We start from the raw sequence: 71,820 nt of genomic DNA on the forward strand, positions 1-71,820 counted from the left end.
GCAAGGCTTCGAAAAATATATAAGATGTTTATACATGATATATAGCTTGGAAATGAAAAGTAAGACATGATAATAAAAATTATAAGTTAGTGGGGAGTGTACCACGTGCATCTATATATCAAAATTTATTTATAAGCTAGAGAATTTACTCTTAAAATTTTATTATAAATTAAATTAATTTGTTCTATGTGCGCATGTCTGGCCTCCGATTGTACCTACTTTCCATGTATAATGAGAATAACAAAATAAATTGCAATGTCAAAGAAAGCTAATATATACTGTATACATTGAGGTTCCAAGAACGTTTGTTGCGCCATGTCATGTATAACATGAACGAGAAAAGATAAATGCACAATGAAATTCTTTTTTATTTCTTTTTTTCGAATGTTATCAAGACTTATATGAATAAAAATCAGTAAATTATATATATATATATAATTCAAAAGCTTAAAAATATGAAAATAAAAATAAAGACTTGGCAGAAATTCAGTCAATTTTACGATGATTTTGCCGCCACAACTGCTCCTCCAATTTCATGAGCCAACCCTACCTCTTGAAAACTTCTTCCCCGTATGCACAGTGAATACTCTCTCTAAACCCAAGAAAGTCTCAAGTATGAACTCTTTTTAAACGTACTGATTTCTTGAATCAGCATATCTGATCCATTGATCCATGGTTTGCAACTGTTTCTTGCATATCTCGATTGCTAATTAAATATTGGAGGCCAAGAAAGATGAAGTCGACAATAAATAGTCAAATATTTGGGAGCCAAAGTAAATTACGGTCAAAGAACTCCACAACCTTTGGATGCTACTGGTATGTGAAACAATAAAACAATAAAATTATTCTATGGGAAGAAAAATTCAATTCTATATTTGTATTTTCAATTTTCTTAATAAACTATATGATATCATATGGTGGTGCCATGTCAAGAGGCCAGATCATGTATGTTGAATCTAAAATTTCAAGTTTTATGTAATTATATATCTACACATGGATTTTGATGATAACAAATGAATTCAAAGAATAAAGAAGTCTCAAAGTTAAGTTGTCTACACAATAGAGTCAAGCACATCAAAGAAACAAGCATGAGTAAGAAGGGAACAAGTTCACATTAAAGTCATAGAGTAATGTTGTAAATCTCTTAAAAATTCGAAATTAAGATTAAGGCTCAAAATTAATATTTTATCATAAAACATTAAAATACATTTTCCATATGTGCATGAATATTTTGAAAATTAAATTTGAAAATTTTGAAGGATGATTGATTGTCATCTTTTACATGTGTATACTTTGATTAAAGGGTTGAATTTTGAAAATATTAAAGATAATAGATTGTCATATTTCACATGTGCATGTTTTATTTGAATATTTTCAAAAGTGATTGATGCTTTTTTTGACTTATACAAAAGGTAGATGATTTTGTTTGAAAATTTTTAAAAGTAAAGTGTGCTCTTTTTGTCATATGCAAAAAATAAAAGATTAGGTTTGAGATATTTGAAAAGTAAAGTGTGCTCCTTTTATCATATGTAAAAAGTAAAAGATTAGGTTTGAAATATTTGAAAAGTAAAGTGTGCTCCTTTTGTCATATGCCAAAAGTAAAAGATTAGGTTTGAAGTTTTTGAAAAATGAATGATGTTGTCTTTGACAATTGAAAAAGAAGAACCTTTTATTTGAATTTTTTGAAAAAGTGAATGATGTTGTCTTTGAAATGTGAATCTTTTTAAATTTGAATATGAAATTTCATATGCTTATAAATAGATCATTTAAGAGCTTCACATTTACAACATTCAGAGCATACAACATTCATTCAAAGCTTTCATTCTCTCTTCTCTAAGCATTAAGCCTTAATCTTTATTCATTTTGAGAGATATAGTTTACTCTGTATTGTTCTTATTTCACTCATTGAGGAGTGTTTTCTAATAACCTACCCACTATCAGCTCTTGTATCAATAAAAGGGTGTGTATAACCCTTGTATGTGTAGAAAGTGTTCTACACAAGGAATAGTTGAATCACCACGTGTAAGGTGATTGCAAGTGTAGAGGGTGTTCTACACGGATCCTTTGTAGCGGTGTTGTTCAAAAGTGTAATAGGTTTCTATCTCCACCTGAATGAGATTAAATAGGGAATCCTCAAGGGGTAACTTGAGGCGAGGACGTAGGTAGTGGAGCTGAACCTCGTTAACATACTGAGTTTGCTTCTCTCTTATCCTTACTCTTTATATTTATTGTTATCACTAAAAGATATATCGCTTTTCCCCAAGCATGCTAATCGTGGCTAAAAATGCAGTTTTAGTGGGTAAAAAAAATCTTCCCACAAGTTTGGCCCGTGGGAGGCTCATGGCGTATAACTGGCCGCAAATACTATTATTTGCCATGGTGACTGTAATTGGTGGGGACTAAACATTTTTAGCCACGGTATATTCCGTGGCTGAAGACTTTATTTCTCATGGCAAAAGTTCATTGGATTTCCAACAATCTCATGGAAAATGAGAGCATGCCACCATACCAGCTCGTGGATAACATCTCTGTTGCCATCATACCATATCGTGGGTGAAGAATTTCTTCCACCAGATGAAATCGTGGCCAATGGATTAAATACCACCATATGAACTCGTGGGCAATATATTAAATACCACCAAATGAAATTGTGGGAATTTAACAAATAGCACCATAAGTACTCCTGGGTAGAGGTATGTCTTCCACCAGAGCAACTCGTAGCCCAGAGAGCAAATACCACCATAATAGCTCCTAGGTAGATGTATTTCTGCCACTAGAGGAACTCGTGGGTAAAGGAGTTTTATACCTCCATCAGTCGTTGTGGGTATAGATCTATTAGCCACACCTATTGTGGTAGGAAATAATCCCCGCTAGAAACATATCCTTGCCCATTTGACATGATAGTGACGATGGGAATTCCTTACTTCCCATGAAATTGGCTTGTGGAAAGAAACCTGATAAAATATGGTGTAAGAATGTATAAAATTATGCCCCACAAAATTCACCCGTAGGAAATAACTTTTTTCCATGGTTTGCACCTGTAGGAAATATGTATGAACATGTACTTGCTAGACTTTTTTGAATTGGTCCATGTTCCATGTGAATCCCATACGAAATCTGGAACCATTCTCTCACAAAACCTGATCCAATATATGGTAGTCAATGTAAATTGATTCCCACAATTCAATATACATGAATGGTTCTTCATGATAGGCAGCAAAGAGATAATACACTACTTTCTTCACAACCATGAAACATAATTTCCCATAACATAAATATTTACAGCATTCAGGAATGTTCCCATATTGTTTGATGGAAATGGCAATACACTAATTGCAACTGTGTGGGAAGGAGAGGAGGGTCAGCACATGATTACAACTACTTTAATTACACAACCAGGTATCTAGCTTCCGTTCTACATGCATTTTAATTCAGGTTCACCTTCCTCCAACTTCCATATCTTGATAGCTCCATTTCCTTCATTTCTGGCCTTTGCAGAGGGCTTTTAGTCACCAGTTAATGCACCAGCTTATATATCCTATTGGCTCTCTATGTCAGAAAATTCCCCCTGCCTCTGTTGGAAAAGACCTGCAATACATGCATACATTATGTTATGATTTTAATCAAAGTCCAACTGACTTCAACAAAGGACATGATCTCCTGACTATCCAGATAGATTTATTAGTCATTGAGTGGTCCTTTACAATCATAACACTAAGGGATGTTTGACTGTAAACATATGGTAGCTGTGATAATATATAGGATTGAGGCGATGATATTAAATTATCCAACAATGCAAAGCAGAAATCAGACAATGGGAACCCAATTTACCCCATTTATAATTAATGGTCAGGTTATAGCAGACTCATATAAAACATACCCTCCTAACCAAATCCGGAAACAATAAAAGCGCTACACCACCATTCCTTATGACATAGGTGTACCCACCTGTTCTGTGTCGATATACTTGATCAGTCCAAGTTTGATGAAGTTTTCCTAAATGCCAAATCCGGACCTAGCATATATAAATGATTTCTATGCTAATAATTGATCCATCATGGCAATGGTTCTAGGGATAGCATACATGTACCTATCGCATTAATAGATAACTCATACTCCAAAGTTAAATCCCACTCATCTTTCCCTATTTTCAACAATTACCTGCTGACTTTTTTTCTCCCTAATATCCCATATGATCATTTACAAACACCACAGTGTCACTCATTAATGCCTAATTATGTACGTGGCAAACACTATACTTTTATTAAGTGACCAGACAACCAATGGCTGGTAAACTGACTAAAATTGACAATTAACATCAGTCCCACCTATTATGATTTCCAGCTAATTACTCTTTCATCCCACTAGTCATTTCCTGATATGGTTTAATTTAAAAAAACATGTGGTCTACCCTGAGTAGCATATAACAACATAATTCAGCTATGAGAAGTTTGTGACATTGACTAAACCACTAAAGGAGGCAAATATGATTTTTACCTTCACTGGATCTGGAACTTGTCCAAGTATGTTCTAGATTTTTGACATGGATCTGCATGGTTGCCATTCATGGATTCTCTTAAATGAATGTGTGTACATGAATCCCCTAGTTCCATCACAGAAAACAGCGGGCTTCTCTAACACGTGACAAATCTGCGCCCATGAGTAAATCTGGTGTATCCCTGCATGGAAAAAATATCACAATCATAAACTATACACACTCAGGTAATGAATATACACCAGCCTGGAAATTATAACTACTTCTCAACTGTTATAATATAGGATACTCACTCATGCTAGTGCCTTACCATTAGGAAATTCCTCTATTGACCACCAATTTCAGCTACCAACCACTTCCATATTATACCCGGTTATGTATTCCCCAAAATATGATACTGTCATCACTTACATCAAGTCCTCCCACCCTTTTTGTCAAAACATGACCCCCAACCCATCCAACCCCATACATGAATACCTTTGAATTTATATCTGTTGCCATTTCCAAGTTAAGGGGAACAAAAACCACAAAAAGCCCCATGACCTTGTTCAAAAAATGTCAAGGAAGAGAGATGTTATGCATCTCCTTGAGTCTCTTGTTAAGACTCCCTACTTGTCCCCAACTGTGATGACATGGCCATAATTTGTTTGTCATGCTCAGAAAACTATTTTCGAAGCTCAGCCATATCACCCAAGAGTGCTTCAAGTTTACTCTTATACAAGTCTGCAGATTCTTTGTTCCTTTTATTCTCCTCGGCTATACGTTTAAATGCCATATTCTTTTTCAAGAATGGGGAGGGCTCAGGTATGACTGAGTGGCCCAGCCCTTGTGGATACCCAGATTTGAACCCCATCACCTCCTTGAAAACATCACCAGCAGCTTCCTGAACATCTTCTTCAGTTTCTTTCTCATTCAACCTCTCAAGCATCATATTCTGAAATTTTGGCAAAAAAACCCAGTAAAGATGGTGAAAAACAGCTCAATGACACAACCATTATATAAAAAATATTTTGCAGCTAAGAGGGAAAGATTTAACTAACATAATTATGTTCACTTGTTGCATTGATGAATTTCCCCTTCTTGGATGACTAGTGTGTTTCTTTGTAAAATTCAATCATATTTGGTGCCTCCTCACCCTTCAAATTCAATGATTGAATTTTTAGTATAAACAAAGATTTATCAAAACTCCTTATAATCACTTTAATAATCAGCTTACCCTCTCTTCCATAAGCCGTACAAAAGATTTTCTCCCACTTGTATGCCTAACCTTCTGTTTTTTCCTATTATTGTTGTTCCTACGAGATTGCTCCTGAAACAATATCAATATAAATAATTTAATTTCCTGATACACTTATGTACTCATAAGTCTTAACGTGTATATATATACACGTTAGTTTATACAGTGACAACAACAGCTCATTAAGGTGCTGAAACAGTTTAATAATTAAAAAGTTTACACACTGGTGGTCCTTACCTTGAATTTGGGGCTGGCCCACATTTGACATAGCCACTCCCATACATGTGGCTCCACCCATTCCTTCCGACCAACTAATGCCTTCTCGCGATGCAAATTTCTTGTAGTGCTTATGTAATTCATAGTGATAGGCGTTGTACCGATCAGCTAGTGTGTTTGCTATAGCTTCGCGATGGTTCTCTCTAGTCCAATCCAACATGAAATCAGCCTGCATGGATATTGTATCATATCACATCTTCTTGTCATTCGAAAATACAACCTTCAAAATCATTAAGGTACAAGCAATAGGAAGCATTATTAAACTCCTACTCTAACACGATTGATGAGCTTGTGCTTCTCCTTGTCATCTACGACACTCCAACTTGCATGTCTCATATCCGCATGTGCTCTTATAATCCAGCTCACCCGACTGGTGAATAATGTGGCATTCTCGCATGATGGGCCTCTATGCCCATCCTTTATACTTAAAGGGATCTTACCCATCTTTCATAACCTTTCAAAAACTGTACCCTTAGTAGGCCCACGGCTTCATTTTTTTATTAGTGGAACTGTAACAATGAACAAAATAAAACTGTCAGTTAACACAAAAGGAAGCTTACCCTGTTTAAATTGTAAAAACAATGCATTACAATACATGTCCAGATAAATAGCCATTAATTTGTACACCATACCTGTGTTGTTATCCCCCTCAGTTACATCATGTTGTGCAGTTTGTATGGACTCTTCTACCCCTACAGCTAGTACCACTTCCCGTGAGTCATCAACCCTAGGATCCTCCTCATCTCTTTGGCTCCTTGTCTCAGGCACCAAATCTGGAACTGAATTGGACTCTGTTGGTACTGTTTCAGTTGAGGCATCTATTATGGGATTGACGTAATCCCTTAGTCTCCTTGTTGGAGGCACCCTGGTTGGAGCTTCATCAATTTGGCTTGATACTATGAGTGGACATTGAGGTCTAATTCTTCCCCTCCGGCCTATTTTCCCAGATATCACCATTACTACCTACTATGTAAATGTATATATTAGTGATACATTAATCAACATATATATATAATACTTGTTCAATTAACATTGTTGTTAAAGTTTATCAACATGTTACCTTTTCTTAACTTGGTCTCGAGTTCTTAATATACAATTACTCTTTCCAAGTAATGGTGGGGATGTTTGTGTTTGGCTGAAAATATGCTTCAGTTCCTCAGGTTACATCAATTTTGTCACATTTAGAGTATATATTTACCTTCTGAAATGAATAAAAGTGCAAAACATGAAATCTAGCAAATTGCTGTCACATAAAGCTGTTATATTCAACCACCTAGTCAAAGGTGAAACACAAAAGCTAGTTTTGTTTGACATTATCGTGAAAATGAGATGAGGAATTTCCCCCCCATCTCCAGACCATAATATGATCTGTGGTGCCATCTTATCACTTTACACAGACTTATTACATTGGCCTGTGTTTTATGATCAACCCAGAGACTAGATATGACATTTCACAGAGATTATCACATGGTGGAAAATTCATGGAAATTATATTTGCATGTTCTGGTCTATTTCGGGCAGGATTGATGAAGTGCATGACCCCCATTTACTCTGTAGGACTTTAACTAGTTTATGCTTTCTGACAACATACATTTGAAAAGACTGCAGTGGTGATTTTTTCATCAAAAATTACACCATGCTGTAAACTACAGATGCAATAAACACCTCGTGTATGCTGCTACTGTAATTATTGGAAATGGTCTTACCAACATGCTTGGAAAACCATTGCCTTCACCACTAGGACAACAACCACCAACTACCCATGTTGTTGTTTCACTATGTTCTTCTACTCATTCCTGAAATGCAAACCCTAGTATGACCTTTTTTTGGCTCAATATCTATATTCAAAGTTCCAATAGTATATTAAAAATATTTCTTGAGATCAGAATTCAGATCTAACTCAACATATATGATCTTCTCTGAAAACAGGCGTATCATCTTAAGAATTATTCCATTTAACAGAAAACCACGAACATAAATATGTCTTGGCTTATCTTGTAAAGTAAAGTTGGAGCTTGTGGGGTTAAAAATCTTTTCTTGCCTCTGTTGGTTAGTTTGGCAGCAAAATGTTGAGCTGTGTCTTGAGCTCTTCGTGAGTTTTCTGTCAATCACAGCTATATGGTTTGAGAATCTAGCTAGAAGTTTTCGCTCCTCATCTCAAATACCCCCACCAGTTGCTTACTTCCCCACCCTACTGGAGTCCAGAGCACCTTCTCACGATCTGGAAGTTGATGTAAATCTATCTTCTGTCACTTCATGCTCAGAAGACTTTAACCACGGGCAATACTGACTCAAAATTAAAATCCCGCCAGTGGCAAGTAATTTTTAACTTTCCCGTGTGCTCCATTCCTCGGCCATTTGGGAATTATAGCATCTTGTATTTGCAGGATATCGGGATTTTAATGTACAAATTAAATCGGCTGCCCAGCAATAAACATTCTGTCTATTAAAGTCTAGTGTTCCCGTATATCCTTTGCATTACTAGATCTGTCAATGTATGCTACACATGTATGGATTTAGGCCTGCCTGAGAACATGCTATATAAAACTTCATTTATAATTACCCCTAGATCAGATCAGAGATATCATTTCGTGGACCTTGTCACATTATTATCTCTGTGTTCTAATATTCTGGACAGAATTGTTAAATCAGTTATATGTTGATGGATAGCTAATTTGGCATAAAGTATGATATACAATCCGGGAACATTACACCACTGCAGCATAACATGTTAAAAATTCTTTCCTTAGTGGGACCCAATGGCTTATTTGGCCAGGCTTGTCCTTTTTGGATAGCTTTCTCTTCTGACATGTTAAAATAGTCAGGCATTTAACACCAGATTGGGTTACGTTATTCAGTGCCTGAACTTGACCCCACTTGTGCATTGCCTTAATATATCTCATTTTCACAAAATTAGATCTAGATTAGGCCCATAGGGATCCTGAAATGATATGCTTCACAATGTCATAGGCTTACACGTTGTCTTTATGTGAAGCAGGATTACTCTAGTCTTGCAGCAACATTTTATACAATCAAACGAATCTGTGTTGTATAATAGAATATCATTTGTAACTTGCTGTAATAATTTTCGTTCTGTTTTTATGTTCATAATTTTTTTTTGCGTAGTAAATAATGAGTGGTTTAGTTGGGTTGAATTATGACTCTGTATAATATAAATTTCATTTATAGCCTTTTAGGGACCATGGAATTACAGGAATTGTCCAAGTAGCTACAAATTTTGCTAACGCTTTTATCTATAATGTCCGTTTCCACGCCCTTTTAGCTCCATTTAGCTTGTGATCCCATTCTATAATTACCTGCATAGAATAATTGGACACCTTAACATGTCCATTACAAGATTGTGCAACCAGCTTCATTATAGTCATTAAACCAATATTCTATTTGCATTGGTTTAGGCCTTTTTTATTTCTGTCCAGTTCACGCCCATTTTAGACTGCTCTATCCGTCCAAAGTGCTAAACCAATTCTTTTTTTATGCTTTATGTTTTCGTTTACCTTATTCCCCTTTCATTCCCAATTTATATCAATATTTATAAATTGAACTAAATGGCAAATGTCCATCACACTTCCACTTATCAATTTGGAACTTTACCTTTACATTTCCATATTTATCAACTCAATGAAACATTCTTGGTTTCATTGAGTTGGCAATAGTGGAAAATTCATATCAATTTTGTCTTACAAGAGACCTAGATTGTGTTATTACATATACCATCTAATGTCAAACCTTTCATATAGTGTGCCAAATATATTCCAGGTTTGACCACCATCACTCTTCCATCCCAGGAAAATGCCATCAGCCCAAAGTTCCCTCTGTTAAGTGTCCAATTGGTCATATTAAATTTGTCAATTAATGTGTCTCTGATGGATATACTACAGAACCTATATTAGAATTGGTTAATTCCCAATTTTTTCTAGTCTGAGTCTTTCTTACGTACAGAGGCATTGGGCTAAATATTTTTGTTTGCATGCAGCAATATGCATGCAACAAAAATGATTATCACAATGCAATAAATAACCGGTACAAGGCTTCCTGTATAACCATGGAATTCCCCAACCCATGTTATTGCTGCATGATCCCAATGTATTCTGCAGGGCATTAAATTGAATTTGACAACTAGGTCTGAAAATTCAATTTAGGTGCAGTTTAATAAATTAAATTGAAAGTAGCTCATTACTTTGAATTTTTGAGGATTGATATGTGACTTAAACCAACTCATCTCTAGACCAATGCATTACTATATTTAGTCATTTGTGTAATATTTATATACCACTATGCCATTTAAATTGCATAAGATGGGACAATACTTCATTGCTTTAACGGACTAACTGTACCCTTATCAGCAGTGGATTCATCAATAACAGTGAAAAGCAAACTTTGGACAGTTTATAAGTTTGAGTGACTACTTATGAAGATCAACCCATTTGCATGCGTGACCACATCAATTTATGGAGACAATAAGCTATATTGGTGTCATCCATTTCTTCTAGGTGCAGTTTGAAAAACCGGGACATTGATATAATAATAATTATATCAGTGTGACTAATTCCATTAAATTTCTGGTGCTTTGATTTAAGTTTTTCCCTGTCAACATTACACCTTCTATGGACTGTGCTAACCCATGTTTTTAACCTTTCATCCCATAACAAATTGTAATACATTCATTACTGAAAATGCATGTATTAGTTTAAGGAGCCAACCAATAACCTAAAGTAAGGAGTCCACCACCAATGGGCTTCTAAAAGCTGGATGTAGATGGAGATAAGAGTTAGTAGGTATTGGGAATCTAGCTTCAGTACTTTTCTATTCATTGAGGGGCTTACATCTTAGTACCTTGAATATTTGGAACCATACCTTGTGTTCCATGGCTTTAATTATGTATGGTGATATGCATGAATCTAAATAAGCTCACATAATTATCTATATGCAATCTAGCAAATGAAGCATCATTCATTTCGCCAATGTCCCACCACTTCATAGCCATGTTATAATTCCAAACATCATGCGGTAGACTAACAAGCAACATTCAGAAAATGTAATAGACGATTCAATACACTAACCACACTATGTTTCCTCATTGCAAGTGAAAGTAAAGAAGGCATACTACAAACCACTGTTTCATCTGTTTTCCATGAAGGCAAGATATGATCCCTTCTTTGACAAACTCACGCGCTGTCTGCAAATGGAGTAAATTAAAACCTGGTCAGGCACCAATATAAATACAAACATATACCATCATCCCGCATGATGGTACCCATGAAGGGCTTTAATAGAATAACAAAATCCATTAAAGCTATATAATCCACTTGTCCTCATTTTCATGTATGTTTTTTAGGGGGGGGGGGGGAATTCTTCACTTATTTTATAACCATGGAATGGCCTTTTTAGAACAAAAACAGTAATGATCTGGGTTTGTTTATAGATACCATTATCAATAATTCCTAGGATTAAATTGATATAGCTTTGGAAAATGTATAATAGTGTTATTGAGGTTTTCAATATGTACCAAGTCTTTCCACATCATCTGTGTTCTCCTTCTACAAACGAACGTTAAGGGCTTCATCATCAATACAATCATCAGCGTCACTTTCTCTAGACAACTGTTCAGGTGACAGGGTAGACGGATCAACCGGCAATTGGTCTTCATATCCTCTGGTCAGTGGATTGAGGATCTCCGGGCTAGTTTCATTAACAAGACCGTACTCCCGTTCCTCAGTGTCACTCTCGTCTTCGGAGTCAAAAGTGTCGGACACATCATCATTATCATCAGCATCATCATGCAAGTCCGAGGTATTGTGGCGAATATTGTAAACATTCCTATTGGTTATCTTGTGTACCGCGTGCCAACTTCCCCCCCAATTCAGGTCCTTGATGTAAAATACTTGCAACGTTTGGCAAGCCAGGGCGAATGACTCATCTTTATACCATTGCCAGTTGGTATTAACACTCGTGAAGTGCTCCCCAACATGTATGCCCCTTCTTGTATCGCCAATGTCCCACCAATCACATTTAAAAATGAAACACTTACGCCAACCCATATAGCGTAATTCTATGATGTCTTACAACACACCGTAAAAGTCAACAGGCAAACCTTGATGTTCGCCATGAACAACAACCCCACTGTTTTGGGTGCGACGACGCCCTTTGAGCTGCTTGGTGTGAAACCGAATTCTATTCATTATACATCCGGAATATGATGCGACACGTGGATCTAGACCACAACTCAATGCAAATATGTCATCGCTCACGGCGAGGGGAGTCATTGAGTGCAACTCGGCAATCTAGCATGGATATTTGATTTATCAATAACAGTATTATGAAAAGGCTAAGTTACGATAAAGGGATATTCTTGCATATGAAATAGAGAAATCTTACGCGTGTTCTGAACCACGTTGGGAATTCAATTTGGTGCCTATGCTCAAAATTAGTTGGGTCCTCTTCTTTCATCTTGTTACGGTGATCCCTACAAATATATATATATATATATATATATATCAATATTTAAAAGATGTTCCACTGACAAAACTAAAAAAATATTATTGGCTGAAGTGGACTTACTCTAAATAGTCCACGATCTCTGGACAATTATTAAGGACATACCACGTGGCCTTGGCCAATAAAGAGTCGGGCAAATTTGCCATTCTTGCTGCTCCTAGTGGGCGCACCTTTTGGATGAAAACCGATATATTCGAATTTACGGAGCTCTGCCCAACTGTGTCAATGTTACGTTCCTCTCGATTATGTCTAGTCTCGATATCATTAAGGTACATAGAGCAAAAAGTCAGGCACTCGACATGCAAATATGCCTCTACAATTGAGCCTTCTGGACGGGTTCTGTTGCGGACATACTGTTTGAACTTACCCATATACCTCTTGAATGGGTACATCCACCTGTATTGGACAGGTCCTACTAGCAAAGCCTCATATGGCAGATGAATAGCAAGATGAACCATGATATCGAAAAATGCTAGTGGAAATATCATTTCCAGTTTGCAAAGAATGATGGGTATATTAGCTTGAAGCCGTTTCAACACTGTTATGTCTAGTGTTCGAGAACATAATTCTTTGAAAAACAAACACAACTCAATTAAACATCGACGCACATCCGATCGTAGGTACTCACCAATAACAACCAGCAACAAATATTGCATGAAGATGTGACAATCATGGCTCTTCATTCCCATTATTTTTCCATCAGTAACGTTGATACACCAGGCAATATTAGAGGCAAAGCCATCAAGAAATTTAACTTCTGCCAAGCATGCACAAAAACTCCTTCGCTCACTTACGTTTAACATATAACAAGCAAGGCTCATAGAAGTTTGCGTACCATCATGTCTGAGATGTAATTCTTTCCTTAGTCCAAGATCTTCCAAATCCATACGCGCAGTAGCGGTGTCCTTACTTTTTCTTTCAATATTCATCAAGGTTCCCAAAACATTATCACAAATATTTTTTTCAATATGCATGACGTCTAAGTTATGGCGTAATCCCAAGTCTAACCAGTCCGGAAGTTCAAAGAAGATACTCTTTTTTGTCTAATTTAGTTCATTGGGCGTATGTTTTCTCTTCCTTGCTGATTTACCAAACTGCACATTTGAGACCTCATGTAATTGCTTCATTAAAGCTTGTCCCTCCACCATTCTCGGTTGGAGACGGTGTTCCTCCTTACCATTAAAAGCTGACTTTTTCCTCCTCCAATTGTGATCTTGGCCCAACCAACGACGATGGGCCATATAACAATGTTTTCGACCATGCACAAGCCACAGTGAATCTGTCTCAGCGTTACACGAAGGGTGTTGAGTATTGTGGAGTCTGGTCCACACCGCTCAAACGGAGGCATTGGCCGCTCGAGCGAAAACAGGCAGAGTCGAACACTCGACGTCAGCTCGACAGTGAACTCGAGCGAGAGGCGTTCGCTCGAGTGGAAGCATTGGCCGCTCGAGCGAAGTCAGGCAGAGTCAAACGCTTGACGTCAGCTCGACAGTGAGCTCGAGCGGGACGCGGAAGGGAAGTTCGCTCGACACGCCGCTCGAGCGAACATGCGATTTTAGGGATTCCGCCGTTTGAACTATATATATAATTTTTGACTCATATGTCTGGGTACTGTAGACACGAAAATACTGTGGATGAACAGTGTTGAGATCCATCTTGTAGTATGATATTCCTCGATAATAAAATCCTCTGCAGCTCCCGTGGACGTAGGCAATTTGCCGAATCACATACATCTTGTGTCGTGTGTGATTGCGTGTGTGATTGTTTTTCTCGTTCGTTATTATCTCTCAATTCATTGTCATCTTTTTTCATAACAATTGGTATCAGAGCCAAGGTTCGGGTCTGAGGAGAAACAATGGCTGGAGATGAATTGAAGGTATCAGGGATCGAGAAGTTTGATGGTACGGATTTTAGATGCTGGAAGATGCAAATAGAGGACTATCTCTATGGGAAGAAACTTCATCTTCCACTATTGGGGCAGCAACAGGAAAAGATGGATGATGCTAGTTGGAACCTGTTGGATCGACAAGTTCTGGGGGTTATTCGATTAACCCTGTCGAGATCCGTTGCACACAACGTCATCAAGGAGAAGACGATGACGGATCTCATGACGGCTTTGTCAGGTATGTATGAAAAGCCGTCAGCGAATAACAAGGTACATCTGATGAAAAAGTTATTCAATTTGAAAATGGCAGATGGTACGTCTGTTGCACAACATCTGAATGATTTTAATACTATCACAAATCAATTGTCGTCTATTGAAATTGAATTTGATGATGAGATACGTGCACTGATACTATTGGCTTCATTGCTAAATAGTTGGGAAGCCATGAGAATGGCTGTTAGTAACTCTGCTGGTAAAACTAAACTGAAATATGATGATATTCGTGATTTGATTTTGGCTGAGGAGGTACGCAGGAAAGATTCAGGCGAGACCTCGGGTTTGAGTTCAGCCCTGAATGTTGACTCTCGAGGGAGATCACATGACAGGAACTCAAACAGAGGAAGATCAAAATCAAAGTACAGGGGCAAAAGCAAGTCGAGGCCTAGTCAGTAGGCAACTTGCTGGAATTGTGGCAAAGCTGGTCACATAAAGAAAAACTGCAAAAACCCCAAGAAGATGGAGAATGATAAATGTGGTAACTGAAGAAGTACAGGATGCACTATTGCTTGCAGTTCATAGTCCAGTTGATGACTGGATACTGGATTCAGGGACTTCCTTCCATACATCTTCCCACCGGGAGCTAATGCGGAACTATGTTGCAGGTGATTTTGGGAAGGTATATTTGGCTGATGGTGAGGCTTTGAACGTAGTGGGGATGGGAGACATTGACATTGCACTCCCTGACAAGAACAAATGGACCTTGCAAAAGGTCAGGCACATTCCTGAGTTGAAGAAGAACGTCATTTCTGTTAGGCAGCTTGATGAGTGTGGCCATTCAGTAGTGTTCTTAGATAGCACTTGGAAGGTCACAAAAGGGGCATTGGTACTAGCTCGGGGTAAGAAAACTGGTACACTATATATGACCACTGGTTTAATTGACACTATTGCTACTACCGTTGCAGAAAGCACAGCAGATTTGTGGCATTGCAGGCTTGGCCATATGAGTCAGAAGGGCATGATGGAACTTCTGTCTAGAGGCAAGCTACCAGAACTGAAGATAGTTGATCTCAGTTTGTGCGAGAGTTGTGTTATAGGGAAACAAAAGAAGGTCAGCTTCTTGAAAAGTGGCAGAACGCCAAAGACAGGAAGACTTGATCTTGTGCACACAGATGTGTGGGGTCCTTCCCCAGTTGCATCTCTTGGAAGTTCTCGCTACTATGTTACGTTCATTGATGACCATAGTAGGAAGGTATGGATTTATTTTTTGAAACATAAATCTGAAGTATTTAATGTTTTCAAAATTTGGAAAGCCATGGTTGAGACAGAGACAGGCTTGAAACTGAAGTGTTTGAAGTCTGACAATGGTAGTGAGTATGTTGATAGCGGGTTCAAGGAGTATTGTGCAGATCTGGGTATTAGAATGGAGAAGACCATTCCTAGGACACCACAGCAAAATGGAGTTGCTGAGCGTATGAACAGGACTATTAATGAGCGTGCTAGAAGCATGAGGTTGCACGCCGGACTACCACCCACTTTCTGGGTAGATGCAGTCAGCACTGTCGTTTATTTGATAAACAGAGGGCCATCAGTTCCACTGGATTGTGGATTGCCTGAGGAGGTTTGGAGCGGGAAAGAGGTTAAGTTTTCTCACCTTAAAACCTTTGGTTGTCTTTCTTATGTGCTTGTTGATTCTGATGCTCGTAGTAAGCTTGAGGCTAAGTCAAAGAAATGCTATTTCATTGGCTATGGAGACGAGGCATTTGGCTATCGTTTCTGGGATGATCAAGGTCGGAAAATCATAAGAAGCAGGAATGTGATTTTCAATGAGAAAATGATGTACAAGGATAAGTCGAGCACAGCTTCTGCAGTAGCTCCTCAGGAGTCCGAGTTTGTAGGATTGGATGACCTACCAGAGGTCACAGTGCAGTGTAGAGATGTGAGTGACGGGGAGAGTGGGTCCAGTGCACCCATTCCTATTATTCCGCAGGCAGTTTCAGAACCGTCTACTCCTACAGTTGCAGTTCGCAGGTCAGTTAGGACTATACGTCCTCCACAGCGTTTCTCACCTACTTTGAATTACATTTTGTTGACAGATGGTGGAGAACCGCAGAGTTATGAAGAAACCTTGCAAGATGAGAATTCTAGCAAGTGGGAGCTGGCCATGAAAGAAGAAATTGATTCCCTGCTAGGGAATCAGACATGAGAGTTGACAGAACTTCCATCAGGGAAGAAGGCATTACACAACAAGTGGGTGTACCGGGTGAAAACTGAGCATGACGGCAGTAAGAGGTACAAGGCTAGACTTGTTGTAAAAGGCTTTCAGCAAAAGCAGGGTATTGATTACTCTGAGATCTTTTCTCCTGTAGTGAAGATCACAGCTATCAGGATGGTACTGGCTATGGTTGCTACTGAAGATCTATTTCTTGAGCAGTTAGATGTGAAGACAGCTTTTCTTCATGGAGACCTTGAAGAAGACATCTACATGCACCAGCCTGAGGGGTTTGTGGTACAGGGAAAGGAAGGTTCAGTTTGCAGACTGAAGAAGAGCTTGTATGGCCTGAAGCAAGCTCCTAGACAGTGGTACAAGAAATTTGACAACTTCATGCACAGTGCAGGGTATACTAGATGTCAGGCAGATCACTGTTGCTATGTCAGACATTTTGACAATTCTTACATTATTTTGCTGTTGTATGTGGATGACATGCTTATTGCAGGGGCTAGTATTGATGAGATCAATAATCTGAAGAAGCAGATGTCAGAGCACTTTGCAATGAAGGATTTGGGAACTGCAAAGCAAATCCTTGGCATGAGAATTGTCAGAGACAGAGTCAGAGGTACGTTGAGACTCTCACAGGCTGAGTATGTGAAAAAGGTACTCAGTAGGTTCAATATGGACAAGGCCAAACCAGTTGGCACACCCTTGGGAAGTCACTTCAGACTCAGCAAGAATCAGTCACCAGAGTCAGAGGAGGAACAAGATTACATGAGTAAGGTTCCTTATGCCTCAGCCATTGGTTCACTTATGTATGCTATGGTTTGTACAAGACCGGATATTGCCCATGCAGTGGGAGTTGTGAGTAGATACATGAGTAACCCAGGAAAGCAACATTGGGAAGCAGTGAAGTGGATTTTGAGGTACCTAAAGGATTCCTCAGAAACCTGTTTATGTTTCTCTGGAGAGAGATTGGAGGTGCAGGGCTATGTTGATGCTGATTTAGCTGGAGATATTGACAGCAGAAAGAGTACCACGGGCTTTTGTTTATACACTTGGTGGTACTGCAGTGTCATGGGGTTCTAATCTATAGAAAACAGTTTCTTTGTCCACAACAGAAGCTGAGTATATTGCAGTGTCAGAGGCTGCAAAGGAGATGGTATGGCTACAAGGCTTCTTGGAAGAATTGGGTAAGAAGAATCAGAAAGACACTCTCTACAGTGACAGTCAGAGTGCCATATTCCTTGCCAAGAATCCAGTATTCCATTCCAAGACCAAGCACATTCAGATCAGGTATCACTTCATACGGTCATTGTTAGATGACGGACAGTTGTTACTTGAGAAGATTTGTAGAAGCAAGAACCCTGCTGATATGTTGACAAAGAGTGTTACGCTTGAGAAACTGAAGTTGTGCACAACTTCAGTTGGTCTTCTAGAATGAAGACAGGAGCAGTGAGTTGCAAAGGTGAAGGATATCATGTTTGAGGAAGACGGCGATACAGCGAGTGTACCAGTCTCCAAGTGGGAGAATTGTTGAGTACTGTGGAGTCTGGTCCACACCGCTCGAGCGGAGGCATTGGCCGCTCGAGCGAAGTCAGGCAGAGTCGAACGCTCGACGTCAGCTCGACAGTGAGCTCGAGCGGGACGCGGAAGGGAAGTTCGCTCGACGCGCGCTCGACACGCCGCTCGAGCGAACATGCGATTTTAGGGATTCCGCCGTTTGAACTATATATATGATTTTTGACTCATATGTCTGGGTACTGTAGACATGAAAATACTGTGGATGAACAGTGTTGAGATCCATCTTGTAGTGTGATCTTCTTCGATAATAAAATCCTCTGCAGCTCCCGTAGACGTAGGCAATTTGCCGAATCACGTACATCTTGTGTCGTGTGTGATTGCGTGTGTGATTGTTTTTCTCGTTCGTTATTATCTCTCAATTCATTGTCATCGTTTTTCATAACAAAGGGCATGCCAACTTACCCTTCGTGCTCCAACCATAAAGGTTAGCATATGCAGAAAAGTCATTAATGGTCCAAAGTAAGGCTGCCCTCAACTGAAACGATTCTCGTTTGTATGCGTCATATGTATGAATTCTCTCCACCCACAAATCTGTCAACTCATCTATTAGGGGACGCAAGAACACGTCTATATCATTTTCCGAAGCCTTTGGGCCAGGGATTAATAATGACATCATCAGGTATGGATCTTTCATGTATAACCAAGGGGGAAAGTTGTAAGGTACAAGTAGCACTGGCCAAATGTTGTACGGTTTGCTAAGATTATTGAATGGGTTGAACCCATCACTCGCTAGACCAAGTCTGACATTACCAAGATCCTGGGCAAACCAAGCATGTTTGTTATTGAAGTCTTTCCATACACTGGAATCCACTGGATGTCTCATTAAATTGGGATCGTCAAGATGCTCTTCAACATGCCATCTCATCGACTGTGCAGTCTTCTTTGACATAAACAGCCTTTGCAACCGCGGCTTCAAAGGAAAATATCGGAGGACTTTTTGGGGTATCCTCTGTTGGATAGCTGGCATTGAGGCCCACCTAGATGCATTGCATTTAGGGCACTCATCTTTATCAGCATGCTCCTTCCAAAACAAGGCACAATCATTTGGGCATACATGTATTTTTGTGTAACCAAATCCCAAACCCTGCTGTAAGCGGTGAGCCTCGTGGAATGAGGCAGGAAACAGTGCATGAGGAAAAGCTACTTGCAAGAGCTTTATAACCATGTCAGAAGACTTCACAGTCCAACCACCAACTGTCTTTATGTGAAGCAACTTGACTATGAATGATAGATGTGAGAAGTTTGTGCGGTTTGGATAAAGTGGCTTTCTTGCATTTTCTAGCAAATCATCGAAGGTAGTATGTATCGGATCATGAGCAGTGTGTTGTGAAGGCCCTTCATCTAAATTCAATTCTGTTCCAGCGGAATTATCCATACAGGATCCCACACGGATGTCATCTAACATCTCGTCAACATCATCAATGTAGTCATTGTAGTTATAGGCATGAGGAACTTCTTCCTCTGAATCTGTGGCTTCAGGCAAAAATTCCTCCTCGTCATGGAATATCCATGCCGTATAAGATGTATCAATTCTTATAATGAACAAGTGATCCTGGACCACTCCAAAGGGATGGAAAGTACGATTTTGGCATCTCCTACATGGACACCTAATGCAGTCTCTACCAAGTGCATAGGCCTTCGCCACATCTAAGAATTGTTTAACGCCTTCAGCATATTCGCTGGAACGCAATCTATCTTCAATATGCATCCAAGCCTTGTCCATCTGGTTGAGTGACAAGGAATTGTACAAGTTAAAATCAGGTATGAGGAAAATCTTATTACACTATGGACACAATGAAAGAGTGTAATGGTTTATCGCTCAAGTAGTTGAAGATAGATTGCAACAGTAAGGAAGAGCAAAATTTGCAAATGGGTGCTAGGATTGTTCGAGAGCATTGTATGGATTGATAACTGTCAATTTATTCCTAAATTGACGTGGTCAATTTATGTTTGCTGTAATGATCAGGGAAGACCATATGTAAATGAATACATTAAGGTCCTAGCTACTTTCCTAGTAATTCCCAAACACCACATATATATATTCATATATACATATATAGAAATATATATATGTATGACAAATAGCAAAAAATTAAAGTTACATCTATAAACAACTATACAGTATGGAATAAATTAAGAGAATTAAGGTATCGTTTTGTAATATACATCATATTGTTGATCATGGCTCTATATTATATGCAAGCGATACACAGTTTTTAAGAAACTGCCTATTTGAAAGGAGGCAAAGATGGGATGTTTCGGGAGATGTTATAATTATACGGGGTAATAATACAACAAGCGATGACAATTCCCAAGCGGTTATGAAGTGTGCTTTGAGAACCAGGGTTAAAGTCTATGGAGTTGGGCTAGGCAAATTGCTTCTCATTACATATATGAGAAGCTATACTTTATATAAAGTATTATATAAAGTTTACTTAGACAGAGCATTTTTACTCTTATACTTGATCAGCAAAATTCTTGTGAAACCAATATTTTTTAACTAGGCAATACATCAAGTGCATGATTACACAATGGTGGTTAAAGAGGGCTTGTTCTCCTAGTGCTACTTACCCAATTTTCAGGACTGAATATGGATTATGTGCCTCCCACAAGATAAACATTAGTGAACATGTTCAGGTTGCTGACAGCACAGTATAAGCTTGACTATGGCCCACTGCTGGTAATTAGTAGTAGGTAATTGTACAGTCAAAAATTTTCATAGGACCACAAAATTTTATGAGATTGACAAAGGACAATTTAAATAAATATATAGGTTGGGTGAACACAGGACAGGAGCATTATAACAACATGTTAACTTTGAGTTACAAACAGGGCCAAAAGATGAGGAAATTGCTGGCGTTCTCACTCATAAGAAAAAGCCAGATAAGCCACAATATCCTTCAATGTTTCACATTTCAAACCCAAAATGGAAAATTGTTCATGGACCAATTCTTGGCATTCATGCTTTATGATTCAAGTTCTCAATACAATCTCAGTCGACATTGTATTGAAATGGCCACATGTTTTCTTGGCCATGAATTCCACATTGGTGGAATCCTAAGATGTTATGCAGTGCCTTACAAAAACTCAGGCCAGTAGTCCTTGACAATAAAAACTTGGTACAGTTATTACATATACATATATAGGCATAATGAATTTGGATCAACATACTACAGATCTAATGACAAAAAACACAAGGAGAAATCTTGTTGATCATCCTGGACTTGCATCAGTCCCAAGTGCTCAGGGAAATCTCTACATCTATACATGATGCTAGCCCCCTGAAACTTAATTAATTTCCTAATTAATGAAGTATACCTATTCTGTATCATGCAATTTATGGTAATTTCCAGAAAAATTGGCCTTCGCAGGGTGAAGAACTAAAGGAGGCAATCGGCAGCAGGTGTTTACATGGAGTGCATAACCAAGGAATAACCATTAATTTACCTAATTAAATATCCTAAAATTAGACTTGTATAATAAAGTTCCTAGCATGCGCATAGATCTACCTCAAAGACAGGAAATCTAATTTTGGGTTTCAGTATTCAACCCTCGTCCCTTTAAACCCCTATTCGTAGCTAAACAAGCAGATGGAAAAATTTCCAGAGAATGAAACGGGCTCAATCGCCAGAGATACTGTGACGCCACCAAATTCCGTTTGGGATCGGACGGACATTTGAAGCGTCGAGACATGCAACACAAGGTTACCTGCCCCCGTTCATGACATATAAGATGCAATAATCCTAACATGCATCTAACATTATGCAATATTCGCAGCGGATAATTTTTTTTTCTTTAGCAATACTATGCACCAAACTGAAAATATCTCAATACTTAAAACATACTTCATACATAAAGATCTATTGAATAACTAAGATTACAGCACTATTCCAAAATAGTTATGATCCAAAAGTACTGGAGATGCAACTTCATCGTACAAGTAGTAATTTAACTACTATATTAACATTAACGACGCACCGTCGTTCAGTCGACTGTGTCTAGTTGGTCAGCTCATGGTCCTCCTTCAGGTCCTGTAACAAGATCTACCATTCGGGAGGAATGGTAGTTGGGACTACCACAGTGAGATTTGATTACAAATCTCAGCAAGTTAACAAAAAACTTCCACACAGACTAATGATGCATGGATGACAGTAAAAGCATAAATGCATAATCAAATTCATAAGTAATTAAAGAATAACTTAGCGTACAACATAGCATAATTGACATAACTTAAATTGAAACATGAACTGAACTTGACTTAGCATAAACTTGCTCTGAAACTTGAATTAACATGAAAAATACATACTCAACAGTTGTTGTGGCCCCATGTATTCTACGTGTAAATACATACTCCACAGTTGTTGTGGCCCCATGTATTTTACGCATCACAATTATAGTTAAATACATACTCCACAGTTGTTGTGGCCCCATGTATTCTACACAAACTTGACTTAACATGAAAAATACATACTCCACAGTTGTTGTGGCCCCATGTATTTTACGCATCACAATTGTAGTTAAATACATACTCCACAGTTGTTGTGGCCCCATGTATTCTACACAAACTTGACTTAACATGAAAAATACATACTCCACAGTTGTTGTGGCCCCATGTATTTTACGCATCACAATTGTAGTTAAATACATACTCCACAGTTGTTGTGGTCCCATGTATTCTACACAAACTTGACTTAATATGAAAAATACATACTCCACAGTTGTTGTGGCCCCATGTATTCTACGTGTAAATATATACTCCACAATTGTTGTGGCCCCATGTATTCTACGCATCACAATTGTAGTTAAATACATACTCCACAGTTGTTGTGGCCCCATGTATTCTACACAAACATAATATACTCAAGATGAAACGTGACTGGAATACAAAAAGACTGAAGCCCTGACGTAACATAACGTGACTTGAACATAACTTGAAATACATGACCAACTTGAGATAGAAACATTTCGTAACATGGCATAACATATAATAGACAACATATTTAACATGACATATTTGTAACAGTAAATATTACATGACTTGACATACATGTAATAGATGGCATACTTAGCATGACGTACTTGTAATGTACAGTAATACATAACAGAATATATTATGTAACAGATAAAAATTGATGACAGAATAAATTCTGTATAATAGACAATTACGTGATAACTTGGCATGGCATGACATATATGATAACACACATACATACACTGTAGTTCTTTTACTTAGCACACATACACAGTAGACTGCTAGTAAGTTAAAAGCTAACTTACCTCGATCTTCGCGTTTCTTATAAAACTTCAAGTGCGATCACGAGGAACTGTAATTAGTAATTCTAAAAGTTAGAACTAAATCACTAATAATTTGAAATATGAAAAATACTAACTTAAAGAGTAAAATTTTCATTTTACTCTTTACATGTGGAAAAATGACCGTTTTACCCATAACTTAAGGATTTTGCATACTAACTCTAAAAGTTTCTAAAATTTACATTCCTCATGTAAATTTTATCCTAAACTTAAATATCAACTCAGAAAAATTTAAAACAAAACACAACTATGAAGAACACACTATGGTTGAAACATCCATAGGCCATTTCCCTTTATTTTTGTTGCAATTCCTTCCAACTTCAAAACTCATGCTTAAACCAAAATTTTGCAACAAACATCTTCCAATCCTAAGTTCAAAACCATACTTAAAACATCCATTTAGAAAAAGCTAATAATCAACACCAAACTTTTTTTGTAAAAAGATCCAAGCACTTGAATCACAAGTTTTGACCTTAAATCAAAACATCTCCAAGAATTTCAAAAATCAAATCTTACTTCTAACATATTCATAATATCATCCTAACATCAACCATGCTTTAAATCATCAAACTAAAGTCACCAAAATCACAAAATAAAATTTGGAGTTTTTTGGTTTTACACTTAGTCCAAAAACAGAAACTTTTTCCTCAACTAGTTTTGATAAATCTCTTGATCTATGACTTATAAATATATGATCTTCAAACCAAACCATTACATGGTTTAAAAAGATGTCTTAAAACATATACAAGCTTCTAATTCAAGATCACTTGGTTAGAAATTAATCAAAACATAAATTTAGCCAAGAATATCCACACTTTGGCTTATCTGAATATCTCTTTGCATAAAATTTCATATCTTTGAAACTAACATCAAATATCTTTAAAATAATAATATAACATGTATATAAGATGTTTAGGATCCTCCAATAAAATTATCAAAGTCATTACAATAGGTTTAGACTACCAAAGAGTTAAACTTTCTCAAAACAGAAACTGTTTTTCCTCTTCCAGTTTCTAAGTTTCTAAATCTAAGAAAATCTTTCATCAAAACCTTTAATCATGCAAAAATCCTCAACCAATAGTCATATATACATGTTAACAAAACTCCATAAAAATTTCGGACCAATATCTATCCATTAGCTTGGTCAAAAACTCCAAACTATAACATACTCTCCAGATTCACGCCCAGAATGACCTTTCTATGGTTAAAAATACTTTTGACCGACCAAATGACCATGGAATGATACGAAAAATACATCTACGGAAACTAGACTCAAAGAGAAACAACTTATATGAAGGAGACTTTATGATAAAACACTTAAAAAAGTTTCGAAATGGGTGTGCAAAAGAACTCCTAAAAGCTGTCCGAGAGAGAGTGTTTGGTATTCTTTCAATGGAAAGCATAAATGAAGATAATTTCATGGGGAGGGATGACTGGAGATATTTGTGGATAAGATATGGAAGAGATGAGGCTGGAGTGAGAGTTAAGTGTAGGACTCTCTTACCCGAAGTGAGAGTTAAGTGTAGGACTCTCTTACCGGAGTGAGAGTGGAGTGTAAGACTCTCTTACCTAATAATATCTACAAAAATCAACTCAAGATATTTTTACCCCATAATATCCACGAAATTAGTTCAAAATATTTTCTAAATGTGGAGTAGACTTGGAAGAGTAAGGTGGTTAAAATCTTTCCATGTGTATTTTAAATCTATGTTCTTAAGATTTTTTCCAAATGTGTATTTTGCTTAGGTGTCATGATCTCACACCTTGATTTCCTTCACAATTCCATCTAATGGTTTCTCTTTGTGCTAAGTATCTAATACTATTCATTATGTGTGGTTAAGATCTTGCCAAGTATCCAAATAAAATTTCGCTAACCTAATTTGGACATTTCACACTGTGATTTTGAAAACACTGCATTTAGTACGTTTACCGAGATTACTATTCACTCCAAAAATAAACGTAATAAACTTAGTACTGAAAAATCATAAATATTCAATTAAGCCTAGTGGTGTAGACTATAATGTATTCTGACACTTCTAACTATCTCAAATAATTAAAATCGCATTTCTGACACCATAGTGAGTGATAACACTAACTATGTTGACAGGCTAAAACCTATGCGATTAGTCGATTCGTGTAAACTTACGGAATTTTCACGAGGTTCTTAAGGTCAAAAGAAATTCCACAATTGAATTTCTAGCGGGCTGTTACAGATACACAGCGTGAAAGTCTTACGAGGCAGCAATAGGCAAGAGATTTACCAAGTGGAAGAGAGAGAGATGCTCGATCTTGAAAAGCGAAATAAACGCCCTAATCAGCTCATGGCGCCAACTGGCGGCAGTGAGGTGGTAATGGGAAGCAACTCGACGTCGAAAGACGCCGACATTTCGGAAACCACCGTCGATGATCGAGTCTGTCTGAGAGTAGTCGAAGGTGAGGCGAAATTGCAGGTTAGGGCTCGGCTCGTATATGGTTTCCGAACAATCTACACTGACCGTGTGAAGGGCTTTTGATTAATGGCCTGTGTTCTAGTTTTAATTCCCGCTCACCCTTTTAACACGAGACAAATGTCGTCGTTGAAGGTCACTTATAGGCACAGTTTATGAGTCGCCGCACAATAACTCGTGACAATAAACAATAACAATTTCGTTGTTGACTTTTTGTGGCATAAGCCATCTATTTCCCACCAGCGGTTGTCATGGAGAGGAAAATCGTGGCTAAATAACATATTTCTTGTAGTATATTTCATATTTTATTTATATTTTATATTGTATATTTGATTTATAATTGTTATTTTTTTTAATACAACTCAATTCACCTCCCTCTTGTGTTAGTCATCTGGGTAACAATGTAGCAATAAGTTTCATATTACCAAATAACATTATTTATATATTTATAATTCCGATCTAGATTGGGAATTTGATTGTTCAGGTTTACTCATTAACTGAACTCTTTGATCATCGTCAAAAGCTTCCATACAATTAGATGTACACGTAAAGTACACATGAATGGAGAATGTTCTAAAATCAAATTTTTCTCCACATGATTCAATGTATATGTGATAACGATAGTGCTGCAAATTGGCTTAAGATTCCAAAGTAGAAGTGGAAGGACGAAAAAGATTTCTTTTAGTACTTTGCCTTTGACTAATGGCTATCCAACGAACACAGCAACAACAGGGAGAGAATTCTTCCCTTCATGTAATATTGTACCCTCATGCATGTACGTGCGTAGCTGCACTAACTAATTAAGTAACTATACCATTAATCCACCATGTGAGCTACTGTAGCGTTCACAAGCTCCTTTTTAGCCAATCCATAAATAGAGCACATCCTTCTTCATTGTGAAAACACTACTATGTGCCTCACCTAACCTTTCTTGTGTCCGATCCACCACTAGCATTGTTCATCCGGGTTTTAATTCTGGCTGGATTTTAATTCGGCCCAATCCAAAATTCGGAAAACCAAATTCCGGTTTCGGGTTTTGGACTGGATCAAATCAGAGCCGAAACCCGGGTTGCAAGATCCAAATCTATCCGGTCCGAGTACGGATTTAAAACCCGGGTACCCGGGTCCTTTTTAAAATCCAACTTCGTTCGATTTCTAATGTTTTCGTCGTCCGGTTTCTAATGTCAATTAGAACATAACTTTTAAAATAAATTAGAAGGAAAAATAAAATAGAAGAGTGGATATAAGAGATTGTACATAAAATGTAAGAGAAACGAGAGAGAGCGAGCGCCTCATTAAAGCGGTAAAGCCTCACTTTTCTAGGATGTAGCACTGATCTCCTGCACTCTTTGTAGATAAAGCACACTTTTCCAACCTCCATAAATGAGAGAGAGAGAGAGAGAGAGAGAGAGAGAGAGAGAGAGAGAGAGAGAGAGAGAGAGAGAGAGCTCATTAAAGCCTCACTTTTCCAACCTCGATTTCTACGTGGACCATTAAAGAGAGAGAAATAGCAGCTTTAATAGCTCATTACCCAAAGAATTGGCTCATCTTCATTAATTGAAAAACTTAGATTTTGGATTCAATGGCTTCAGCGGTGAATTCCCATCATGGATTGGATTGTTGTCAAACCTTCAATATTTTGGCTCTACATGATAATAGTTTTACAGGTACTATCCCACTGACGCAATCACCACCCATTGACGACAGCCATGCTCCGTTTATTGGACTGCTCTTTTACCGCTTCATGCTTTCCCCCTTCTTCCCTAGTGGTTCTTCCTCTAATCTAATCTAGTAATACTCTTCTCCTTTAGTTCTTGGGTGTGATTGTTATTTTGGGTTGGAAATATTAGTCTTGGGTGAGTAAAGCTCTGGAGTGAAAGATTTGAGTGTCTGGAAGATTCAAGTAGAGCTAGTTGCAATGTGATATTGGGCGGAAATATAACAAAATATGGGGCTTTTTTTTTTTGTTCCGGGTTGTATCCTAAAACCATCCGGGTTTCAGCCCGGGTCTTAATCTGGATACTCTCGGGCTGGAAACTGGCCCAAATTTAAAGCCTGGGTACACCCGGATTCCCAGTCCCAAACCCAAATGAACACCCTTACCCACCACCGTGTTCTGGAACCACCACCAACAACTTTAGAAGATGTCGATCGGGCCATTCCCGATTTCGCCTTCTCAACAGGAGAGATGGTTCTAGAATGATTTACTTTAAATTACTTTTAGGTCCTCAACTTTTATAAGTAGATACATATGTTAGTACAATTACAAAGATTGCCATTGAAAAGAAAGAAAACTGAAAACCGTTTGCCATGTACTTATCTTGTAAAGGTTTTGAACCTTTTAATGTATTGACCAAAATACCGACCCTGACCTTTTAAGATGGGCTAAACTCTCATGGACTTTTTCTGTAGTTGGGCTTATCCTAATATCAACTTGAGTTTTAATGGGCTTGAATTATAAGTTGAACCATGTTTTAAATTGGGCTTATTAAACCAGCTTGCATCTCTTGCTTTAGTTGTTTTGCTTGTTTTAATTGGGCTTATTTTATAACTTCACATGGGCTTTTGTTTTATTTAAAATTTATTAGTCCATAAACATTATTTTACAGAAAATATTTACGGATTTTAATTATATTTTTAAGTATTAATTTTACAACAAAATTTAGTAGTAAATAATGAGTCTACTTTTATTTTTAGCACATTAAGTCTCGTTAGGTATATTTTATAAAAATAAATTCTAGTATTATTTAATATATTTAAATAAGATATAATTTCCTACTAAATTGTAATATGATATTAGTCTTAAATTATTATTAGATTATATTAATTGTTTTGCCAGTATTTGAATTTTAAATATAATTAGTTGGGCTGGGCAACCGGGTACCGGACCGGGTATCCGGGTATACCCGGCCCGGAACCCGGATTACAAATCCGGGCCGGAGTCCGGCCCGGATATACCCGGGTTACGACCCGGGCTGGAACCCGGATTGATCCGGGTTTTTACAACCCGGAAATCCGGGTTCCGGCCTATACCCGGGTTTTTTTTTTTTTTTAAAACAAAGCCTGATTATTAATGTTCTTTCAAAATATTGTTCCTTCAGATCTTGCACATAACGTTTCTTTTTCTTTTTCTTTTTCAGATCAACATTCCTCGTTACAAAATCATCCCAAAATCATCCCAATTCGTGCAAAAACATACACAAAGTGAAAATGAGAAAATAAATCAGATTACAAATTCCTATGATCAATAATTCGGTGCATCCAACCAACAATTCTGTAGAAGTTGAGCGCTCTTGACCCATCATTGACACGTCCATGCATGGAATGATAGGAATCAACTTCAAAGAAATGCCTTGTGCCCACAAAGTCCATACTAAACAAAAGACACAGATTTTATAGTCAATTCCATGCATGAAAATAAGGCCAACATAAAATGCCAACTCGGTTGTTATATCACAGTTCCCAATGCAAAAGCATGTAACAAAACAAGCACCCAACACATACACATATTCATTGCCTACGAGCATTTCCATATAATTTTTATGCACATTCGCAATCTCATATGCATAAATCATATGATCACACCCTACAACATCAGCATATAGATGAACAGTACAAATAAAAAAAATCAGCAATTCACCAACATATAACTAATGAATTATGACTCCAAACATATGCATCATCAAAACAGCAGATATAGTTTTCCTAATATATGGCAGTCCTAACAGAATAAGTGCAAACCCTACAAAAGCAACCCAACTCTAATTTTTACTCTAGAATTTTCTGGTCTATTTTTTCCAACATATGGTAGTCCCAACAGATCTAGTGCAGTCCCTTCAGCAGCATCTGAAAAATGCACAGATGTATATGCTGATCATGATGGAAAGAAGTAGCAGGGTTGCTATCTAAATGTGATTACCATGAAAACTATTTAGTGTCAAACATCATGAACATTGCAACCTTTGTAACTTTGTATCAGTTCCTTCGATACCTAAGAGTCTTAAAATGTTTTCCAGTCAAAACAAGCACCATGCAGGAGTGGTTGGGCAACTTTTGCTTTCAAATCCTAGTGAGAAAAAATTGACTTGTCTTCATAAATAATGAAGAAAAAAGAACTCAAAATGAAAGGTGTAAAAAATTGTAGCTTGAGCTCGAGAATAGTACTAGCCATAATCATCAATAAATATGTTTAAGCTTCTGGAAGCAACATTATCATACTCGGTTGTTAGATCATATATAAGAGGACCATATGCATGATAATATATAAGAGGACCATATGCATGATAATATATAAGAGGACCAAATTTTAGTTACAAAGTATCATTAGATAATAGATTTATATATGTTATTACATTTTTTCAAGAAAAAAAACAATTGTTAGAAAAGCATAATTTTTTTTATATATAAAAGCAGAAGTCATTAAATGCATGCAAGCATGCACAGATTTTTTAGACACAAATTTTTTTAACTAAATGCATGCAAGCATAATATTATTTTTTTAGACACATATTTTTTTAACTAAATGCATGAAAAGCATAATATTATTTTTTTAGACACAGATTTTTTTAACTAAATCAATAAACTCTTTGGAACTCAACCAAGGACAAGCACAAAATCTCTTACCTCCATTGAAAATTAATCAAGGATAAACTTTTCAGCATGAATGGGAATGGAGACTCACATCAGCCTCGGTTAAAGACGAAGCTAGATGATCGTCTAAAAAAAATTAAAAATTGAGTTAGATGGATAATAAACCGAATTAGATAGATATTAAAAAAAATATTTCACATTTCAAACTTACCTTCAAGGTCTATCGACTGTATGTATTCTTTCAAATCCCGAATGTTAATTGGTTTGGTACTTAACCAATTTTGAGTACAAATGAGAGCTTCAACAGTCTCTGGAGACAAGGAACTCCTAAAAGGATCCAATATTCGTCCTCCAGTACTAAATGCGGACTCCGAGGCAACAGTGGAAATAGAGGTGGCTAACACATCACGTGCTACCTCAGCAAGGACAGGATAGTTAACGGCATTAATTCTCCACCAATCTAAGATATCAAAACCGAGCGAGTCGTCTATACACGTCTCAGAAAAATATCTATCTAGCTCCGATCTAAACTCCGTAACACACCGTTCCTTAAGAAAGTTGGTAAACATGATCTTAAATTTAGTAGGTGCTGGCTCATTACCAATATTTATATTAGTGCTGCTTGGCCTTCCTTGAGCCACATTAGAACTCCTCCCACTAGCCACACAAAATCCATTATACTACTCAATCAAGCGGCCTAAAAGGAGTTTAACCCTGTCCTCTATCTTATTCGCCAACTCACACCCTCTGCATTTTTGCAACCAGAAATTCATTGCCATCATTTTATATCGTGGATCAAGCACAAAAGCAACATATATCATTAAGTTGAACCTATTTGTGCTACCCCAATACTTCTCATACTTGTTTCTCATATTTATGCCCATAGTACTAGTGATAATATCATCACTCAAGCACATATCATTTAATGTATCCTCAATTGTGCAAAGTTGCTCAAAATAAACATTAGCTGTCACATACAAAGAACCAGAAATGCTCAATGTAACATCATAAAAAACTTTCAGCAACTCCACAAAAATCTGTGCATTTTTCCAATCATTGCTAGTGGGGTTCAAGAATTGGTCATCCACAAACGCATATTGTTCAAAGGTTTGTTTGTGTTTTTCAGCGGTAATCAACATCAAATATGTAGAGTTCCATCTAGTAGGAACATCCAAGCAAATCATCCTCCCACTAATTTTTTCCTTTACCGCACAAGCCTTGAATTTGGCAAATCTTGAAGGTGAGGATTTCACATACCGGACAGCATCCCTAATCTTTGACACAAAATCAATTACATCCTTCAAGCCGTCCATAACAATCAGATTCAATATATGGGCAGCACATCGCATGTGAAGAAATTCACCACCTAGTATAGTATGATCATGGTCTTTTATTCTCCTCCTCATATAATCAACAGCAACATCATTTGAGGATGCATTATCAACTGTGATGGTTAAAATTTTATCAATACCCCATTCATGCAATCCCGAGTTTAACACTCTCCCAATGGTTTCGCCCCTATGGTCAGGAATTTGGCAAAACTTAAGTATTTTTTTGTGCAATCTCCAATTGCAATCAATAAAATGTGCGGTAATGCACATGTAGTTCAAATTTTGCACCGACGTCCAAGTATCGGTGGTAAGACAAATTCTTTGACCATCCAACAATTTTTTTAACTGTATCTTCTCTTCTTTATACAGTTTAATACAATCCCTTTTTAAAGTGCCTCGATATGGCAAAGTAAATCGAGGCTCTAAATCTGTTACATATTCAATAAAACCTTCATGCTCCACAAGCCTAAAAGGCAATTCGCATCTAATAAAATACTTAGCGGTTGACACCCTAAGTTTTTCTCCATCGTACTTTACTAGGACTTGTGGACTACACACTCTTCCCTCTGCATCCCTCTTAACACTAGAGGATTGACTTCTTCCAACTCCTTTAACTCTAAGAGGGGAAGTTTCACATGCATTCTGGAGGTGGTGTAACATAGATGAAGTGCCATTTTTGTAGTGGCAACTGTATAGCTTAGCGCAATAATTGCACTGAGCTTTTGGGTTATCGTGGTCAATAGGTTGCACTCTAGTATAGTGTTCCCATACCATAGATTGGTTGCTAGGTTTTTTTTTTTTGGATTTCTTGGGTAAAGGTGGGATGGAACGGGTAGGTTCTTGTGTATGTGTGGATAAAGAAGGGGTTGGAAGAGTCCCAAGCTCCTCTACATCCAATGGAATAGAAGAGGAATCGCCAACCCCTTGGGTTATACCGACATTACAGCTCACAGAATCTTCTTCCATCTGTTAAAGTTACAACAAAAAAAAAAAAAAAAACAGGAAATTAATTCATGCAGAAAACTCAGTCCAGGTGTCAAGAGTTTTAATTTTGAAGTATGATGTATAAGACGTATTATAGCCTAATTAAGAAGCAAATCATCAATTTATAACTTTCAACCAAGCTTGGTAATCTTTGAGAAACCCTATAATTAATGTACAGAAACCTATTACATTATAGCCTATTTATTAATTGCGGGGAAGCTTCGTTTTTTTTTTTTTTTTTTTTTTTTTTTTTTATCTTCACTGCATGGAAGGCGTGTGCATTTACATATATGTGCGTCAAGGGCTGAACAAAAAAATATATTAATACCGCACCGTTCCAAATACACAGCAAAAAACCGATACCCGAATCAACACAATACAACGACGTCGTTTTCGCTAATATATATATATATCACGGTTTTTTGGTGCCTTTTGATGTGTGGTCGGTGGATGAAAGAACCGTCTTGGAATTTAAAAGTACAAACTATGGTCCCAGATTCAACAACAACCAAAAAACCTTTGGTCCCAAGTTTCTAGTGAATATTCATGCAATTTTATGCAAATTAGCTCTTTCAAAAGATGATACAAGAGATCAGTTTTTAAAATTCTGATTTTGTTTTTTGGTGTTGCAATTTATACATGAGCCTTTACACTAGATGCATCTATAATTGCAAAAAATAGTGTGGAAGTCTCATTGAGAGATAATCTATATATATATATATATAGAACAACCATGCAAAGGGTCACAAAAACTCTTCCCAATAAAATCAAACGAAATATGCTCAAAAGGAGAAAACCAGGCCCCTGAATTGAGTTAGAGGGAAAACCATATCGAGTAGGGCACTTGACTTGCTACTCCAGAACTAAACACATTAATTGTACAGCATTTACAATCTTTCAAATGTGTTACCACATAATTTTCATGTCATTCAACCAGCTTCACAAGCACAACATCATGTAGAGAAAAATTAGGACAAAAGGTAGTAACTTTAGTCCATTCAAAATTGAAGAAAAAAAAATCCCCAAATCTGACAACAGTGGTATAGACTGAAATACCAAGAGAAAACACAAACATTCATGCACATTCCTCAGAGGAAAAGAAACAAGAAACATTCTTCAGTTCACTTTATAACAGGAAATCAATGCCGTTGTTGACATTGTTATACCCATTATTTGGCACAAGTTTGTCACACTACAACCTGTGATTATCTTCGTACGGCTAAAATCAAGGCTCTTGAAGACATCACACCCAAAATCAGAAACCCTAAACAAATCACACCCAAATCAGAAACCCAAAACAAATCTCACCCAAAATCAGAAACCACACCAACAAATCACATCCACTAAACAAACCACACCATAAACTAAAGAACCGAAATGAAAGAAGATTTTATCAAAAACTAACCGAAATGAAAGAAGATTTTATCAAAAACTAACCGAAATGAACCGACAGGATGACGGCGACGACGGGATGAGTGGATGACGGCGAGTCGGCGACGACGGGATGAGGCTAGGGTTTCGGGAAAATTCTTTCAGAGAGAGAGAGAGAGAGAGAGAGAGTCAGATTGGGGGGGGGGGGAATCGGGACGCTGTAGGGTATTAACCCGTGCCAAAACGGCGTCGTTTTGGCACTGGGTTTAGGTTTTTAAAAAACCCGGGTACCGGATTTAAAACCCGGGTACCGATACCCGGCCCGGGTGATTTCCGGGCCGGTGCCCGTAACCGGAACCCGGTTATCCGAGTTCCGGACCGGCCCGGTTGCCCAGCCCTAATTTTGTGTAGAAGCTATTTAGAAAAGTTGTAATGATTATATGAGATGAGATGCGATGAAATGGTTTCTGTAATCAAACGAGATAGGCCAGGCGTCAGGTCAAATCTCAGAAGATCAACACTTAGGTCTCGTTTGGATAGTGAGATGAGATAATATGTAAATAGTAATAAAATAGTTTATTAATAATAGTCTAATAGTTTTAGTTAAGATGTTTATGTGATTTTAGGAAATAAGAGAGAAAAAGTTGAATAAAAATATTATAAAATTAAAATATTGTTATAATATTATTTTTTAATATTATTTTTGTTTTGAGATTTGAAAATTTTAAATTATTTTTTGTGTTTTTTTTAAGTTTGAGAAAATTGTAATAATTAGATAATGATTAGGTGAAAAAATTAAATATTTAAAATTAAAAAATATCTGTATTTATAGTATTTATAAGATATTAAAATGAGATGAGAGTATCTTAGTACTATTCAAACCAAGTCTTAATTTTCTTCATTTTTTGAAATGCTATATGTATAGACTATATATAGGTGGTTTATTAAAAAAACACACAAAAAACTATATTTAAACCAAAAAAACGTTAAATAGAAAAATACTGAAACTCTTAATTTCATCTACTCATTTTGTGCTTATAGTTTTAATTTTTTTAATAAACTAGGTGGCATTACATGCATGGTAGTGCCAAGCTAAGAGGCCAAGTCATTTAGTAGTAAATTTTATATTGCCAAGTAACATTATTTATGTATTCATTATTCCGATCTAGAATAGGAATTTGTTCAGTTTGCTCATTAATTGAACTCTTTGATCATCATCAAAATCATCCATACAATTCGATGTTCACGTAAAGTACACAAGATGGAGAATGTTTCTAAAATCAAATTCTTCTCCTCATTCATTGGATATGTGAAAACGACAGTGCTGCAAATTGGCTTAAGATTCCAGGGTAGAAGGACGAATAAGATTTCTTTTCGTACTTTGCTTTTGACTAATGGCTATCCAACGGACACGGCAACAGGGTGAGAATTCTTCCCTTCATGTAATATTGTACCCTCGTGCATGTACGTGCGTAGCTGCACTAACTAATTAAGTAACCATACCATGTATCCACCCCCAGGCAATTTTTGGCCATTCATTCGGAACGTGTCGGTGTTTCGGCTTTTTTAGGTATGCCGTGTGTGTAGCAGGTTCCTTTTATTTTTTGGAAAAATATAATTATAAGTATAATTATGTATTAATCTGTACATTAATATAATATAATTAGTTAAAAAGTAAATTTTATTAAAAATAATGTTAATTTAAATTTTAAGTATGAATGAATCAATATTGGTATACAGATTAGTATGCGACTGTGCTTGTATATAGCAAAACTCTTATCTTTTAACCGGCCTGTCTAATTTACAGTAAGAAAAAGCAGCTTCTTTTAGGGGAGGAGAAATCTAGTTAGAGTATAACTGCACATTAATATATATATTAATTTAATATAATTAATTAAAAAATAAATTATATTAAAAATAATGTTAATTTCAATTTTAAATTTAAAGAAATCAGTATTAATATACAAATTAATACGTAACTTTACTTGTACGTAACAAAACTCATTTCCTATCATTCCCTATCACTCTACTGTAAAGTTGTTTGTACACAACTTTGATTGGTACGTAGATTACTCATCTTTAAAACAATTTCTAAGTCTCATTCCTTATCATTTATCTATTATATTAAAATAATATTCTTCTATTATTTATTTATTATTTTTTTCTCTTACTTCCATTTTCATTCTTAATCACTAACTATTTTGTCTTATTCTCTTCTTTTCAAATATTACATTCTGAATTCATTTATAAATACTTATACGATACTTTTCCCTTGATACAGATTATTTTTCAAACCAATATCAATATTAAAAATAATACTTTAATAAAAATATGTGAATTTTTCAATGCAATGGTTTTTTTTATTTGATTTTATCCACATATACTTGAGTAATATTTTATTTGCATTTGTTAGTAACATTTTTTCATTTTCATATAACAGTAATATTATTTAGATAGTTGCAATTCTTTAGACAAGTACTACTGATAGTAGTCATAGGTGTAAATATATATTATGCTAAAGTGAATTTGGTCATCAAAGACAAGCATTACAAGAAAGCATCTTGCAAGTAGAATCCAATTGATAAATATATTGATTTCTACAACCATATATATCTTGGCCAAATAGTGTCAAGAAGGCATAATCATCACATATTCACGTATTTTGAAAAGAAAGACAAAAGTGGCCATTTCTTTTAACCACACTTTCCATTATTGATGCCGCTAAGACTCCAGAAAAGACAGCCCACGGAATGTTAAATATTAAGGCCCTTGTATTGGTAAAAAGCTGATTATAGCACCATCCTATCCACAAAAAGTTCTCAAAAATCTTGATTTTGATCCTGATTTGTTATCACTACTAATCATGCCATGGAAATTGTCATTTTCTCGCCAATCTAACTTTTAAAAAAATACAAAAAATTTTAAGTATGTTAACACAGCACAACACAGAGCACCAAAGCACAAAATAAAGCACCAAAAACTATAGTACAGACCTTACAAGCCACGACAACCTCCATTCACAAGCCAAACACAAAGCGCACACCACACAGGTCAAGAAATTTCAAACATTTTCAAACCCTACAACACAACCCTTCCACTTCACGGGTTCACGTGAATATTGGGATCAGAAGCCTAAAGTTAGAGGCTACAGGAATGCGAAGAGAAAAAAAAATCCAGAATTTTCATCGAATTCATGCCATGGAAGGGAGAAATCAGATTAAAATCATACGAGAGATAGGATATGTTCCACCCATAAGAAGGAGAAATCAGATGGTGAAATCATGACAGGCATGAGAAGGATACTTACATGGGTACTGCTCTATCAAGAGAAACCAAACAGAATCGCTCGTGGTTGACGAAAGCAACATCGGATAAGAGGGTAACAACAAGTAGAGAGAGGGATAATGCGGAACTAACAGTTAAAATAGATGAGAAAATAGATTGAAGATGTACAGTAATTTTTCAAATATAGATTCACTATACTACTCTAAAAGAAAACTCTAAAATAGAGATCCGAATGAGAGAGCATTTTCCCATCTTCCTTGTATTTTTTTCTAAATTTTGAGATTTACAATGTTATAAGCATCTGAATGAGGATGCTCTTACAAGGTAAAAGTAGAAAGCATTTGGACTTTGGATTATGTGCTGCAGCGTGCACGTACATCAACCCGCCTCTATCGGATTACAACGCGGAAGCTCCACGTTGTGCCTGGAATATGTCACATTCCATTAATGATTATGCATGCACGCGGCACTTATCCCAATCTATCCAGAAGGAACCTCACGAATGATATCAAAGTGCCTTGGCAATCTTATCAGTTATAAAAATTTAATCCTCCGATTTGTACCATTCTACCCTGCAAAAAAAACTTTGAACTTGACCCCCGCGCACTACTAAAAGAACAAATTTTTGTCACTATGATTTTATAATCATAAGGGTCGTCGTTTTCGTCAGAAATAATTCTTTTAATTATAAAATAATAATTATAAAAATTCATTTTTCTTATAATCGCGCTAGCGAACAAATGAATGATCAGAACCTCTATCTAAAATATTACTACTAGAATGCAAGTTACAATATTAAATATGCTATTTTTTTTAAGTAAAGAAAATTACAAGGACTTGAGGCATGCATATATATATGTCATCCTGATTGCTTAACATTACTAATATATAATATCTTTGTCACTATTATAATGCGAGCTTTGCTTTGTAGATGATCATAGCCGATATTAATAGCTTATCATCAAGCCGGAAATGTTTCAAAAATGTTTATGATCAAGTTTTGTATCAGTATTACGTACGTACTAGTTATTGTCAGCATTGAAAACGCCAAGCTAGCTATGAAGCTGATTAGAATATATCACAATTAATTAAGATAGCGTTTATCCTAACGTGAGGCCCGTGATAATGATAATCAGACATATCTATATATTTATGATCCTTTCTACCACTTGCTACAAAACTACAAAACGGTTTCCATTATCATGAATGATTACTCTCTCTCTCTCTCTCTCTCTCTCTCAACCTTCAACCTTTTATTCTCAATATTTGAACAGTAGAAATATATATGTTGAAAGATTTGAGGGTAAAGAGAGGGTAAAATATCTTCATTAACTATTAAGCAAAAGTAGGCATAAAATCTCAAGTTGAGCCTGCAGCCACCTTATCCCTTTTTCTTCTTTTGTGGGATCGATTATACATATATATAAGGCCATAAAAGATTTGAGCCTTTGCTCAAGTACTGATCTTTATATATTCATGGAAATTATATCAATGTCTTTTTCATAAACAATAATAAATAAATAAAATCATCTACAGAATAGACCACTGAACAAAGGTCAAAGATTTAGGATGAGAACACCTGGCAGTAGGGGCTTGGAGCTGGCAACATGTCCACTTGGATGCGAAAGATGCACCCATGTGTCAAAAGAGAGAGACACACAGAGACGGAGAGAGGATTGAATTGAATGATAGCACATGGAGGATACAAAGCAATATCCGGGCACCGTATTTTGGGGCTTATAAATAGCTGCGACCGTTCACAAGACTTCCTCATCTGCAATCTTCACGTGCTCTCTCTATCTGCTCTGCCTCCCTCTGCTTCTCTCTAATTTATCACTTTGTTTGCATCTCTGTAAATCTTATTCAATTCCTCCTTTTTGGCTCTTCGGCCGTTAAGATTTACATATCTATCATAAGGGTAGTTTTGTTCGTTGGTTGACGGAGAAAGAGAAGCCTGTTTCCGAGTGATAACAGTAGTAGCTATGGAGAACAACAAGAAGCAAGTGGGTGTTTCATCTTCATCCACGACTTTCGATCACCTTTTTGGTCCCAAGTACCCCTCTTCAGCAACTTCATCATCTTCCACTTCTGGAATATTTGGATCCATTTTTCCACCTCCCTCAACGGTATTTCTTTTTCAGAACCATCGACAATGACATCTAATCAATATGGTCTTTTATATTTTTTGTGCTTATCTCTTGCATGTTGCTCTGTTTAAATTAAAATTAGAAAAATATGACAATCGGATGCGAGTACTGTAGAACTCAAATCAAACGTCAGAATCACGTCATCCATTTTCTTTAATGAGTACTAGGACTTGCAAGTTTTATGGAGCTTAGAAATTGAAAACTTGAAGCGGTTCGGAGATGAGAGCATATATCATCGACTTCTTTGATTTTGTACATATTGAGATCAGAGAATGTACGTTTACATGCATATATTTTAGATGCACTAGTCCTCTTTTTGCTAAGATTCATCATGATCAAGAGAATAAGAAATGATATTTGAATTTTGCATCAAGAAACTTGCTTCCTGATTTGGTCATGTTAGCTGGAACTATGCAGTTCTAATTTAATTGTTTTCCTTCGTCAACTTCAGGTGCTAGGGAGGGACTCCACTCACGATAATCGAGGTGGCGGTGGAAAATATGGAAATCCAGGTATTGTTTACCAGTCCCAGCTGATGCGAATTTATGTATATGTATGTATACTGCATGATCTCATGATCTAGGTTGTTTGGTTGTATTCAGATATTATTACCAAGAATAATGGCAAGGGTGAAAGTGTTGCTAGAGAAAAGGGTTCCAGTTACCAGAAAGATCATGAGATAATGGAACCATGCCATTTTAACTCAGAACCAGCTTGCTACTTTAGCTCATCTATCTACTACGGTGGTCAAGAAAATTATTCTCCAAGGACCCGCTCCACCGAATCCCAACATATTGTGAGTGTAGCTAGGACATGCATTTAATTCATACGTTATTAATAATAATGTGTGCATCTATAAGCTAATGCCGGTTTGATCATAATCTAAAATTGACAAAAAGAAATTAATATAATAAAAAATAAGTTGTCGATTTATATATATATAGTTGGACGTATAATTATAGACCTAGCTAGCTAATAAGTTGTAAGAATTAATTATGTGAGGATGAGATTTACCGTTTCTTTCAATGATCTTGAATATATATATAGATATATGTTGGTATGTAGATAATATATATATATATATATATATAGTGATTTCTGACGTTGATGAACATATCTTCGAATCCTGTATTAGTTTAAAAAGGATGGTGGAGACGATGATTCAAACGGAAACAATCCGAACAGCGCTTCCAGAGGGAACTGGTGGCAAGGTATTTATGATGGCTGCATGCTTAGTTGTAGGGAAAAAAAATAATGGGTATAATAATGTTGATTTAATTAGAAATAATAGAAATCTAAAACCCTACTTTCTGCAGGTTCCCTCTATTACTAACAACCCTGCATCCTGCACCTCGATCGCAAAGGTATTCCGAATTCTCTTTGATCAGAATAATTAATAAATGGTTGATGGATCTCTTTAATTATGTGATTCTCTGAGAGCACTTTTTGGTTTTAAGACTCATCATTCGTTACCCATGAAAAAGGTTATATATATATATATATATATATATATATATTTGAGCACCATTTTAAAGGGTCATAAGTTATGGGAAACGAATCAAAAGACTTATGGCTATGAAAAGACGATACGATTGTCGCTTTTTATGCGTTTTGAGCTCCTAACTCCTAATTTCCAATTATTGTTTATACGAAAGGTTAAAGTGCGCAATTAAACAAATGAGATGCTGAAAAGGCCTAGAGAGACAGAGAGAGACAGAGAGTGAGTATAAAGGGCATAAATAAAATTAATATCTGCATATATATGGTCCTTAAATCAAATGAATGACTGAAATGGTGTTAATTTGGCTATGTTGCAGGGGTGGCTACAGTATGATGTTGCTTAATATTACGGAAATAAGCTGGTGGCAATATATTATATTAGTACCCTAGCTACCTCATATAATAGAGTATATATAACACTGTCATGACTTGGGAAAACGTACGTGTTGGGTTCTTTTTGTCCAACTGATGAATTTTGGGAAAGTCTTATAATATTTCTAGTATTTAGGAGCTTGATGCTCATTGTACGAGTAACCCAGTACTGTTACATGTACTTAATACGCTGTCTGGAGTTTATCCATCTACTTGTAACTCAATATATATATACAGAACATTCTCTCTCTCTCTCTCTCTCTCTCTCTCTCTCTCTCTCTCTCTCTCTCTCTCTACATTCTACTGTGCTAATTTTTTAGATTACTACTTCTCGACTTGTTTACTACACAAAAGCAGCATCCCATTCTTACCTACTTGGTTTCTGTTCAATCGATGCAACTTGAATTGGCTCATGCGCTGACGTTTTACCAATTGGAAATGAATGCAAGTTTATGAAATAGTACTTCTTTTTTTTTCATAAACTTTTTTTTTTCTTTTTTTCTTTTTTAGGGGAAGTCTTGAAACAGTTAAGATGTGATCAATTTTGATGTAAATTTTACCATCGGTGACGTGGGACTATAGATGGTGATTGGGAAGGAAATATATGCAAAGCACTCAGGGTAAGAATCTTGATCAGTCTTAAGAAAACCCACCAATTATAAATATCGAGCAAAATAATATATAATAATAAAATTCATGGATGCAATTTCTAGCTAGGATCAAAAGTTTGCAATTTGATACTTTATTCTTTCACGTGGAACTCATTAGGATCCTCTAAAGTCGGAAGGGTCACTGGTAAAGTAACTTTGGCTGTTCTTATCAATTAGGAATCTAGGATCCTAATCTCTTCATACCACTTTTTGCTTTTATTTCTTCTTGGCTTAATTCATTAAACCGCGTATTGAATCTCTCGCTTCAGAAAAACTGCACAAAATAAAATATGAAAAATAACTGAATTTGCTCAACTCTTTGGGATGGTTGTATTGGTCCAAGTTTGTCGAACCTTAACTAATGTTTATGGTTCTGCAGCCATTTACCAGTTTAAAGGTAGCTAAATATGAGTTTGGATATAGCTGAAAATCCAGGGGAGAGATAATATTCTGATTCATGCTTTGCAGTTTGCTCTGCACACTTAAGGTGGACAGAATCCCGGATCAAACACTATTCATTTATTTATTTTGTTATTCGTGTGCCTAGACATCACAGTAATCTGCTCAGCTAGATGCTGCAGCTACAAAGACAATCTCAGCACGCTAGTACTAAGAGCAACTATTTCACACAGACGCCATGACATGGGAGCTTCAGTATTCAAGGCAATGTATAGTCTGCAAAACAGAGCAAGTGAATTTATTACCAAAAAAAAAACAGAGAGTAATCATAGCTGTTGCAATCGTTGAAGGAAAATGGAAGAAATTGAAAAGCAGAAAGAAAGGGTGAGTAAATTGTGTTTACATACCTCCACACTTGTATCCCACTGGACGATCAGCTATATTGCAACGTTTGGGGATGGTCACTGCAATCTCTGGTTTAGCCCCGGAACTTTTAGCTGTGTTGGAAAGCATAGTAGCACAAAGGCATTTTGGGTTCTTACCAATCTTTTTCACCTGACTGCAGCATCTATCAGAAACTTGAGCACTCGCATCTTGTGCGGCTGATACACATGGAGCGAGTTTAAATGCTTCCATGTCAGGGGAGGATTTCCCACATTCACCAGCCCCGTAAACCTCATCAATGGCAGCAATTCCTACAACAACAAGAAGCACTAGAAACCAAATGGACTTCATTGGAACTTGCATTTCTCTGATGCACTGCCCACACCACCTCTGCGGACTTTTATAGTGTCACAGGCAGCTCAAAAAGTGTTTACACGTAAAACCCACAAAAGATAGTGGATACAGCACTAGAGTGTATCCACACTAGAGTAATGGCATTTTTGTTTATTGCAGCACCTACTCCGGAAGTAGGCTTTATAGCCGATGAGGATAGTGCTTCCTTCTCGATCATTGATCATTCAACTTTACTTTTTGTCCTTCTAGAAAAGGATCAAGCTTTCATGGGCAGCTGACCGCAGGGCAGAGGACAAGTATGACTCATTTCACACATTACAGGAATTCAGATCCTTGAAATTGTTGTTTTGTACTAACCATCTGGCCACTTCTAGGCTTCTAGCACACCAGAAGGCATTTTTATACTCAAATTCTTTTACTGCCAAGGGAACTACAACTAATAGTTTTGTGTGCTATTCAAGTCCTGATGAGTGTTGTGGCATCAACAAAGGTTATCATATGAAGAAGATTAGAGAATAGAGAGGGAAAATTCAACAATAGTGAAGACATTAAAGACGATTAGAGAATAGAAAAAGAGGGAAAATTAAAGCACAACCGGAGTAAGTGGCTGAATTTATGCGTGCTCATTCCACTTTACTTTATACCATGTAGAATATGAATCCACTTGTTCCAAGAATCTACCAGAATTCTGATTGAATGCGAGCTTCCTACTTAATCGTGAAGTATGGACCGACAGGAAGAAATGTGCAAACAAGTAGATGAAGCGGGGGATGATCGAGATGATTCATTAATTTCTTCGTATTCCTGTCATGGAGGTCTCCAAATTAGGATTGAAAAGCAGTAATTCTTTTGGATATTAAAGAAAGTTGACACAGCATTTTACAAACTCACTCAGAAAAATTGGCAAACAGCATCGATACAAAAATAGTATCTTCAACTCATGAAAAGTAAATATGATGAGATCGGAATACATTGTTGAATACGGAAATTAATATCATATAAAATTAGATTGTTATAAATAGCATTTCTCAATCATTTTCTCGACTTCTTGAGTCTCCCACATGATATAATTCCCAAAGATACAATAAGCATAAACTGAAACCATCGGCAATTTATCATCGAGCATTCGACAGAAGAACAATTCGAGCTCAAGCAATATTCCAAGCGAGTAAAACCGTACAATACCATAAAAACATACGGAAGAAGCCCAACTGGCAACCGGAACTAAAATCACGAACGGAACCGCCAAGAGCATATGGCTCAGATGGCATGAGACCCAACCTCCCTTACAGAGGTCTTGGGTTCGATCCCCCTTCCCATTCCCCAATATCAAAAAAAAAAAAAAAAAAAATCACGAACGGAACCAAGCTTCGTGAGCTCCCAGAAGCCAAAGTCCCCTGCATGATCTGAACCACATTAACCAGAGCCAGCATCAAGAACGCGCACCCGAAAATTGAGATGACACCTTAGACATAGATCCCGATCCGGAGGACGGACCGCTTGATGTAGGCAACGACCTCGACAGGTGGGTGATTTCAAATGCGCAAAAGAACAAAAATTTGCGCCGTTGCCGGGGATCGAACCCGGGTCACCCGCGTGACAGGCGGGAATACTTACCACTATACTACAACGACTTTGTTGACTGACACCGAAATCGTAATGAATATGACCCTTACTTGAACTATTTGACTCTTGTTTTTCACCTAATTATAAAACTGTACGTTATAACAGGAGCCTCAGACCTTAATTACCTTATCAAAAATGATTTCTCCTTCAAATAATAAAAAAAAAAAAAACATCGAGAGCATGGAATAAGCATACACCCATGACCCACCCAATTCTTTCATCAGGTGTTGCTTTCATTTCCCAAATGCCACCAATCTCTAAAATAAAATTATTTATGAGGTCAGGTATGTTTTAATTTACATATCAAAAGCCTGAAATATATACTATATAGGCAACTAAAAGACTGATTTCTGCTCACTAGTTAATTTGTGCCACAATGCAAGCATCCTTTTTAAGCCTATCACTATTGTACCAAACATCTCTAAATTCAGTGTCAAGAATCTAAATTCCCTATGGTAAACCTATCTTCATTCATACCATCATCTTATTTCATTTTAAGTCTTCCTAAATCTAGATAAGTAGCGTAATGTTCTTGTCAAGATAGCTTGATGACTACCGTAAAACTTTTGAACGAACCCCTTTCAATCTAGAACTGTCTCCAATTGTGACTATTTTCATGCCAGGGTGTCAGTTTCTTTGTTTTAATATTAATAACTAGACTCTGCAACGTAAAATACAAAAGGGCATTTGGTCTAGTGGTATGATTCTCGCTTAGGGTGCGAGAGGTCCCGAGTTCAATTCTCGGAATGCCCCAGTACTTATTTTTTGATTGAATAATTTGAATCCGTCGATATTCAACTTCAAAGCAAATATTAGACCAATACATTAATTTACCAACTCATAACTACAAATAATTGGTCAAAGCATAAGAATCCTCTTGAGGGTATACATCAACAGACAGAATCTCAGCGATCATGACGCAATCTGATCCCATTTTGGTGGGCGGCTGATTCTTTTTTATATTCCAAACTTTCGGTGTCACTTGGCTCTGGCGTTGAAACTAATCCGGCAGTTGGATTGCCACAGATCCTTGCCTTCGTCTCAACACCAAGATAATTCGTCAAGACTCTTTTCACACCAAATCCACGGCAGGGAGGCTTGCCATGGTGGTTCATGAGAAAAGGAGTTCTCTCTCCCCTGGCAGGACTAATCAACGGTGCCGGCGAAAAGCTAGGAGTGGGAAAAGTTTTGTATGGGGTGCTCGAGTCAGGCACTGAGTATGAGATAGAGACTTTCTTGTGAGCAATCACACTCACTGTGGGAGCCGATGAGAGCCTATCGGAATGTTTTGTCAAGTCATCCACATATAGTAAATCATCAATACGAGCCACAATGTTGAATGCCAAGCTCTCCAAAACTCTTGAATAGCTCTCCAGAATGGATTTTCCAACATCCTGAAAGTTTGCAAATGAAGTCTATTTTTTTATTTTTCAAGAAATAGAAGGGAAATGTGGGACAAGTTGATCGGAGAGGATAGAATGTCAACCTTGTTGCATTGGATCTTGCTGGTATCAAGAGAAGATTGTGTCAGACCAGGGAACCGCTGCTTCAAGCAAAGCAGGAGGCTCTCAGCCTTTTCTGCCAGCAGCTCCCTCTTATCCCTATCAACCATCATGTCCTTGACCATTTCCCATGAGGACTTCCCAGCGGAACGGTTAGGATTAGATGAAAGTCTAGCATGAGATCTTCGACGCCATACATGTATGGAGGCTTCCACACGGTTGGCAATCTCTAGAGCAACATGTTCTGAGGCTAAGTCAAGGCAATCCAGCAGACACTCTGCAGAGAATTGATCCGATGTGATGTAACTGTAAATAACATCCCCTAGACAGGCTCTCCCATTCTGAAGCAAATTAACAAGAGTTCATAATCGGTAACATTAGAACGGTGACCATTTCAAGAGCTGAAGAAACATCATGAACCAAATGGGAGAATATCTCAAGGATCTAACACATGTTTACAAATACACCCAAATAAACTCGTATACATATATGTGTGTGTCTTGTCCTTCTAGAGATTTACAGCATAGTATGGAAGGATTCGAAACATGAGATCAATAAATTGCAATATGGACTCCAATTATATACAGCTCACACATGTCCTCCGATACTGGATTTTCATACCTTTGGAAGAGCTTCCAAGTATGACTCAGGAACTTCCATTTCTGCTAAAGCTATGCTGTTTATGGCCATTGCAGCTTTTAATATTTGACTTGCACATTCACGTGTGTGATGCAACAGTTTTCTTGACTTTTCACTGAGGCCGCCAGCAGCTACTCGGGGTACAGGCAGCCACCACTTCTCCTCCTGCCTCTGAGTTGTTTTGCGAAAGGAGGCAGACCCATCTGCATCTGGGGCTACGATGCCTTGATCAACATACCAAAACTCTGTATTGACAAAGCTATCTAATATTTCCTGTAACGAAAGAAGATGCCTAACAAATTAAGAATGGTTACAATAGAGAAAATAGTATACTATTATACAAGAAAAACTGAACCTTACAAGAAGCATGTTGTCTAGTTTACGTAGGGCTGGGAGATTGATGAAAATATCTGATCTCGGCCTGCAAGTCATAACCTGCAGAATTTACAAGAAGCAAACAAGAAAAAATGAATTAACGCTCCCATATTTAGCCTTCCCGTATCATTTTCAATCATGCTATTGATGGTTGGCATTCCCGCCGTCAGTATGGTTAGACATAATAAATATGGGTAACCGCAAAGGACTATCAGGTGAAAATTTAAGCTTCAAACATTTGTTATGTTCTTCCACAGCAACCAAACAGGATTTTACAGACTAATTTCAACATCTAAATAATAACTCAGTCATTGCAATACCTCAAGCCTACTACCATCAGGAAATGTTTGCCAAGTGGGTATCAACTCGACAATGTGATCACCGACGCAAAGTAGCCAATCCATCTCTCTTCGCCACATTGATTTCTTGCCAGTAGGCAAGGGTTCCAATCTCCATATTTGCCCAAAAATGGTAGCTACATAATTTTTAGAAACAGAGCCAGATGAAGTAATCTAACAGTCAACACGGGATAATTCCACCAAACACCTAAAACTTAGATAGAGAGCATACCACAGAGATTGGTAATGGAATTTGAGATAGCTAATGCCGTGCAGACCCCTTTCCCAGACCCTGACATATCTTCACCAAGCAACAATTTCGAAAACCTCTCTTTCATCATATTCATCTCTGTTCAGTATAATTTGATGTTCAGATAATGAGAAGAGATGGGTAATCATGCCGAACACTCAGACTCTATTGGACTCTTGATAAAATAGGAGAGAAGAAAAAGATAGAAATCGTAGGTTTGTGCTGGCTGGCTTTCCCAAAAAGCTCCACTTCGCAAATATAGCTGTATCAGACTCAGCCCAGTGGATACTTTCTAGTCATAAGGTCTTAAAAACGAAAGAACAGTAACATTCAAAATTTGAAACTATTGTCTTCTGAAAATTTCTTAGAAACCAAACATAACAAACCTGAATTTTGGGAGCCCATTTTCTCCAATTTCGAATCGTCGACATTGGGTTGTTTTTGTTCAGCTTGGCCCACATCAGAAACACAACATTTGCTTACTTGAGCATTGCGAATAGGCCAGCCCAATGGAGGAGGGGAAGAAGACCGCTTTGCTTTCACTTCCTCACTCGAGGTCTCGCAGCTCGATCTTGAAGAACCGCTGCTCTCCCTGGACTCAGAGATCAAACCAGTGTGCGACTCAGCTCGAACACCTTTACCAGAAAACGATTTACACCCATCCTTTCTCTTTTGAAAATTTCCACTCTTCTTTATCAAAGATTCCATCCGAACTCTCTCCAACATGAAAGTTTTCGCAGTGTCGACGAACCGCTAAACGAGTACAAGCATGGTTACAGTGCCACGCGAGAGCGCAGAGTAGGAGAAATCGAGAGGAGACTCTGAGGTGTGCTAGCGTACACCATGATTGCTGAGCCTACTGCGTGATGGAGAGTAACCTGTGGCTGGGTTATTTGAACTGTTCACTACCGATCAAGACATGCCATGAGAACGTCCTGCTTTCTCTGGAATACGTACGCAATTCAAAAGAATAATAAACTAATGATAAGGCTACCAGTTAAAAATACTCACAGCGGTGTCCGTGTCCATCGTCGAGACCACCCCTGAGTTTACATTCTCACCCTCAATAGATTTGCTCACTTCCTTTTTAGCTTAAGCACTTGCCGCCCCCACAATATAGACTTCCAAAAATGTGTTCACCTAATTAAATTGCAAACTAAATCTAATGAGTTCTTGAGCGCACACATGCACAACACATGTATGGGCACCGTAACAGGAAAATGTGGAAATAAATGGAACGGATGCGTTAGGTTTGGCGGACATGTGATAAATTTTAAGAGTGATTGTCAATTGGTTTGCATTTGCTCTTCCCAACTCATTTTATCAATGAGTGGGGACTTGAGGTTAAATGGCAACAAAAGGAAAACAACAACAAAAGTCAAGAGCAATGACAGTGAGTTTTTGTAGAGAATACAGCGTCTGATTTTGGGTATATAAATCCAGTTCAGCCCCGGCTGAACAATAAAGTGTTATTTGATTGAAAAATAATATTTACAATTTTAGTTTGTGTAGTTTTCCGCATGTATTTTTTGAAAAATATGAATAAATATAAAATTTACATATAAATATTTTATTTTTAAAAATTTTATATACGGTCATTTTGTGTATTTTTTACATATCAATAATGATTGTTATTTTCTAACAAGCAATAGGACCCTCTTCGTCCTTGTAAATATGAGATACTTGTTTAAATGTTGTAGAGAGGGGGCAGTTAAGTATTTGTCTAGCGGTTTTGAATGGATACGAGATATGATATAATATAGCCGTTTAAGGACAGTACGTATGACTTGAGCAATCGTTCCGTTGTCCGAGAAAAGGACCTTCCTCCACTCTAAACTAAGTTTGAACCTTTTTGTAGCGGCAAGCTGAAATCATAGACTTTTGACCCTAATTTTAACGAAAAGTGAAACCCAGCATAAAGCAGCTGCCTTTGGTGGGTGTCTTTGGTGATAGCCGTTTAATAAAGCAAAGAAAGCAGGCCAGGGTCCTCGACTTTTGATACGTGCATGGCGCTTACTTTTCAAAAGTCCCATTTTTTTTTGTACGCAATTATCCCTCCCTTGCAATTCAATTTAATACGAGACTTGGTACGGACGATGGTGGATGGCGTACCCTTCCTTCTTTTATATGTCCATGTGCTGGGAGGTCTCTAATTATTTATGCCATTATGCAGACGTCCCTTGGGCTTAATTTGGTGCTTCAACTACACAACTACTACCATTATTTGAACGTTTAGTGGTCAATTATTTCCCAAGTCAAGTTCGTATCTCTTCACTGCAAATTGTACCATTATTTCTGCATACTCCAGCCTTCTACTTTGACCCTTATGTAATCGGACCACTTTAATACTTTTTTTTTTTCATCTCACTATGATGAGTTGTCATTGTTGATCAACTTTTGATTATTGAGTTCTTTTTTAAGAAAAGAAAGAATGATTCAAAGTAATTAAAGTATTAAATCTTATATAATGAAATGAAAATAGAATTAGAGCGTCATTTATAGCATTAGTTTTTAAAACGAGATCTACTTTAGCGCATTTGGTTGTTTTTGAAGTTTTTATTTTTATTTTTTTAACCTTCTTAATTTGCTCCAAACTCAATTTAACAGAGGCTAGACTATGGCAACGTGATAGCCGAATCTGTATAAAATAATTAAGGAAGAAGGGCTGAGGTTGGGCCTTTTGGCTTTCTGTTTTTTGGGATCTGAAATGCTGAAGGGTAGATCTACAACTCAAGTTTATTTCAAGTTTTTTTTTTTTATCATTTTTTAAGTATATTTTTAACATCCTTAATCATCAAAAAAATTAAAAAAATATATAGAACTTTACTAATATTTACTTTCTTAATCATTAAGTAATAAAAAAAATAATAACACAGTAGTAAAGTAGCAAATAGATTATAGTAAATGGATAATAGTAGAGTAGCATATGGATAGTAGATAGTAGTAGAGTAGTAACCTTTCATTATTCAACGCTAAAAACCGAAACATTTTTCTGCACTGAAAGAGAATAGCACGGACAACCATCAAACCCGTCCGTGAAGTGATGGAGTGGTACAGACCTGGTCCAAGTTAACGGATTACTAGCTAGTAGCTCTAAACAATAAATTCCACCTAACAAACGAAGCAATTCAATTCCATTTCCTGAAATTAAATGCCAATTACGAACTAATGGCTTGGTTGAATGATCACCTCTCTCTCTCTCTCTCTCTCTCTCAGAAGTTGAATTACCGATCAGTAGCTGTACTTTATGTTTTCGAGCCTCTTCGTCATAATTTGTCCGTGAATTTGTTATCAGTTATTGATGCGATTGACTTTTTGACCATTTGAAAGAAAACCTGCCGTAAAGCTGCAAGCCTGCATGAATATTTGGTATTACATATACCGATTGCAGCGAGCCTCGTTTGTTTTAATCTATATAAGCCAATTAATGTCTCGCTGGAATTTGGGCGGATTTGAATTGAACTTCTACCCCTTAATTTGCGACAGATATCAGTTATCTGGGCATATATACTACGTAAAACTTGTTGCGTTTTTCTAAACCTGTAGCAAAAAATGATAATGTTATTGTTTTGTGTTCAGTGTTAACCGAGTGTTTGGATTTTCTAATGTATACTTTAATTGAATAGTCATATGAACGGTTGATCTTGCATATCGATTGCATAAGTTCCCTGTTAGTTTTTCCTTCTCCACTGTAACTGTTGGAGCACACCCAAGTTATTGTGCAGGAGCAGTTACCTAATGATCTGGTGCGTTCCACTTCCACTATCATGCTGATGACCATGGAAAATATTATGTTCTTTATAAGAAGAAGACAAGTACTACTACCTATCAAAAAGAAGAAAATTTCTACTTTCATCATCTTGATGGGTGTTTGTTTCAACAACTAATTACGTTGTTAAGCATCCCACTCTATTGGAAGCACGATGAAAAACTTAGTATCGGAGAATTATATGACAGTCACAAATCATCCTGTGAATATGCACATACCAGACAACCATAAGTTAACACAATTCAAGCCTACACAGATCCACTAGCCTAAGCAAGATGTCAACACAAGAAAAATCCTGAGCAGAATCACAACAATTCAAGTTTCTTTAAAAGAATTCATATATTTTCAGCATAATTAGGCTATATTTTTACTTTCTTTAAGTTTATCTATCTATCTTTGGGTATTCCAAACCATGTTCTTTGTTACACCACATAAAGTTTAATAAAGTAGAGAATGGCTTCCTTGTTCTGTTTCTGTTTCGTGAAGGTTAGGTATTCAGAACCTTGGTGGAAATAACATCATTTCTTGGGAGTAATAAACATTGAGGTTTTATAGCTCAAAATTAAGGGTTACCAGTTTTCAACCTATCAGCTTCTGTTATGACCATTTTACAATTGATCTGTCTATGATCGTCATAGATGGTCAGATTACAACTGCAGTGCTGAAGCATGCATTCATATGCACGATGAACTGAATTTAGTGACACAATTTCGCTATTACTGGCAGTTGCATGCACATAGCTTTATAGGAGGGTTAATGTCTGTATAGACTGTATGCACAAAGGTCTCATGTTAAGCTGAACCTGTTACTTCCGCATTGTTGATTGAACATCTTAAAATTTCCTTTTATGCTGAGATATATCTGATTATGGTCGAAATTTCGAGTCATATTGGCATAATGTTTCCTCCATATTTTGACATGCATGCATGTTCTAAGTTTCTTACAGTAGTTGCTCTCATAAAGTCTCATGTTTATTGATTATTGGCAAACAATTAATGTTCAGATTTTTATTACAATATAATCCAAACATATACTTGGGAGTATTTTTTCAGGAAACATGCAGAGAGGACAGGCTAGGGTCTACAAAATGCCTTGAAGAAGCCCAATTTTTTTTTTTTTTTTTTTTTTTTTTGAAATTTTTAACGTGGTAAGACCCAAGCAAACATATATGGTATGTTTTCTTCGCAAGATTTTTATTTACGTGGGATATTTTGATTAAGCATCAATGTTAATTCTCCCTCCCTTTTTTGCCCAGTTGATTATACTTGTAATAGTTTATATATCACCATTATTTATTCCATTGTATATGGTTTAATACTCATCGATCTGATTTTTTTACCATGTTTACTTGGGGCTCGAAGTTTTGATCGAAAATGTGATATTTCCCAAGATTAGAAACGAGAGATTGCAAGTAGCTTTTACTCCTTAAATACATGCATCTTTATTAAGAAAATGCCAAATAAAAACATGCATGCTTTTGTCACGTAGCAATGTAATTTCATGACAAGCTATATCCTATTTATGCATCTGTATATGCGCCGGATTGTGGGTGGGTCATGGGTGTGTGAGGAGGGGGACAGATAAACACCACAAGCATGGTGCGCGCCGCTCTAGTTCTTGGGCTTTCTCTCCACGTTACACTTTTTTTTTTTTTTTTAATATTATATATAGTAACATTTGTACTCTTTATGCACTTCATTAATGTGATTAACTGCATCAATTTTTTTAATATACAACTAATTACATTAGTAGAATGCGCAAAAGTAACTGTACATAAAAATTTTGATATTTTTTTTATGCAATAATATTCAAATGGCAGATAGTGATGCACATTATTGGTAAGCGATTAGACAAAGCGAAGTGTTTATTTTTCTAATGAGAAATGCGATAAGGAAACTTTACATCACATATTTGATGCATCTAATTAATATGTAATTTGTCATTTTTATCATTCTATTTAAATACACATATTTAAACATTAAGGTAGATAAATAAAAATAAAAAATTACGTATGGATTAAGTGAATGTCTGTGTTGTAAGGCTTCTTTGTAGAATTTTTCTTTTTCAATTACTATTGATTATTATTAATTGGGTGGTCATGGTATGACCAAGACCGTAAGAGGTGGAACATAAAGTTAGGAGTCAGGACAACTAAACTGAGGATGCAATTGATAGTGGAAGACATATATATTTCCAAGAATCCCCCGAAACAAAATGGTTCTGATAGAATGGGACATGTAGCTACATACACAGTCCATGATTCCGTGCTCTTAGGGATTAATACTTTATCTGTCTTAGGTTTGGTTTCATTTCTGAAACAAAGTTCGCTCGAGTACTCTTAACTTTTTCTCTGTATTAACTGTAAATGAGCAATGTTCCTCTTGTGTATGAACTTTGTCTCATACCGACATTTCATATAAGCTATAAAGTATAACCCATTTTACAATAGTTGGGGATCTTAACGGCTCTCTCGTTATATGCATCTCACTGTCTTGTCACAATCTTTGTACACATGAAATGGCCCAAGGATTTGAAGTTTGAACCAATTTTAAGAACCGATCTGTTATAAATCCCAATCCCTTCTGGTTGTTCTTGGTTTTTGTCGTTGTTATAACTTGGATGAATGTTCCCGTCCGCTTCTTTATTTGTTCTTTTCGTCTAAATTCCCCCATGCATGGTCCAGAGTGCAATATTTGTCTGGTCAAGAGCTGGACACAAGTATTGGGATCTGAATGTCTGAAATTGGGTCATCGAGATTTATTGAGGAAAACTCACATTTTTGCTGCACAGCAATAGACCGCAGTCGCACAATGTTTAATGGTATGAAGACGTTGGCATTTGAAAGCGCGCGAGAGAAAGCAACAGTAATTTGGTGAGGCCGCTGGGATGTTTGTTGGCGTTAATTTGAACATTACTCTACTAGAGCTTTGCCATCACAAAGCAGTAGAAAAGGCAAGGCGTTGGATGTTGTCGTCGATAATCCATCATGACATTGGATCTGGGAAATTTCTGGGGCCCAAATCAATAAATTAGGCAGATGTGAGAGTATTGTTTATAAATAAGGAAAAAGCAAAGGTCACCATACATTTTTAGGGGGAATTGTCTTGATTGTGACTTTTTTTTTTAATAGTTAAAAATGTATTTTTTAATAAATTTTTAATTTCATTTTTTTAAAAAAATATTAGAGTAATTTAAAAAATACTTTAAAAAAATTACACAAACTTAAAAAATATAAAATATACTTAGGGGAGTATCGGGACACCTCTCAGTGGTGGCCCTAACATTGCCATTTAAATAAAAGACACTGTCTAAAGCTTCTAGAAGGAACATCATACTTTAATTAAGGACTGTGCTACTCGAATGGATAATTTAATTGAGAAAGTGACTTATAAGTGTAAATACTTTTATTTTAGTTTATTTTATTTGTTTCATCATTTTTAAGCAATTTTAAAAATATATTAATTTTTTAAGCTAAAATAAATCAACAGAAATTTGCAACAGAAATTTGGGGAGGCTAGGGGGGGCAGTCCTGGAAACCAAACAATCATTTTGTTTTAGCTAACAACCTCTACAAACATACCACAAAAACCAACTTTTCATTTATGCGCAAGTTTCCAGCATGTCTAGTCTGAAGGATGATATGAGAGGGACCTCGCTGCCCTGACAGCGTTGTATGGATTTTTTGTTCTCTGCTTATGTGATTGCCCTAATTAGACAAACAACCAAAAACTACAGTAAATTGAAATTATCTCATGACAAAAATTAAGTAATATATTCGCTTAAAGAGATTACAGAAAAGTAATCTAATAATCTAATGTGATTTGATGTGATTGTTACCATTTGATACCTTAATTTGTACAAAAAACCAAAAGGGAGAAAAGAGTAATTCTTGGCTCACGACAGTTATTTGGGCGTTGATACAGTATTCTTTGCATTTATCTATAAAATAAATTAAAAATAAGGGAATAAAAATAAATAAAGAGAGACATAAGGATGATTTATATGGTTCAACATAATGCCTACATCCATGGATTATTTTGGAGGAAAAATCTACTATAATAAGTAATTTTACAGTCTCTTATAACCTCACATATCTTACAATACAGTGAAATAACTTAGAAAAGATCACATAGAGTCGTTATATATGGTGGAGTTTGGGCTTAGAAAACTTCTTTGGAGAACCTATGGAGCGTTTGTAGAAATGATTGAGTATAACTTGACTTGTGAATCTCATTTATTTTAAAAGTTTGAGTCTTTCTTTTTAAGAATCTGAAAGTCAATTCCTTATATTTTCTTACCTTATCTCTTAACTTGATTTTTGACTTTGTTCCGGAGCTAAATTATAAGATATTGATTTGACCACTATAATTATTTTTATTCTAGAATAAATCTAATAAATTATATAAAATCACTTCAATTTATAAAATTTTTTTTATATAATCTATTTATAATGCAACACTACTAACAAATAAATACCATTATTGCTATCCCAATTTGTAAATTATAATGGATAGCTTTTCGTACAAGCTATTCAAATGATCGTTTGCACGGGATATAATTGTACAACTTTCTTTCCTTGGCCCTAAAAATTGTTCAATTGACCAGATCAGGTGTCTGCCTATTTTCTATGAGAAACACGGATGAGGTGCCAAGAGAAAATTTACACCATCCAGCGATATTATGCCACGTATGCTTTCTCCCAGTCAAAAAATAAAACCGATTGCAGTTTACCTCTCCCATACACCTCATTTGTCTCTCTTTCTCCCCCTTCTCTCTCTCTCCTCAATTCGACTTCGTATTTTCTTCCCTCACTCGTTCTCTCTCTCATATCCATATAATGCAGGATCCTTGCAAGAGATTCAAGAAAATGGCCTTGAATAAATTAAAGGAATAGAAATTGCTGAATTTTTGCAATTCCATTAATGACAGAAACCCTCCTGGACCAGTCATATTTATGTTGCTTCCATCGTCTAAATCAAGATATCGTTACAAATTCCCATTTGGATCAAAATCATATACGAGAAAACAATCACCCTTGCTCCTTAAACAACAAAAACCTCTTAACCTAACAAGGTTGTCATGTCTCAATGAGACCAATAACTTCAAGCCTTGCTCCTTGAGGATGCTAAGAAAGCTTGATGTGAGCTTTGATGGCTTCTTTGGTAGACTTCCTAATATCCAACAATTCGAAGTTCTAGATGTGCGAGACTCTAGGGTTGTCCCTACTGGTGTCTCTTCTATCCTTAATTATTTACACAAAAAAACCCTCATTTTGACACTCGTTTAGTTTTTTTTTTTTTTTTGGGTTATTTTTGTTGTGAATTGATTGTACTAATTATATTATGATGTAAATGAAAATCGAACTTTCAGAAAATTTAAATGAAGGATTCTAGTAAGGGAGAGACAAAAAGAAAAAAAGAAATAACGACCGGAGAAAGTGTATGGGAGAGCCATTATCTATAGTCAGTTTTTTTTATCTCTTATAAGAAAGCATACGTGTCATAATATTATTAAAGGGCATAAATTTCTTTCTTAACCCCATTTCCTTTTGAAGTTTTTTCCGTTTTGTGTTTAGATGGATGGGGTGTTGGAGCACTGAGCATGCAAGTGACCACTAAAGATCTTTAAAGTTTTCTAAAGTCCCAACAAACGCCGAGAAGTGGCCCACACGTGCGTTCCATGTTGCCCATGTGACCCACTTGATTGCCAAAGGTAATCCCCACATTATTCTTCTGATCAGATTGAAACCAATCTTTGACTCCAATCCTGTTCAATATTTGTCCCTTCATGCATGTGAATGTAGGACCTACACCACCATACTCAAAATTTTGGAATTACGTACGTTACTCAAATTTCAAAGACAATGACAAGGGTATGGTGTGAGGCACCACTCGCCATCTTTTGGCACAGGATATAGTACGGAAGGGTCGTGATCCTTTTCATCTGTGGGGTCCCTTAAATTAAACAGAAACCATGAAGGATTTTCGAGTCCAACATCTTTGTTATTAACACAAGGGACCTGGCCGCACCCAATAAAACTTTGCCAAAACAGAGTTTTTATAAAGGACAAGTAGGAGTAGAAAAAATGTTGGAGATTACAGAGAGAGAAGCTTGAGATATAGTCCAAACATGTCTTGACTTATCAAAAAAATTAAAAACATGTCTCGACTCTCAGAGAGGTAGGTGGTCGTAATAATATAGGACATCACAATTACAAAACTAGTCGTGATATGTTACAAAATTACAAACTAGTTAGTTCCCACAAATGTAAAAATCAACAACTACAAGTACCGCGTAGCCACTCCAAATGTCCCAAATACAAAATACAAAACTTGCCCAACAATTCAAACCACCTTTTGACTATCTCAAAGCAAGCACCTTAATACAGAACATAATGTTAAAGCAAATTTTTTTAATATTAATTTCTTATGAGTTCCGACTAGAGAATATTTAAAAAATAGATAAGATTAAAATTTTTTGAATAATAATAACATAGCTTGTAAATAGTATTGAGATAATTTGAATTAAGTATTTATTAGATTTTAAAAAATAAGAAATAAAAATTTGAATAAAATATATTATAAAATTAAAATATTATTTTTATTTTTTATTTAAAAATTATAATAATTAGTTTAAAAATATTTGTATTTAAATAATATTTAAAAATGAAAAGAGTTGAGATGAAATTTTTTTTTCCAAACATCCTCTAAAATTCCTCAACCAAAATTCTTGTGCAATGTGTAATATATCGTTACATATTTCCCAAGAGTAAAGATATACGCAACGTATTGTACAATATATTTAATAATATATGTTTTAAAGTGGATATTTTTCTTAGGTGATATTAATTTTATAAAATAATTTACCAAAATATCCATCATTTTAAAATTTAAAATTATATTTAAAATTATAAAATATATAAGTATTGCACATTATCTTTAAAAAATTAATAAATACAACGTACATAAAAATAATAATTTTTAATAAAATATTATTGTGTAATATGTTATGAAAAATAAGTGAAGGCGTTTTTCATTTCTCAAAAAAGCAAAATACAAAATGCTAAGGAAAAAAGAAAAATGGAGACATTATTTGAAAGCGACGGTTGAGTTGACTCAAGATGGGTCTAACTTCGGCTTTCGGCGGGAAATTTTTTATTTTTATTTTTTTAAAAAGGATTGCGTTGCGGGAAAAAGAAGCATACCCCAATTATTATTACTATTATTATTATTATTATAATAATGCATACTACAAGAAATAAAAGAGGTAATTGAAAAAAACAGCCAGTGAACTTATTGGCTGCAGGTACCAAAAAAACCTTAAAAAAAAAAAAACAAAAACAAAAAAGCCCAAACCAAAGGAAAGTTGTTAGTGCTGTGGGGTCCGCCGACAAGACAATGCCCCCGCCACCCCATTTGTCATCTTGTCTCCCCGTCGTTAAATTTATAAAACCACATCTTATGAAATTTTTTATTTTATAATATAATGTATCCATTAAATCAGGTAAACTCTCAGTTTATAGTTCACTTTTATCTAATATTATTATATTAAAGTATTTATCTATTTATAAAATTAGGAATTTTGTGAGCAATATTTACGACAAAAAAGTCGAAATGTAAGTGTTCAACAACTGCAAGTTGATTATGTAATATAATCATCATAAAATGAAATGTAATCCTCATCGTTCATTATTTTGAAGTAAAATTTTGTTACGTATAAATAAAGTCGTATATTAATATGTATATTATTATTAATTTTTTATATTTAAAATTTAAATTAATATTATTTTTAATAAAATTTATTTTTTAACCAATCGCTTTATATTAATATACATATTAATATGTAATTATACTTGAAACTAAATTTTTCGTTTAAAATATCGACCATGAAAAATACAGTTTGGATAATCCCATTCCTGCAAGCAATTAGTTGAAGTTTTATTATTATTATTATTATTATTTAACTTTATTTATAAATAATTTGAACTTAAATGGAATAGAGTTAACGGTTGAACTTTCTGCAATTGTTTTGGCATCTATTTAGAAAGTGAAAATTGAAAGATTTTGTTTTCAATTCGTCTATTTATATAATATAATTTAATTTAAAAAAATTAAAAATTTAAATCGGTAGATGTATAATTTATATACCAATTTAAAAATATAATAAATTTTTAAAAACTACTGAAGCTAAAAATGTTGCACACCTCACTTTAAAAAAAAAAAGAAATGAGAAACTTAAATTTTTTTTGGGACCTGGAGTGGTGATAGCATGCTGCATGAGTAGTACTGTTTATTGTTGTCATTGCTATATTTAAAAAAAAATCATATATTTTGATATATTTTAATGTTTTAAAAAAATAAAAACTATATCAATATATTTAAAATTTTTTTCTTAATCATTAAATTTAAAACAAAAATTTTGACGACAAAAGGACGGGATGATAGATTTATCGTTGGACCTTTTGGGAATGAATTATAAGACGACAAAATCACTGGTATTTTTCGATTCGAATGCTAATGTCCACTTTTTCGCGGCCGGATAAAATATTTAAATGCCCACTATTCAGTAAGTTTGAAACATACATACAAATGCCAATGTTCTGTCAACAGCATGTCTGAACAGGACCTAAAAAGAATAGCCAAAGACAAACCATAAAACAAAGTCATAAATTCATTTACAAATTGCAATGTATTTTGTGAAAAAATAAGTTACGATATGTGTTTCAATATATAAGATAGCTAATTTTTTATAAAAAATTTCATCAATAATTAATTTAAGATTAATTTAATTATACTTAGCAGCTATTTGGATTGATGAATTATCTCATCTTATTGTTATAATTTTTTAAAATTTATATATAAAATATAATAAATAATTTAATTTTTAAAATCTACATTTAACTTTTTAAATCTCAAAATAATAATAATATTATCAAAAATAATATTTTATTTGATTTTTAAATTTAATTTAAAATATCTATTCATCTCACTAAAACAAAAAACAATGTTTTGCATAAACTGATAAAAAAGAAGAAGAATGAAGCTGGGACAGTAAAATTCCTTTGTTTTGAGCCAGGCAGGTGCATAATTTGAAAACCAATCTGAATGAAAAAGGACAAGAATTAAGAATGTCCAGTAGTTCAAAAGATTGCATATCATACTTTAATATACAAATTATCCTTTATTAATTAAGTTGTGTATTTGTGCCATTGTAGAAAAGGGCAATGGCATGCCAGTCGGCTTACACATACAAGGACAAAAATCCTCACTCAGTGGGCCATTCCTTCCAGTTGTTTTCACGTTTCTGGCCTCCCCCTTCCCCTCTGTCTCTCGTGTTCATATTTTCTTTCTTTTATAACTTTGTCTCGAAGAGACCCCCAAACTTGATAAAAGCAGTTTGTCTTCAACATTCGCTACCTCGCACACTCTCTCTCTCTCCCTCCCTCTCTCTCTCTCTCTCTCTCTCTCTCTCAGAGACACTTCTTCCTCACTTTTTACTTTTTCCTGCTTTTGGTTGGGTCCCTCATCCTGCAAACCCAGCTAAACGCAGCTGCAGCTGGGTTATTATTAAATCTTCTGTAACCAGCAACATCCTCATACCCATTTCGTTTCCTTCTCTTCATTTTATATTTCTCTGGGGCTTTGCATGGCCGACTCTGTCGCCGACCCTGAGGCCTGGCTTCCCTTTCAGCTTCAGACTAAAACGGGCGTTCCAATGGAACGGGAAAACTTCAAAAGCGGACCGAGTTTCTGCTTTCCCACCGAGTTTCCATACGAGTTCGATTCGTTTGGTCCTCACTCGTCCCTCAGCTCGCCGGTTGAGTCTGTGGCCGGTTCGACGGAGAACGAGAGCAGCGACGAAGAGGATTTTTTTGCCGGATTGACTCGCCGCCTGGCTCAGTCCTCGCTTCACGAAACGCAGAAACTCGCTTTTCGGAGAGAGACTCGGAACAAACCTGAGGTTATTTTTTTCTCCTGTTGTTTGTAACTTTATATCATGGTTTATAGAAAGCGAGTTGTGATACGGATTATTTTTTGACTCAGTGGGTAATGGCCGGGTCACCTCAATCGACTCTGGGCGGAATCGGGAGCTGGTCAGGTCGAAGTGCGGTTTCGAGCAATGGAAGCTCAAACGGCCCCTCTCAGGTCCCATCACCGCCAACGACGCCGTTTGGTGCTAGTAACGACGCTTTGGATGTCATATACGCAGCGGCTGGGCAGGTTGCGCGGCTGAAAATGAGCGGTGAATCGCCAAAAAATAGCTACCAGAGTAGAGGTCTTCTCGCTCCCCCTATGAGTACAACTCCAGTTTCCACGGAGAAGAGCTGCTACTTTGGGTTGTACTCCAACCAGAGTGTAGCTCACAATCTTCCTCAGGTGACTCAGGTGAGTTATGTTCTAGTTCTTCAGAGCTCTTATGAAGCTGGGGTTCTCAGAAAAATTCTAATTGTTGCTGTTTTGGTTTTCGTTGTGGGTCTTGTGTTTGTAGTTTCAACATGCAAGGCAGGACCGGGTGCTGAAACCACAGCCCGAAGCTTCAATCTGGGGGAGGCAAGACCAAATGAAGTTGTGCTGGTCAGCTGAGCAGAATCTGCAAGAACCGGAACAGATCCACAGCAGAGTGAGAAATACTGGCTTCGAGAGTGGAAGATGTGGGCGCCCTCTGAGTGTGCCCCAGCCTGCATGGCCTTCACTACATGCTCAACCTAAAAAACAACCATCATCGCACTCTGGTTCGAGCATGCGAGCCGTTTTTCGGGGAGGATCTGGCGTGAAGAGTGACTGCGCTGGAACTGGGGTTTTCTTGCCCCGTAGGTACAGCAGTGCTCCGGACATTCGCAAGAAATCAGGTATATCCCGAATAGATTTTAGTGATTTTTGGGTATTTTAGATTTGGACCATTTGTTTTTTCTTTGGAATTTGTTTTGGGCTATTTTGCTTGTAACCAAAAGAAAGCATTTATTTGTTTTCTTTCCCAGGTTGTCCAACAGTTATTGTCCCGGCCAAGGTTGTTCAAGCGCTGAACTTGAACTTCGATGACATTAGTGGTCACGCTCAGCCACGCTTCAATGCAGGCTTTACCTTTGACCACGGTAATCAAATTTTCTATGTAACTGATCTTTTGGAATAAGGTCGAAATCTTAATGACCTGTCGCTCGACTTTGCATGTCTTAAGCTTTGTTTTCTCTTGTAGATTACATTAAGTCCCGGGCGAATGCCCTCTTGACGCAGCAAAGACGAAGTTTAGGTCCAGAGGGGTCACTAAATCATGAAATACGCCTGCCTCGAGATTGGACATATTGACCCTGCAATTAGTCCTATATTTCTCCTTGATAGGGTTTGTTTTGTCGGACACAGCAAGCAGTAGTATAAATGTAGAAGTTTGTGATAGGATATATGGGTATTGTGGTTTTGTAAGCAAGGAAATCGAAGAATCGGAGTGCAGTAGTTTCAGTGCAATGAAAGATCCAGCCATTTTTAGGACGTTGCCAGCTTTTGTGTTGTAGGCTTTAGGTGAAGTAACAACAGAAAGAATAGTAGTGGGGAGGATGGCAGATGGTTGCCATCTTCTAGTAAAATAAGTGGGGAAAGTTCTTCCATGGCTTTGACGGTGGCCGGGAAAAATGTGTAATTTGGGGTTGGTTGGTTAAAATGAGGTTTTGTAGATGAGGTATATCGACAAACCTCTTGTAATATCCCTCGACGGGTAAAGTTATAGTAATAATTAAAGCTCTAAGTTCTGTATTCCTCTTTCATATGCTTGATTTCACACATTTTTTGTCGTGTTATGGACTCGAGTTCATGTTTATAGTGTCCTTGATTTGGTTGGCTACTGGAATGGGTGGTTGAACTAATGAAAGCCTGGAGCAGGCGTGGCAAGCTTTGACTGGTATTAAAGTTGTTGAACAGTAATTGTATAATCAAGTCCAGCCTTGAATGGATTACAAGTTGGTGGCCTAGAAATTCTGATTCATATGCTTAAGCCAGCAAGTAGTAACACTACGAATGTCCAGCTCGATTTCGGTTGTGATCCCAGTTGGTCATAAATTCATAATTGACCCTGCTTATACTTTATTGCCAGAAAGTAGGAACAAACAACGCAATACTCTACTATTTTTATTAAGGAGTAGATGCAGGATGAGTGGAAAGGTTCGTTATTTCCCTGGTAATCACTTTTTGACGAAGTGGGAAATGTAGGGAGTGGTAGAGTTGCTTGAGCGTGAAGCATCGGATGGGGGATAAAAGGAGAGAGTAATAGATGATGATGGATATTGATTATGATTGATTAATGGGGATTAAATTTACCGCACGGTCCTGCCTGATTTTGAGGGGGCTTTAGGGCTCGCCAGGAATTGGTGTCCTTTGCTTTTCCCGCTTCTCTCTTTTTTGTTTTTGGTATTTCCCTCTCCTCTTCTTGCTTAAAAAAAGTGATTTGGTGCTGTAGAGTGTAGACTCACTGCAATGTTGACTCGTTGATCCATAGTCCTTTTTTCCTGAGAAAGATATTAATAATATGTTTACAACTAATCTAATTCACACTTCTTATTTATTTATTTATTTTAAACCTTCTCCGAAATATCAATTTTTCGTTTCAATTCATAATATTACAGCCGAGAATGCAATGAACATAGTCCACGGAGACACGTAAAAATTCATTTTAATTCTCTGTATCCTTGTAGATTATATCGTTATACGTCTTTTAAAGCATTTTCAAGCTATACTTTCAAGCTTTGTTACTCTCTCAAAAACATTTATATGCAAGTTGAAACTTTATGGGTTGATAAAATACTTAATAAAAAAGAAATAGTTATTCCTTCTCAAGCACTACTGCTGTGTCAGGCTTCAGCATGATACTTGTTAGAAGCGTTCCACATAAAACTTACAAAATTAAACTATAAATTTAATGATTTGATGTTCTTTGTTAAATTTATTTATAATGATTTTTTTTTTTTTATAAATAAGAAAGATTATTATTAAAACGAATGAAATAGGGAAGCTTATAAAAGAAAAAAATTATAAATTAAAATATATATTTTAAATGCATTAATAAAATATTAAAGTTGTCAACAGAGAAGAGGGTGAAGATCTCAATAATTATTTTAAATTAATTTTCTTCTTGCTGAATAAAGAGAAATAAAGGAAAAACAAACATGGAAATATATTTTTTTCAAAAAAAGTGTAGATGTTGAATAATGATTGTGACAGTGATTCCAAAAAGAAAAATGCTAATTCTTACTAATAAATAAAGGAAATCGGCTTCCAGTGGATGTACACATCAAATCATGAAAAAAAAAATTGGAGGTGATTGGGGGTACAACCATTTTCCATTTTGAATAATCATCTTACTAATCCCACCGCCCTTTTGCTATTTTTTCTAATTTTAATATATATGTAATATAAATAATTATTAGTAAGACTGTATATTTATTTCTTAATAATTAATGATGTTAAAAAAATACTGTAAAAAAATAATAAAATAAAAATATATTAAAATAGTAAATGGAAATGATATTTACTTTTAAAGTAAGCACTGAATTAAATAAAAAGTTATAATTTTTGAAAAATGATTTCACTCTTTATCAAAGAGAAGGACAGATTTACATATTGTAAAAATGTATATTACATTACTTATATAATAATTTTATTTAAATATTTTTACAGTATATATTATTTATATGATATAATTTAATTTAAAAATAAATTTTAAAATTTAAATCTTATAAATTAAATTGTATGACGTAAATAATATCTTTCAAATTTTATTAATTTTAAAATTTATAAATTAAATTATGCCGTATAAATCATTTTCCCAAACGTTATTGAATTGCGGCCGGTATCCAGCCGTCAATCACGGTTGCTTACGTGGTGGCAGCTAACTTAGGTTGTTTTCCACTTATTTTTGTTTTATATATTTCTTATCATTTCCTTCGAATATTTTATAAATAATATCATTTTTTCATAAAATATGATTACATAAAAAGTTATATAAAAAAAAAATTATAACACTCTTTTCTAACATCCTTTGCTCTAAAATCCAGCAAAAAATGCTAAAGACTCTTTCTTTTTTTTCCCTTAATTTTACCGAACGAACAAACATTTACAATTTTACTGTAATAGATTTATTAATTTATTACAGTCGTCTCTTTTAAAAATAAAAATAAAAAAATTGTATTACTCTCTCGTCTTAAAAAATAAAATAAAATGGTTGTCAAAATTTGTGATAATAAAATTAATCTCTCTTGTGGTATTTTGTTAGTTTATTAGACTCTTATGGAATAAACCAATGAAAAAGGTCAACATCTTCTTCATGCAGTTTGTAGATGGTTGATACCGTGACTGTCGATCCATGATGATAGCCACTGCGAATGGCGTGCTTGTGGCAATCATGTTGGTGGCGTTTTTGGTATCGTGAATAATGGCATTAATGATGTGCTAGTGGCAATCATGTACCCCCCCACCTCAAGCTAATGTGGCAGATTAAAAAAACAAAAAAAAAATCTCCCATAATATTACTATTTCAGTTTAATAATATAAGCATCTAACTAAAAGCAAAGAGAGGAATATTGTCATTTGTGAAGGGACCTGATTGGCTGGGCCTTATATGGGCTGAAGATGTTATGGGCATATTTCGAAAACCTGTTCGGTCGTGATTCAAGATGGTCACAGGGTTTTAAGTTGGGCCTTTTTTTTTTTTTTTTTTTTTTTTTCCTGCCATAAGTTCGATTATATCATCACATAAATGTAAGCCATGCATGTGTTAGGGCTCGAGTATAAATTGGCCATAATTTCAAGCACTACAACGCGATCTGAACTAATCCATGTCATGTAGACGAAAGCTTTAAAAAAAAAAACAAAAATCAATGAGTCAAAATTGTGCGAGGGCCACCCATTTTTGAACTCCCAACGTCACTTTTAAGCAGGGCCACCCATTTTTTTGATGATGCATGACGTTAAGAGATAGGTGGTTTCTAGCTATAATTGTAAAGAGAGTACCAGTACTCTTGAGTCATTGATGATAGGAGACCCCTCCAAATTTAATGTGTCGGTATACATAATTCTGGGAGAAGCTAGACATTATTATTATTATTATTAGAGTAATGCTATATACAGTCATTTTTACACACTCTCTGCACACTCCACTGATATGATTAGCTGGATTAATTTTTTTTAATATACAACTAATCATATCACTGGAGTGCACAAAGGAGTCTGCAAAAATGACTGCACATAGAATTTTTCTTATTATTATTACTTTTCACCAACAGTACTCATCAACCTTATGTCTTCGATCAAACGTTCCAAGTTACAGTAAGAGTACCCACCTTCACTCACACTTTCTCTTGCCAACCTAGCCATTGTATCCGTTGATTTGATGAACTCCTCCCTCCTTTTCGCCATCAGATCATTCACCATCTTTTCCACGACAACCCTATCGCACACGTCCTTCATGTCCATCCCAAGCTTCCAAACCTCACTCACAAACCTACTGTTCACTTGCTGATCGGCAAAGTAAGGCCAGCAAATCATGGGAACCCCAGCAATTATACTCTCTATGGTTGAGTTCCACCCACTGTGGGTGAAAAACCCACCTACGGCCGGGTGGGCCAGGACCTCCTCTTGTGGGACCCATTCCGCCATATAGCCCCTCTCCTTCGTCCCTTCCACCAGCTCAACCTGAATCTGACCGTCCTCATCTTTCCCGTCCACCATGTCCGCTCGGATGACCCACAGGAATCTTTTCTTGCTATGGATTAAACCATACCAAAACTCTCTCATCTCGTACTTTGTCATTTTTGCAAGGCTCCCGAAGCTCACGTAGATTACAGACTTCAATGGCTGAGCGTCGAGCCACGTTATGCAGTTTCTGTCCTCTTGGAAGAGGCTGTTCGAAGACTGAGACTGCACAGCCAAGGTTGTAGTTTTAGATCCAAGTTTGTGTTTCAAAAGTGCGTGGAGGGGTCCGATTGTATAGATTTGGGGACAATGAGTACGTATGTGGGAAAGTACAGGCCTTTCTAGGTCTTCAAACGTGTTGAATATCAGTGCATGGGCTCGAGTGGACTGTCTGGTGAGCTCCCCAATGAGTTGGAGTGGGTTTTCCTGAAGGCCGATTCGGTTAACATTCGGAAGGTCTCGGCACCGGAGAAATGTTTCCATGCCTGGCACCCTTGTTATAATGCGATCCATGTCTTCCTTTCCTAGACAGTTTAATTGGCAATTGAGACCCGCTTAGTCACAGCACTAGTTTTCTGTACTACCATATTTCTAAATATAAATACAAGAGTTTTGCTTTTGACCATTGGATATAAAAATAAAAAAATTTATATGTAGTAATTATTTTTGTGTATTACTTATATATTCTGTTATATACTCTGTTAATATAATCGACTGCATTATTTTTTTAAATATAAAATAACTGTTTTAATTACTCATATTAGTAAAATGTGTACAAAATACATAAACATGACTGAATATACATAACTCATATAAAATAGAGACTTGAATTTTCAGATATATGTTTGTAGAAAGTGCTACCGATTAATTACTAATGATCTTTTCATTCCATACATGAGTGCTTAATTCGCTAGATTTATTAATTAACGATTGGGAACCCAAAATAGATCTTGTACTGCTAAAATTACACGAGAAATTAATTAATTCTGTAAACCATAAAAATTCATGAGTGCCAACAAATTAAACTTATAAGGTAGGCTTGCAATAAATACCTGACGTAATATTGGGAAGCTCCCCTGCTTCATCCATATCTGGAACGGAAAAGTAAATCCAGAAGGCACAAGCACTGATGGTACGGAAATGAATGACCGGAATTCCAAGTTCATTACCAACATCAATAGGGAAGGTCAGGATCCCATCAGCTATGATGCAATTCACTGGCCCTGATCTAATATTATTAGCAGTAATACTGCCCGAATCGTCATAATATTGTAATTTACTAGAAACCAGCATCTCTCTAAGCAGTGGTTTAGTGACCAAATTCATGCTCTTAAACATCTCATAGAAGTGGTCACCGCCACGTGGGTGCTCGACCGGAAGGCCGTCGGGGATGATCTTGAATTGGAAACCAGGAAAGCCGCCAAAACGGGCCTGGACATTGGTGTGACGAAAAAGACGATCTTGGTTGTAGTCAGTGTTGAGGAACGTGACGTGGAGGCCGGATAGTGCAAGAAGCTCGGCCAGCTTGAGCATGGAGTTGACATGTCCCTGTGCGGGAAGGGGAAAGATGAGAACATGAGGAGGGGGAACATTTGACGTCTCTTCTTCCATAGTAATCGAACTCTTGTGTTTGACGCATGACCTCTAGGTCTGCGCCCTTTTAACCGTGGATGGATGCAAGTGGTTGCGGTATTAATGACTTATATGCATACCGAGCACGGGTCTTTATCTTGCCACGTAGGGTCTTTCTCTTCGGTCTCTCTCCCTTTCGCTATTGGCTATTTGTCATGGGATGTTTATATATAGATGTAAAACTTGGATGAAAATCCAATAATCAATATAATGAGACAAGTAATGGGCCAGTGGAAACGTTCCCATGCATCACATTCTTTGAAGATTCCATTTGAGAAAATGATTAAACTACGACGTCTTTTTTACAACTAATTTTTATAAGTCTAAGAAATGAATATTTATACTTTTATAAAACTAAAATTCATTTTTGATCAAATGATATGTTTACATTTGTTGATATAAAATGAATTATAAAAAAATTATAAGAGAGTTATAGGTATATCATTATTAACATTTTTTTTTATGACAGTGGGTTGAAATAGTTCCTAGCACGCTAAGATCAACCACTTGGAGAGCTTGGAGCCTTTCCTTCTAGGTCGTCTGTCCTAAAATAACTGGATCCAATTCATGTAGTAGTTCTATGCTGCAATGGTGTTTTCACTCCCCATGCACTCTCCACCGGAACAAAATGTTTCCACTATATCTGAGGAGGAGTCCAAGAAAGAATGGCGGATCCAAGTAGGACAACATTCACTGATAAGAAGTAGGGCATACAACAAGGACTTCAGTCAACCACTTTCATTGTTCGTCCTCGACAAATCCGATCGGCCGGTAATAATCTATATATAGGAAAAGGATTCATAACCTTTGCTGACCATTTTTTTTGTTTGAAACAAGCTGATGGACACAAGTGGCCGGCCGTTTGAGGACGAGGAGCTTTTGGGTCTTCTTCCATCGATTGTACTTGACGTCTACGACTCTACAAATAAATCAAGATATTTTAATCTGGAAACAGAAAAAGAAAGATAAAATGGGTTTTTTCAGGAAAAAACAAATTTGGTTTGGAATAAATACAAATATTTGTGGTACTAAAGGAAAGATGTGGACTCCTCACCCAACAATAAATTCCCACCTAATGAAAGATGACCATTAATGTGTGCAGACTTGACATGATTCAACAGTGAAAACATATCATTTAAAAAAGAACAGTTTAATTTAACCAGTACTAATCTTCATTTTATGAGTTATAGCATGTGAAACCAAATAAAATAAAAACCACATGATTGAATTTGGACTCAACCCTCTATAATAACAGCTTCACATTAAGTTTCTCATAATTTTTTTTTTATAATTTAGCTAAAAGTGACATAATTTATTTTATGTATTAGAATAAAATATTTATAGCAAATGGTTTAGAGAATAAATAGTAATTTCTTAAATATAAAAAATCACTGTTCATTTTCTAAATATTTTTTCTAAACTAGGAATCTAGATGTAACAAATATTTTATTGTCTATATAATTATAGAGAATTTTATTGTATTAAAAAAATCATAAAATACACTTTCGGATGAAATTTTACTATTCATAACTACTTATATTATTTTCATTAAATACATATTTATATTATCATATAGTAAAATTTCATTTTTATTTTTTTATATTATTCGTGCAAACTCTGTCTAATTTCTCTCAAGTTAAGTGTTGCGCAAACATTAAACGAAATTTCGCTACTTGAACTTTTATCGGCCCAAACCTCCTTAAAAGTCCACCAAAAAACTATATCACAGCCTTGTCGTTTTGCCTCCTAATTTTGTTTGTGAGTGCGAGTGGAGAGTCGAGTTTGATACGTTTTGGAATTACGGCTACGAATGACCCATGGGCTTCTTGGTTCAATCGTTCGTGTATCGTGCGTGAGTTTTAACATTTTTCTCCCCCGTTTGTGCATGCTACCAGAATCTAATTCTAAAGTGCCCTCCACATATGACAACATCGTCCAAAATTGTATATAGATCAGTACAGCGCTAGGAAGCCCAAGGCCCGATTCCTTCGGTTGACTAAGTAGCAGATGGCGCTCAGCCTTTTTCGGTATACTTTCTACACTTGCATACCAACATTTAGCTGAGGTTATAGAAGCCTTTCCAAATCAAATCTTGGCTTATTTTCTGTTGTAGGTTTCACCGCAAACTAGATGGTCTCTACAATTAGCCACTAGCAAACTAAAAGAATTCATACATCCAGTTGCCATTTGGAAATTACTTCTCCACTATCTACCCATTTCAATGATTTTTTTGTTACTTACATATGTAAAGAGAAAACATTCCAATATTCTCTGGTACTTGAAATAGATTTGATGATCATGTTCGACATAAATCGCCAAGCTTAAGGCCCCATCAACTAAATCTGGAATTCATCCTATAATAAACTTATGGTATATCTGGATGGCTGGATTTGATTATAAATTAAAATTTGTATTTGAATTACGCTTGAAGAATACATGCACACGCAGTACTCTGAAGTAACACAAG

At 36.2% G+C, this 71,820-nt stretch overlaps 7 protein-coding genes and 2 non-coding genes across 11 annotated transcripts in view; 3 read left to right on the plus strand and 6 right to left on the minus strand.

Annotated features, from left to right (window-relative positions):
- Positions 1-18,797: 18,797 nt before the first annotated feature.
- On the minus strand, positions 18,798-20,144 carry LOC122301927. Its single transcript, XM_043113276.1, has one exon. The coding sequence runs from the start codon at positions 20,142-20,144 to the stop codon at positions 18,798-18,800; it is 1,347 nt and encodes a 448-aa protein (XP_042969210.1).
- A 19,281-nt stretch (positions 20,145-39,425) lies between these two features.
- On the plus strand, positions 39,426-42,760 carry LOC122301449. Of its 3 annotated transcripts, XR_006240187.1 has the most exons (7): positions 39,426-39,868; positions 40,341-40,401; positions 40,492-40,685; positions 41,025-41,100; positions 41,206-41,253; positions 41,545-41,609; positions 41,707-42,014. XR_006240187.1 is itself a non-coding variant. In XM_043112820.1 (6 exons), the coding sequence occupies exons 1-5, from the start codon at positions 39,725-39,727 to the stop codon at positions 41,220-41,222; spliced, it is 492 nt and encodes a 163-aa protein (XP_042968754.1). In that variant the 5' UTR covers positions 39,426-39,724; the 3' UTR covers positions 41,223-41,253; positions 42,272-42,760. The 3 variants fall into 3 exon arrangements, 2 of the variants coding, with proteins under 2 accessions (XP_042968754.1, XP_042968753.1); XM_043112820.1 differs by lacking the exons at positions 41,545-41,609; positions 41,707-42,014 and adding an exon at positions 42,272-42,760; XM_043112819.1 differs by lacking the exon at positions 41,545-41,609 and having other exon boundaries at positions 39,429-39,868.
- A 153-nt stretch (positions 42,761-42,913) lies between these two features.
- LOC122301450 lies at positions 42,914-43,681 on the minus strand. The gene is made up of 2 exons (XM_043112821.1): positions 43,218-43,681; positions 42,914-43,086 (listed from the first exon to the last, which is right to left on the minus strand). Exons 1-2 carry the CDS (start codon positions 43,555-43,557, stop codon positions 43,070-43,072), a joined length of 357 nt encoding a protein of 118 aa, XP_042968755.1. The 5' UTR covers positions 43,558-43,681; the 3' UTR covers positions 42,914-43,069.
- Positions 43,682-45,110: 1,429 nt separating this feature from the next.
- TRNAD-GUC lies at positions 45,111-45,182 on the minus strand. Its single transcript has one exon. It is a non-coding gene; the product is annotated as a tRNA-Asp (tRNA).
- Positions 45,183-45,855: 673 nt separating this feature from the next.
- Positions 45,856-45,927, plus strand: TRNAP-AGG. Its single transcript has one exon. It is a non-coding gene; the product is annotated as a tRNA-Pro (tRNA).
- Positions 45,928-45,973: 46 nt separating this feature from the next.
- LOC122301448 (rop guanine nucleotide exchange factor 5-like) lies at positions 45,974-49,646 on the minus strand. Its single transcript, XM_043112818.1, has 7 exons — positions 48,665-49,646; positions 48,261-48,377; positions 48,011-48,165; positions 47,676-47,750; positions 47,298-47,588; positions 46,661-47,017; positions 45,974-46,568 (listed from the first exon to the last, which is right to left on the minus strand). The coding sequence occupies exons 1-7, from the start codon at positions 49,002-49,004 to the stop codon at positions 46,080-46,082; spliced, it is 1,824 nt and encodes a 607-aa protein (XP_042968752.1). The 5' UTR covers positions 49,005-49,646; the 3' UTR covers positions 45,974-46,079.
- An 11,800-nt stretch (positions 49,647-61,446) lies between these two features.
- Positions 61,447-63,799, plus strand: LOC122301451. The gene is made up of 5 exons (XM_043112822.1): positions 61,447-62,007; positions 62,091-62,432; positions 62,536-62,896; positions 63,026-63,139; positions 63,241-63,799. The coding sequence occupies exons 1-5, from the start codon at positions 61,693-61,695 to the stop codon at positions 63,348-63,350; spliced, it is 1,242 nt and encodes a 413-aa protein (XP_042968756.1). The 5' UTR covers positions 61,447-61,692; the 3' UTR covers positions 63,351-63,799.
- Positions 63,800-67,274: 3,475 nt separating this feature from the next.
- Positions 67,275-69,407, minus strand: LOC122301452 (7-deoxyloganetic acid glucosyl transferase-like). Its single transcript, XM_043112823.1, has 2 exons — positions 68,774-69,407; positions 67,275-68,245 (listed from the first exon to the last, which is right to left on the minus strand). Exons 1-2 carry the CDS (start codon positions 69,330-69,332, stop codon positions 67,296-67,298), a joined length of 1,509 nt encoding a protein of 502 aa, XP_042968757.1. The 5' UTR covers positions 69,333-69,407; the 3' UTR covers positions 67,275-67,295.
- Positions 69,408-71,806: 2,399 nt separating this feature from the next.
- Positions 71,807-71,820, minus strand: part of LOC122301454 (17.5 kDa class I heat shock protein-like) — an 854-nt gene continuing 840 nt past the window's right edge. Inside the window, exon 1 of the mRNA XM_043112824.1 lies at positions 71,807-71,820. This exon is cut by the window's right edge and continues 840 nt beyond it. The gene's annotated coding sequence lies outside the window, so the exon portion shown is untranslated.

This window comes from Carya illinoinensis, chromosome 2 (genome assembly GCF_018687715.1).
Source record: "Carya illinoinensis cultivar Pawnee chromosome 2, C.illinoinensisPawnee_v1, whole genome shotgun sequence".
NCBI lineage: Eukaryota > Viridiplantae > Streptophyta > Magnoliopsida > Fagales > Juglandaceae > Carya > Carya illinoinensis.

What these genes read in the sequence shown, in the direction of transcription:
- LOC122301927 (XM_043113276.1), bottom strand. Translation starts at nt 20,144, where the DNA reads ATGGACAAGGCTTGGATGCATATTGAAGATAGATTGCGTTCCAGCGAA.
- LOC122301449 (XM_043112820.1), top strand. Translation starts at nt 39,725, where the DNA reads ATGGAGAACAACAAGAAGCAAGTGGGTGTTTCATCTTCATCCACGACT. An exon ending in TGGAAAATATGGAAATCCAG is followed by an intron (nt 40,402 to 40,491) that starts GTATTGTTTACC and finishes GGTTGTATTCAG; the next exon opens with ATATTATTACCAAGAATAAT. An exon ending in CCACCGAATCCCAACATATT is followed by an intron (nt 40,686 to 41,024) that starts GTGAGTGTAGCT and finishes ATCCTGTATTAG; the next exon opens with TTTAAAAAGGATGGTGGAGA.
- LOC122301450 (XM_043112821.1), bottom strand. Translation starts at nt 43,557, where the DNA reads ATGCAAGTTCCAATGAAGTCCATTTGGTTTCTAGTGCTTCTTGTTGTT.
- LOC122301448 (XM_043112818.1), bottom strand. Translation starts at nt 49,004, where the DNA reads ATGTTGGAGAGAGTTCGGATGGAATCTTTGATAAAGAAGAGTGGAAAT. An exon ending in ACTTGGAAGCTCTTCCAAAG is followed by an intron (nt 47,018 to 47,297) that starts GTATGAAAATCC and finishes AATTTGCTTCAG; the next exon opens with AATGGGAGAGCCTGTCTAGG. An exon ending in GCAAGATCCAATGCAACAAG is followed by an intron (nt 46,569 to 46,660) that starts GTTGACATTCTA and finishes GCAAACTTTCAG; the next exon opens with GATGTTGGAAAATCCATTCT.
- LOC122301451 (XM_043112822.1), top strand. Translation starts at nt 61,693, where the DNA reads ATGGCCGACTCTGTCGCCGACCCTGAGGCCTGGCTTCCCTTTCAGCTT. An exon ending in ATCTTCCTCAGGTGACTCAG is followed by an intron (nt 62,433 to 62,535) that starts GTGAGTTATGTT and finishes TTGTGTTTGTAG; the next exon opens with TTTCAACATGCAAGGCAGGA. An exon ending in AGGCTTTACCTTTGACCACG is followed by an intron (nt 63,140 to 63,240) that starts GTAATCAAATTT and finishes TTTCTCTTGTAG; the next exon opens with ATTACATTAAGTCCCGGGCG.
- LOC122301452 (XM_043112823.1), bottom strand. Translation starts at nt 69,332, where the DNA reads ATGGAAGAAGAGACGTCAAATGTTCCCCCTCCTCATGTTCTCATCTTT. An exon ending in GCTTCCCAATATTACGTCAG is followed by an intron (nt 68,246 to 68,773) that starts GTATTTATTGCA and finishes TAAACTGTCTAG; the next exon opens with GAAAGGAAGACATGGATCGC.